At 42.2% G+C, this 54937-nt stretch overlaps 5 protein-coding genes across 8 annotated transcripts in view; 3 read left to right on the top strand and 2 right to left on the bottom strand.

The window, feature by feature from the left end:
- Positions 1–384: 384 nt before the first annotated feature.
- LOC311029403 (kelch-like protein 10) lies at positions 385–3370 on the bottom strand (the record flags this gene model as incomplete). The annotated part of the gene is made up of 5 exons (XM_084034539.1): positions 385–750; positions 892–1041; positions 1185–1781; positions 1933–2416; positions 3216–3370. The coding sequence occupies 5 exons, from the start codon at positions 3368–3370 to the stop codon at positions 385–387; spliced, it is 1752 nt and encodes a 583-aa protein (XP_083890665.1).
- A 543-nt stretch (positions 3371–3913) lies between these two features.
- Positions 3914–7021, top strand: LOC311029402 (kelch-like protein 10; the record flags this gene model as incomplete). Its single annotated transcript, XM_084034538.1, has 5 exons — positions 3914–4068; positions 4867–5350; positions 5681–6277; positions 6406–6555; positions 6650–7021. 5 exons carry the CDS (start codon positions 3914–3916, stop codon positions 7019–7021), a joined length of 1758 nt encoding a protein of 585 aa, XP_083890664.1.
- A 28083-nt stretch (positions 7022–35104) lies between these two features.
- bspry (B-box and SPRY domain containing) lies at positions 35105–40700 on the top strand. The gene is made up of 6 exons (XM_084034707.1): positions 35105–35515; positions 35981–36079; positions 37465–37695; positions 37823–37848; positions 37942–38066; positions 38352–40700. Exons 1-6 carry the CDS (start codon positions 35135–35137, stop codon positions 38885–38887), a joined length of 1398 nt encoding a protein of 465 aa, XP_083890833.1. The 5' UTR covers positions 35105–35134; the 3' UTR covers positions 38888–40700.
- A 119-nt stretch (positions 40701–40819) lies between these two features.
- coq4 (coenzyme Q4 homolog) lies at positions 40820–46248 on the bottom strand. 2 transcript variants are annotated; one of them, XM_084034710.1, is made up of 7 exons: positions 46053–46248; positions 44781–44936; positions 42757–42853; positions 42566–42668; positions 42335–42464; positions 41850–41943; positions 40820–41387 (listed from the first exon to the last, which is right to left on the bottom strand). In XM_084034710.1, exons 1-7 carry the CDS (start codon positions 46117–46119, stop codon positions 41204–41206), a joined length of 831 nt encoding a protein of 276 aa, XP_083890836.1. In that variant the 5' UTR covers positions 46120–46248; the 3' UTR covers positions 40820–41203. The 2 variants fall into 2 exon arrangements, with proteins under 2 accessions (XP_083890836.1, XP_083890837.1); XM_084034711.1 differs by having other exon boundaries at positions 44781–44933; positions 46053–46246.
- Positions 46241–54937, top strand: part of traf2b (Tnf receptor-associated factor 2b) — a 10911-nt gene continuing 2214 nt past the window's right edge. The window contains exons 1-6 of one of the 3 annotated variants that reach the window (XM_084034706.1): positions 46241–46263; positions 50725–50927; positions 51846–51924; positions 52146–52244; positions 53984–54145; positions 54246–54320. In XM_084034706.1, coding sequence (XP_083890832.1) covers positions 50752–50927; positions 51846–51924; positions 52146–52244; positions 53984–54145; positions 54246–54320 — 591 coding nt within the window. In that variant the 5' untranslated portion in view covers positions 46241–46263; positions 50725–50751. Of the gene's footprint in view, positions 46264–46363; positions 46387–46688; positions 46802–50724; positions 50928–51845; positions 51925–52145; positions 52245–53983; positions 54146–54245; positions 54321–54937 lie in introns of those variants that run through there. The other 2 variants (XM_084034705.1, XM_084034704.1) reach the window with 2 other exon arrangements.

Raw genomic sequence — 54937 nt, 5'->3', positions numbered from 1 at the left:
TTGAACTCATGACTCTATTGGTCTTTGAAAAAGCAAAAAATGAAAACCTTGGTGGCTTTTTAAATCTCAAAATGCCAAATACCATAGAAGCATATCACACTCTTAGATATTACATTTACATTTAGGTCATTTAGCAGACGCTTTTGTCCAAAGCGACTTACAATAAGTAAAATAATAAGTAAGAATAAGATATGCTGGAATACACATTTAGCAGATAGCCAACAGTTTAATTTTTTAGTTTGACTACCTTATAAAATTCCCCTTCACATGGTATAAAACTAAAAGTTCACACAATCTGTCAGTAGCAGTTTGATGCAGAAAGAAGTTTATTATTTATTATTTACATTTAAAAAAAAAACATATTAACAAACAGGGTGGATGGTGTTAGGCAGAACGTCCTGCCTCCTCAGACTCCACAGGAACACTATCCAAATCTAAAAGAGGCAGAACATCACGTGGGACCAGATACTCGGCCATGTTGGGGAGTCCGGACACCACACAGCAGCTCAGAGCACTGCGGCCGATCCCCATGTCACAGACCTCGGACCACTCACCAGTGGTCACGTTGTAGCACTCCACGTTGGTGGAGGTGTCGATGAAGCCCCCGGCAACGAAGATCCGGTCATCGATGACTTCGATGCCGAAGTTGCTGCAAGGGGTCAACATGTGGGACACTTGGTTCCAGGTGTTGCTCCGAGGGTCGTAGACCTCCGCGCTGCTGAGAAATCCGTCGCCATCAAAGCCACCGACCTTTGGGAGGAAGAGGAAATGAAAAGGTCAAACGGAGATTGAACCAGTTTCTCTGAATCTACAAAAAACAACTGCTGATCAAATCTCTTCACCCTTCAGGTTATGTGTTATGTGAGGGTCAGCAGTGTTTCCTGGACTTACAGCATAGAGGCGGTCTGCATAAGTAATGACGCCGAGCCCACTGCGGGCGCAGGTCATGAGGCCGATGGTCGTCCACTGGTCGGTCTCTGGGTTGTAACACTCAGCCGTCTGCAGGGACTCGTTCCCATTGAAACCACCGCAAACGTAAACCTGGGAACAACAGGAAAGGACTTTAATAGGATTTAACAATGAAATGATTTAAGAATTAACACTTTTCTTGGCTTCTACTGGTAATAAATCATCTGAAATATCGCTACACAACTGTGAGATAATGTGAGAATTATGAGACCCACCTTGTTGTGGAGCGTCGTGGAGCTGGCGTCACTTCTAACCTCCTGCATGGATGAAATGAGACTCCACTGGTTTGTCTCGGGGTTATAGCGCTCTGCAGTGGAGAGTCGTTGATGCCCGTCGTACCCTCCCATGGCATAGATGCAACCGTTGAGTGTAGTGACGCTCACATAGCAGCGGCGGAAAAACATGGGCGACACCTCATGCCAGGTTTTTGAGCTGAGGTCGAACCTGCACACGCTGTTTAAACGCTCCAACCTGTCGAAGCCCCCAACGCAGTAGACGCTCCCGTTGAGGAAGGCGGTGCCATGGTAGGCACGAGGACGCTCCAGATGCTGGGTCAAGCTGATCCAGTCGTTGGTGTGGACGTTGTAGGCCTCGATGCCGGCAGTCGTATTGCCGCCACTCCAGCCTCCGATGGCCAGCAGGACGGCGTTTGGAATGCGAGGACGGGCGAGATGGTGGTAGACATCAGGCTGGTTTTGCATGACTTCTATGGCTTCCCTGACCATGCGCTGGCAGTCTGCGTTGTTATTCACCAGCTCATTAGACATCACACTGATCCTCATGTACTCTGTACCCATGGAGGCCAGCCGCACCTACAGAGAAAACAGGACAGAATGTTTGGATAGAAGTTCATGGATGGCAGTACTTTAGGCTGGTCCTTAACTGTAGAGGTGTCCCTACAGACTACTGTTCAGTCAGGATGAAACCACGGAGAAGAAATCATGTGACAGGAAGTCATCCTACCTTAGATAAGAGCACAGTGATGTGGTCTCTCCTATCTTCCAGTGCGTGGGCGATCCAGCGGAGGACGGCCTCATACACAGTCCTCTCGTCTCTCACTCTGAGGTCGTCTCTGTTCAGGATGGCACTGAGTTGCTGCACAGAGAGCTGCGGGAACTCTTCAGAGGAAACAAGCTCCTCAAAGTGGTCGACGATGAAGCTGTAGGCCTGGCGGTGCAGTTGGGGGCAGAAGCAGACGGCGGTGAACTGGAAGATGCCGATGCAGTTCTCTGGGCAGAGCTGGCTCTCCAGGAAGTCGCAGCACTTTTTCACAACTCCCATCACATTAAACTGATCGGCTGCTAGAAGCAGCTCCTGAACGTTGTCCTCCGTCACTGAAACAGAGCCGGTGTATGCAAAGTCGATGAGGAGCTGCATCATGTCAGGAGTCAGGCCGGGGATGTTGAAGACCTTCTTGTCTGAAGAAGACCAGCGTTGGAAGAGAGCTCTGTGGGTCAGGATGAAAACACAAAGAAGAAGAAAGAGAAACTGACGTCAGCTGTTCCTTCTTTGCTTCACACTAATAACTAGGATAAAAATATAGTGGGGCGCTTTTCAAAACAGCAGCAGAGTGTAATATGACTCATATCAAGGCTCCTCCCAGTTTACTTTAAACCACAACACTGATAAACCCAACACGCTGAATGACACACATGAAGTCTATTGAATAAATGACATCTGGAATGGAAATAGTGAATTATATGCATTTTGTAACAGATGTGTAACTTTTCTGAATGAACTCCATTCTAAAATCTGCTTTAAAGTACAGTAGTATGGAACTGAGAGACCAGCAGCTCAAATTCTACTTCACATTTTTAAAAAACAACAAAACAATAACACGTTTGCCAAACATCATAAATCCAACTTGAGTTGAGTCTACAACCGATGTACAAACTTCACATGTTGGAAGTTGATATGAGATGAATGGAAACAAGAAACCACATTTGAGATGATATCCAGTCAAGTCATTATATTTATAAAAACTATAGACAGACAGGGAAACTACACCACTGGTTGAATTCTGAATGATCCTTTCAAATATGTTACAAATATTCTCGTGGCCGTCTATCAGGTGTTTAATGTCCTCTTGTTTTTGTTTAAATCACAAATGCTCTATGAGCTTGTTACGTGTTGTGGCTGTTCTCTCAGACTTCACATCACTAATCAATCAATTTGCTGTTACTTTCTGCTCATTTGAAGGATATAAATTCACAAGTTTCCCCCCTAATATCAGATAATGTACTCACTCGAAGTAGAGGCTGCATCGACAGAGGAAGATCTTGTGGATTTTAAATTCCACGTCTTCAACAGTGATGACTGCGTCGCAAAACGTTCCCTCCAGACGTAAATCATTGAACCCTGAGTCAGGAAACAGGAAAGAAGAGTTGCGTTGATTGGCCATCTTGATTTGCTGATGATAGAGTTGTTGTCTCTGGTTGTTGGCTTGTGTGGAGATCAAGAGAGAGACTGGACACCTTCACAGATTTCACTTCTAGAATAGATGCTCATCACATCACTGTGATTTGTGATTGATGCAGAATGTTATTGTTCAAATGTAGTTTGTATGTGTTTAACTGCAGCTTCCATCAGTCAGACAGCAGGTGAAGGTTCACTAAGTGGCAGAACTCACACTGTATCATTTGTTTCAACTCTTGGGCCACTTTATTAACCATGACAACGGATGTTGCATTTATTTTTGGAGTTTTTCTCTACTTTTCAGAGGCCATCTTAGTGAACCTTCACCTCCTGTCTGACTGATAGAAGCTGCAGTTAAACACATACAAACTACATTTGAACAATAACATTCTGCATGAATCATAGATCACAGTGAAGTGATGAGCATCTATTCTAGAAGTGTAATCTGTGAAGGTGTCCAGTCTCTCTCTTGATCTCCACATAAACCAACAACCAGAGACAACAACAACTCTATCATCAGCAAATCAAGATGGCCAATCAACGCCACTCTTCTTTCCCGTTTCCTGCCTCAGGGTTCAATGATTTACGTCTGGAGGGAACGTTTTGCGACGCAGTCATCACTGTTGAAGACGTGGAATTTAAAATCCACAAGATCTTCCTCTGTCGATGCAGCCTCTACTTCGAGTGAGTACATTATCTGATATTAGGGGGAAACTTGTGAATTTATATCCTTCAAATGAGCAGAAAGTATCAGCAAATTGATTGATTAGTGATGTGAAGTCTGAGAGAACAGCCACAACACGTAACAAGCTCATAGAGCATCTGTGATTTAAACAAAAACAAGAGGACATTAAACACCTGATAGACGGCTACGAGAATATTTATAACATATTTGAAAGGATCATTCAGAATTCAACCAGTGGTGTAGTTTCCCTGTCTGTCTATAGTTTTTATAAATATAATGACTTGACTGGATATCATCTCAAATGTGGTTTCTTGTTTCCATTCATCTCATATCAACTTCCAACATGTGAAGTTTGTACATCGGTTGTAGACTTAACTCAAGTTGGATTTATGATGTTTGCCAAACGTGTTATTGTTTTGTTGTTTTTTAAAAATGTGAAGTAGAATTTGAACGGCTGGTCTCTCAGTTCCATACTACTGTACTTTAAAGCAGATTTTAGAATGTAGTTCATTCAGAAAAGTTACACATCTGTTACAAAATGCATATAATTCACTATTTCCATTCCAGATGTCATTTATTTAATAGGTTTCATGTGTGTCATTCAGCGTGTTGGGTTTATCAGTGTTGTGGTTTAAAGTAAACTGGGAGGAGCCTTGATATGAGTCATATTTCACTCTGCTGCTGTTTTGAAAAGCGCCCCACTATATTCTTATCCTAGTTATTAGTGTGAAGCAAAGAAGGAACAGCTGACGTCAGTTTCTCTTTCTTCTTCTTTGTGTTTTCATCCTGACCCACAGAGCTCTCTTCCAACGCTGGTCTTCTTCAGACAAGAAGGTCTTCAACATCCTTGGCCTGACTCCTGACATGATGCAGCTCCTCATCGACTTTGCATACACCGGCTCCGTTTCAGTGACGGAGGACAACGTTCAGGAGCTGCTTCTAGCAGCCGATCAGTTTAATGTGATGGGAGTTGTGAAAAAGTGCTGCAACTTCCTGGAGAGCCAGCTCTGCCCAGAGAACTGCATCGGCATCTTCCAGTTCACCGCCGTCTGCTTCTGCCCTGAACTGCACCGCCAGGCCTACAGCTTCATCGTCGACCACTTTGAGGAGCTCGTTTCCTCTGAAGAGTTCCCGCAGCTCTCTGTGCAGCAACTCAGTGCCATCCTGAACAGAGACGACCTCAGAGTGAGAGACGAGAGGACTGTGTATGAGGCCGTCCTCCGCTGGATCGCCCACGCACTGGAGGGAAGGAGAGACCACATCGCTGTGCTCTTGTCTAAGGTAGGATGACTTCCTGTCACATGATTTCTTCTCCGTGTTTTCATCCTGACTGAACAGTAGTCTGTAGGGACACCTCTAGAGTCAAATCATTTGTCCTGCCCTGAAATGTTGCTTTCATGCTTCATATTGCTCTCACTGTCAACAAATACCATGAAGAGACCAAAACCGACACTAAAATAATCCTGCTGTCAAGTCTGTGGATCCAAAACAGAATACAGCTTATAATGATGACATTCTGAATAGATTTGGTTCAGTAGGATAAAAGGACCGGCCTAAAGTACTGCCGTCCATGAACTTCTATCCAAACATTCTGTCCTGTTTTCTCTGTAGGTGCGGCTGGCCTCCATGGGTACAGACTACATGAGGATCAGTGTGATGTCTAATGAGCTGGTGAATAACAACGCAGACTGCCAGCGCGTGGTCAGGGAAGCCATAGAAGTCATGCAAAACAAGCCTGATGTCTACCACCATCTCGCCCGTCCTCGCCTTCCAAACGCCGTCCTGCTGGCCATCGGAGGCTGGAGTGGCGGCGATCCGACTGACAGCATCGAGGCCTACAACGTCCACACCAACGACTGGATCAGCTTGACCCAGCATCTGGAGCGTCCTCGTGCCTACCATGGCACCGCCTTCCTCAATGGGAGTGTCTACTGCGTTGGGGGCTGCGACAGGTTGGAGTGTTTCAACAGCATGTGCAGGTTCGACCTCAGCTCAAAAACCTGGCATGAGGTGTCGCCCATGTTTTTCCACCGCTGCTATGTGAGCGTCACTACACTCAACGGGTGCATCTATGCCATGGGAGGGTACGACGGGCATCAACGACTCTCCACTGCAGAGCGCTATAACCCCGAGACAAACCAGTGGAGTCTCATTTCATCCATGCAGGAGGTTAGAAGTGACGCCAGCTCCACGACGCTCCACAACAAGGTGGGTCTCATAATTCTCACATTATCTCACAATTGTGTAGCGATATTTCAGATGATTTATTACCAGTAGAAGCCAAGAAAAGTGTTTAATCGTTAAATCCTATTAAAGTCCTTTCCTGTTGTTCCCAAGTTTATGTTTGCGGTGGTTGCAATGGGAACGAGTTCCTGCAGACGGCTGAGTGTTACAACCCAGAGACCGACCAGTGGACGACCATCGGCCTCATGACCTGCGCCCGCAGTGGGATTGGCATCGTTAATTATGCAGACCGCCTCTATGCTGTAAGTCCAGGAAACACTGCTGACCCTCACATAGAGATTCAGAGAAACTGGTTCAATCTCCGTTTGACCTTTTCATTTCCTCTTCCTCCCAAAGGTCGGCGGCTTTGATGGCGCCAGCTGTCTCCGCAGCGCGGAGGTCTACGACCCTCAGAGCAACACCTGGAACCAAGTGTCCCACATGTTGACCCCTCGCAGCAACTTCGGCATCGAAGTCATCGATGACCGGATCTTCGTTGCCGGGGGCTTCAACAGCATCACCACCTCCACCAACGTGGAGTGCTACAACGTGACCACTGGTGAGTGGTCCGAGGTCTGTGACATGGGGATCGGCCGCAGTGTTCTGAGCTGCTGTGTGGTGTCCGGACTCCCCAACATGGCCGAGTATCTGGTCCCACGTGATGTTCTGCCTCTTTTAGATTTGGATAGTGTTCCTGTGGAGTCTGAGGAGGCAGGACGTTCTGTCTAACACCATCCACCCTGTTTATTAATATGTTTTTTTTTAAATGTAAATAATAAATAATAAACTTCTTTCTGCATCAAACTGCTACTGACAGATTGTGTGAACTTTTAGTTTTATACCATGTGAAGGGGAATTTTATAATGTAGTCAAACTAAAAAATTAAACTGTTGGCTATCTGCTAAATGTGTATTCCAGCATATCTAAGAGTGTGATATACTTCTATGGTATTTGGCATTTTGATATTTAAAAAGCCACCAAGGTTTACATTTTTGGCTTTTTCAAAGACCAATAGAGTGATGAGTTCAAAGGTCAATATAAACATGGCAGTACCTTAACTCCTCTTCTGAGCCACTCAATTCAGCAGTTGTAGTAAAATCATACTTCTCGCATTCATTCTTCTCATCTGAAAGTACATAAAGCAAAAGTAAAATGCATACAAATGAGTAAGTCTTAATATACAACAGGTTTGGCTATTATATAATACATGTGTAACCAGCATGAAAAATCAGGTTACTAAACCTATATTTGTCATTTAGACAGTTCTACTAAACCCCCAGTAGATGGCAGTATTCCCCTGCTAGTGTTTGTATCCGGCGTGAACCTAGGTCAGGTATCGCGTGAAGTCTGCAGCTGAGAGCAGACGCCATTTTCTCTCAAGGCATAAGCCAGACCGAGGGAGTCGGTAGCTAAAACAAAAAAAACACGACGCAAAGAGTAGCAGGAAGCTGCGGATAACGGCAGAGACGTCCGCAGGCAGACCCGATAAGCCGTGAGCCGACGAGGAAAAACCCCCTTTGTGAAGTAAAATGCATGAGACTCCGGTGAGTTAGCACACAGTTAGCTTCTAGTTCGGTAGCCGTTCAGATGGAAAAAAATACATTTATTGTGCTATTAACTTGGGTTATGATGGTCTATGTTGCTTAAAATATGCCATATGATGCCTTCCAATGTTTTTCTGTTACTTTTGTGCAATTTCTACCGTAGTTTATCGTTTGTAAAAAGATCGCTAGCTTGAAATGCTAAAGCTACTAGCAACCGCGACATGCTAACTGCTAGGTTGGGATGCTATTTTGTCCATTGTTTTATGCTTAGTAATGCTAGTCGCCATGCTAATCGATAAGCTAAGGCTAATTTTCCATGCGGTTTACATTGAGAACATGCAGTTTAATCATTTTTTATGCCACTCGCACTGTTTATTTGTGTTATTAGCCACTGCAAATGGTAACAGCACCATTCTGGTGTGGTATATTTCATTTATTGATGAAGAAAAATGCACTTTTGTGTATAAAAACTGTAATTCATTTTATGTTCAAGAGTTAAATATTAAAAAGGTGAATTAAAATAGTTCAAAACTGATGATAAAGGATAAATAGAGGTTTAAAAAGATGCATAAACTGTGTCTGTTAAAAATATCATTGTTAACATGATAATTCATGAATAATTGATTTCATTTATGGTCAAAACTAATTGTTTTAAGTCATAATAATTAATTTAATGTGTTCTAATGTATTTCCTAAATTTTGGTGAACCTAGAAAACAATGAGATCTCATAAGAAATATAGACAGAATCAGATGAAGTTTCTTATACCTATGCACTTTCTGTGTAGGTTTTTTTTTTTTTCTTTGCTAGTCTGAACTGAGAAACAGAGAGAACGAGACAAACAAGATGGCGAGCCCAGCCCAACGCTTCTGAGGACGAGACGAACGAGATGGCGAGCCCAGCCATTCTGAGAGCGAGAGAGAAAGTTGGAGAAGCAGTGTGGCCAGCTGCAGAACCTACCTACCTCAACGACTCCGGATCATCTGAATCTCACACATTGAGAGCAGATAAGATATACACACACACTTCTCACCTACCCGGGTAGTAGTAATAAAAGAAACTGAAGACAAGGAAACTCAATTGACATTAGGTGCGTTTCCATCAGCTGTTTAGATGCGCATCTAGATGTATCGCATCGGAAAATGATGATGGAAACGCCGTGATTCGCATTAAAATCCCCTGATTCGCACAAAATGAAATACGCTCGCTATGGCCGGGTTTTGGTTGATTCGAATGGGATGGAAACAGCTGTATGCGAATCAAGTGTGACGTAGCGCACTTTCACCCCGACTACTTCCGGTGTTTGACATTTAAATAGAGACCTCAACCACGCCGAACTGTCGGGACTCTCACCGTCAGAGCTTGCTGAAAAGCCCTCGGACATCGGTCAAACACCGGCCCGCCCAGCCCCACGCGAGTCCACACAGGCGGACTCTCCGTCGAACGCGAAACGCCAAGACGCGCAGCACGCAAACCAGCCGGGAGACAGACAGCTGAACACGGCCGAACTCGGGCCACTTGTGCCCACAAGGCTTTGTGAAAAGCCCATGCACCTCACCCAAGCACCGGCCGGCTGCCGGTGACGACGGAATGTTTACAGGCTGGTTGCCATGCCAACCCGCGGAAAATCTCGCGTGACTTAGAAAACTCGCGCGAATTTGTAGTTTTCACCAAAGTCCGTTCTTTTGATGGAAACACACATGATTCGAATTTCTTTTAATGCGCATTTCCCAGTAATTCGAATCACTTTGGATGGAAACATGGCTACTGACACTCAGAACACACATTGGATACCCCTCAACGGAACACACAAGAACGCTGAGCAGGAGTGCTCAGTGTCCCAGGACTCTTTTCTTTTCTTTTCTTTTATTCTTTTCTGGCGCCTTATTATTTTGAAAAAGGGAACAACCAAGTTGTTTATGTTTATTATTTTATTTCTCATCGATATTAAAATATCACCTGTTCAAACCACTCCTCTTTTTGAGTCATTCACCTAACTCCTACCGAACCTAGGGATGTGAGTATCCATTAATCAGGATTAAAGGTGCTACACATGTTTTATATTAGCGGACATCATCTTGGATGCCAACAGTCAACAATAAACTGAGGCTATTGAATGACAATATTTTAATTTTTATTGCATATGATATGATTTTGTGAGGAAGGGGCGGGACTAAATAAGCTTTTTGCTTCCTCCTGTTCCCTCTAGAATATATTTTGTTTTTTTCCGGCTGAGACTGTTTATTTGTGTTGTGCTTCTGACATTTAGTTACTTTAAATTTTATGGTTATTTGTTGTTGTTGTTTGCGATAAAAACCAAATAATAAAACAGTCACCCCAAAATACACACACAAGCAAAACTGATAATATAGCAGGCTAGAAATTACCTAACATACATAAGAGACAGAGAGAGATATTTAAAAGTTGAAAAATTAAGAAATGTCCGTATGTATGTGTTGACAATTACGTTCATATATGACAGCCATCTCCAATTAGCGGCCCGCGGGCCAAATCCGGCCCGCAAGAGCAAAGTGTCCGGCCCGTGCGGACCCAGTGACTAACTAATAACCTGCCATAAGGTGAAATAAAGAGTCGGTAAAGTTGAAAATATATTCACAGATTCGGGATCAATAAATCTGAAGAGAAACGTTTTCAAACACAAAAGATGCCTCTTTCCCACCGTAATATCATAGACTACAAGCTAAAAGGACCAAAACCCAGATTTTTTACATAAATAAGCTGTCCTCCGGTCTGGACGGAGAACATTGATCTCTATGTGCAGCCGTGCGAGTGCGCAGGGACCGTCTGCAAATTACAAGACAACAGCAAGACGCTGCAAACAAAAATCATTAACTCCACTATTATACAATATTGTTTTCCTCTTGTGCACCACTTGCTGTAGTGCTGTTGTTTTTTGTTGTTGATCAAAATATTCTCCAGGGGCATTCAAATAAATAAATCGTTGATATTGGACTTATTTTCTTTCAAGTGTACATTTTTTTATCTGTCCCTCAACACAGGCTATGACTACTACTACTATCTGCTACTACAACCAACTACCACTGGTAGTACTAATCATTACAATCATAATACTTCAAATAATAGCAGCAACAATAATAACATTTGCACATAAAACAATGTTTAGTGGTCCAATGAAAAAAATAACAGACAATTTGGCCCTCGACATGGCAACCTGGACATAATTTGGCCCTCAGTGAAAACTAATTGGGGAACCCTGTCGTAGGCCTTCATGAAGTCCAAACATCGAATCTCTGCAGAGTGGTCAGAGCGGTTGAGAGACAGACGCCGTTTCTCAATATGCGTTCTTCTCTGTACTTCTGTTCTTGTGGACTTGAGAAACGTCATCAGCGTCGGACCGAGTACTGTTCCAATTCAAAGTTCGCATCTGGCCAAGTACGGTCAAATACCCCGGATGTGTTCTTGCCCCGCCCATTTCACCGAGGATGCATCGGAGGAGACTTGTGTGGACTTTGGGCAGTTACGTATCCCAGAATGCATTTCAATAAAGCAATGGCGGAGGAGAAGACGCACAATTGTTAACGTTAGAAGTTTTGAAATTCTACTGTTTTGGGGTGAATAAATGTTTTTATGTATTTTTGCGGGAATGTCATTTTTACAACTTCAAATCGGTGCTGTGGGTGATTTATTACTGTAGCACGTAGTTTTTATTCCGACGTTTTCGCCGCTAACGGCTATCACGGCTAGCTACCTCGCTAGCCACTAGCAAGTTGGCCCGGGCACTTAGCATTACTGCTACCCCGCTGATGACTGCCTTGTCCCGGCGTGACCCTCTGAAATCTGACGCTGGTCTTGTATGATTGTAGTGTGGTAAAGCAATGCTGTTTTCTGTGCGTCTAAAAGGCAGACTTTGGTCTCTGAACGAAACACTTTAGGCTGTGATATCGGACTAATCGGTCCGTTTTAAGGGAGGGTTTTTATATTTTTATACAACTATAACGTTATACTAAAGCGTTTTGTCGTGTTTACGTAATCCGCCCGTATTCCCGGTTGTTCCCAAACATTTATATTCATATTTGTATAAAAAGAAAACATCATATTATATCCTCATATAATATATAATAAAATAGTTGTTTTTTATAGTGTTTATTTTATTTTAACCAGTGAAAATAACCGGAAGTTGAACGCCGTCAACCGGCAAAAACGATGACGTCATCAAGTACGTTCCTGTTCCAAATGCAGAAAAACACCGTTCTCCCGTCCTCCCGTACCCCGGGAGTTCGTTCTTCCAACTGAACTCCGCAAGTCTAGACTCCCGGAGTTCCCGAGTTCGAACTTGGCGTACTGGGTATTGAGAAACGGCCAGAGTTAAATGGCGGAAGATGAGAGTGACGTTGTGGCTAGCTTGATAGCATCGCCTTTTTCAAGGCGGCCTTTCACAGGAAAAACTTCAAATAATAGAAAACGGAAGACCAACTCCAGAACTGGAATTAAAAGAAAAGGTTAAGAAAGTGAAAAGGCATTTCAAGACCGAAAATTATCAGCGATATCCGTGGATGACGGGCTGTAAGAAAACAAACAGGCTGTACTGCTGGAGTTGCTTACTTTTTACAACTGACAAGTCATCCACCTGGGTCAGCGGCGGATTTGTCAGCCTTACAAATCTGACAAAGTCAGCCCACCGACATCAAGATTCTGCGGCACACCTGCAAACTTTTGGGGACACAAGAGTTGATCTTCAGCTAGATGAGCAGCGCCGTAATCATACTACGGCCCACAACAAGGTCAGGCAGAACAGAGAGATCCTGAAACGTCTCATCAATGTCGTCACATTTCTTGGAAAGCAAGAGCTGGCATTTCGAGGACATGATGAGAGTAAAGATTCCGAAAACAAGGGGAACTACTTGGAGTTTCTGGAGTTTTTGGCGGAGTATGACAGCCCTATGCGCTGTCATCTGGATTCGGCCACTGTTTTCATCGGCACCTCCAGCAAAATTTAGAATGACCTGATTCAATCGGTGGCAGATGTAATGACCGAAGCAATGAGGGAGGAGGTGAGGAACACGCCTTTTGTCTCCGTTATGGTAGACGAGACAATTGACGTCAGTAACACTGCTCAGATGTCATATGTCCTGCGTTACACCACTGACGGTGCTGTCAAGGAGCGCTTTTTCCAGTTTGGTGATGTCAGTGGTGATAAGCGCGCAGAAGCCATAGCTCGTCAAGTTTTGGACTTTCTGGAGGACTGTGCCTGCACCAATAAGGTAATTGCCCAGTGTTACGATGGAGCTGCAGTCATGGCCTCTGGACTGAATGGGGTCCAAGCTAAAGTCAAAGAAAAAATACCACAAGCTCTCTTCGTTAACTGTTATGCGCACTCTCTGAACCTCGTCATGTCTCAAAGTGCTGCCAAAATCAAAGAGTGCAAAGTTTTTTTCTCCCACCTAAGTGGCCTCGCAGCCTTTTTCACAAGGTCAGCCAAACGCACGAAACTCCTGGATGAAATATGCCAGCGAAGACTGCCTAGAGTGACTCCAACACGGTGGAACTTTTCATCACGTTTGGTTTGCACTGTGTATGAGCAGAGAGAAGAACTCTTGGAGTTCTTTGAATTCATTGTTGACAACCACAATGATTTTGATGATGATGCTGTACACAGCGCTGATGGATACACTGCACTGCTGACGGGCTTCGAGTTCTGCTTTCTCCTCGCCACATTCAACTCTGTGTTCGCCTACTCCGACGTGCTCTTTGGGATCTTGCAGAATAAGGAGTATGACATGCAGTTCTGTTTGTCCAGCATTGAGGACTTTTGCAGCACCACAGAGAGAGAAAAGGCCACATTTGACTCCATCTATGAGGACACTGTGCGCAAAGTCGGGGTTCCCAGCGGGCGCAGGGCACGGAGAGTTGGAGATGTGCGCGCAGCGTACCAGCACCTGCACAGTGAAATCCTGGACAACATTCTCGCTCAGCTGAGGAACAGATTCAAGGATCATGAAAAACTCATGTTCCTGGCCCTTCTGGACCCCAAGAAGTTTGCCTCATACAGAGAAAACTTCCCCAACTCTGAGTTTCAGAGCCTCGCGGAAAACTACGGGCTGCATTTTGACCTCCCCAGGCTCAAGACTGAACTGACGGTCATGTACAACATGGCAAACTTCGAGGCAAGGAGCCCACCAGACCTGCTGCACTTTCTGACTCTTAAAGAGCTGACTGAGAGCATGCCGCAGCTGTATCGCCTCACCTGCCTGGTGCTGACCATCCCCGTGTCCACCTCCTCCGTGGAGCGGTCTTTCTCGGCTCTGAAGCGCATCAAGACGCACGCCAGGAACAGTACTGGACAGAATCGCCTGGGAGCTTTGGCACTGATGTCCATAGAGAAAGGACTTCTTTTGGAGCTCAAATCAAAGGACAAACTTTATGACGCCGCCATCGCCCACTTCACAAAGAAAGGTCTTTGAAAAAGCAAAAAATGAAAACCTTGGTGGCTTTTTAAATCTCAAAATGCCAAATACCATAGAAGCATATCACACTCTTAGATAATACATTTACATTTAGGTCATTTAGCAGACGCTTTTGTCCAAAGCGACTTACAATAAGTAAGATAATAAGTAAGAATAAGATATGCTGGAATACACATTTAGCAGATAAGAGCCAACAGTTTCATTTTTTAGTTTGACTACCTTATAAAATTCACCTTCACATGGTATAAAACTAAAAGTTCACACAATCTGTCAGTAGCAGTTTGATACAGAAAGAAGTTTATTATTTATTATTTACATTTTTAAAAACACTGTAATAAACAGGGTGGATGGTGTTAGACAGAACGTCCTGACTCCACAGGAACACTATCATAAACATCATCAACATCATCAACAATCATCAACTAATCATGTGACAGGAAGTCATCCTACCTTAGACAAGAGCACAGCCATGTGGTCTCTCCTTTCCTCCAGTGAGTGGGCGATCCAGCGGAGGACGGCCTCATACACAGTCCTCTCGTCTCTCACTCTGAGGTCGTCTCTGTTCAGGATGGCGCTGAGTTGCTGCACAGAGAGCTGCGGGAACTCTTCAGTGAAAACGAGCTCCTCAAAGTGGTCGACGATTAAGCTGTAGGCCTGGCGGTGCAGTTCGGGGCAGAAGCAGACGGCGGTGAACTGGAAGATACCGATGCAGTTCTCTGGGCAGAGCTGGCTCTCCAGGAAGTCGCAGCACGTTTGAATGACGCCCATCCCATTGAACTGATCGGCTGCTAGAAGCAGCTCCTGAACATTGTCCTTGAACATAAAATGAATTACAGTTTTTATACACAAAAGTGCATTTTTCTTCATCAATAAATGAAATATACCACACCAGAATGGTGCTGTTACCATTTGCAGTGGCTAACAACACAAATAAACAGTTCGAATGGCATAAAAAATGATTAAACTGCATCTTCTCAATGTAAACCGCATGGAAAATTAGCCTTAGCTTAGCGATTAGCATGGCGACTAGCATTACTAAGCATAAAACAATGGACAAAATAGCATCCCAACCTAGCAGTTAGCATGTCGCGGTTGCTATTAGCTTTAGCATTTCAAGCTAGTGATCTTTTTACAAACGATAAACTACGGTAGAAATTGCACAAAAGTAACAGAAAAACATTGGAAGGCATCATATGGCATATTTTAAGCAACATAGACCATCATAACCCAAGTTAATAGCACAATAAATGTATTTTTTTCCATCTGAACGGCTACCGAACTAGAAGCTAACTGTGTGCTAACTCACCGGAGTCTCATGCATTTTACTTCACAAAGGGGGTTTTTCCTCGTCGGCTCACGGCTTATCGGGTCTGCCTGCGGACATCTCTGCCGTTATCCGCAGCTTTCTGCTACTCTTTGCGTCGTGTTTTCTTTGTTTTAGCTACCGACTCCCTCGGTCTGGCTTATGCCTTGAGAGAAAATGGCGTCTGCTCTCAGGTGCAGACTTCACGCGATACCTGACCTAGGTTCACGCCGGATACAAACACTAGCAGGGGAATACTGCCATCTACTGGGGGTTTAGTAGAACTGTCTAAATGACAAATATAGGTTTAGTAACCTGATTTTTCATGCTGGTTACACATGTATTATATCATAGCCAAACCTGTTGTATATTAAGACTTACTCATATGTATGCATTTTACTTTTGCTTTATGTACTTTCAGATGACAAGAATGAATGCGAGAAGTATGATTTTACTACAACTGCTGAATTGAGTGGCTCAGAAGAGGAGTTAAGGTACTGCCATGTTTATATTGACCTTGGAACTCATGACTCTATTGGTCTTTGAAAAAGCAAAAAATGAAAACCTTGGTGGCTTTTTAAATCTCAAAATGCCAAATACCATAGAAGCATATCACACTCTTAGATATTACATTTACATTTAGGTCATTTAGCAGACGCTTTTGTCCAAAGCGACTTACAATAAGTAAGATAATAAAACATTTTTTTTTTTTGTGATCAAATTTTTTTATTGATTAACTGAGATTATCAAGATACAACACATATTTTACATAACATAACAAAACAAATGCAAACTGCAAAATTGCTTAAATCATAAAAGCCACCAAATTAACCAAAAAACTTAAGCCAATACATTAACTAAAAAAATAAAAAATAAAACAGACAAAACAAACAAAAAGTAAGATAATAAGTAAGAATAAGATATGCTGGAATACACATTTAGCAGATAAGAGCCAACAGTTAAATTTTTTTGTTTGACTACCTTATAAAATTCCACTTCACATGGTATAAAACTAAAAGTTCACACAATCTGTCAGTAGCAGTTTGATACAGAAATAAGTTTATTATTTATTATTTACATTTTTAAAAAACACTGTAATAAACAGGGTGGATGGTGTTAGACAGAACGTCCTGCCTCCTCAGACTCCACAGGAACACTATCCAAATCTAAAAGAGGCAGAACATCACGTGGGACCAGATACTGGGCCATGTTGGGGAGTCCGGACACCACACAGCAGCTCAGAGCACTGCGGCCGATCCCCATGTCAGAGACCTCGGACCACTCACCAGTGGTCACGTTGTAGCACTCCACGTTGGTCTAGGTGTCAGTGCTGTTGAAGCCCCCGGCAACGAAGATCCGGTCATCGATGACTTCGATGCCGAAGTTGCTGCGAGGGGTCAACATGTGGGACACTTGGTTCCAGGTGTTGCTCCGAGGGTCGTAGACCTCCGTGCTGCTGAGAAATCTGGCGCCATCACAGCCGCCGACCTTTGGGAGGAAGAGGAAATTAAAAGGTCAAACGGAGATTGAACCAGTTTCTCTGAATCTACAAAAAACAACTGCTGATCAAATCTCTCTCTCTGTTTTGTGAGGGTCAGCAGTGTTTCCTGGACTTACAGCATAGAGGCGGTCTGCATAAGTAATGACGCCGAGCCCACTGCGGGCGCAGGTCATGAGGCCGATGGTCGTCCACTGGTCGGTCTCTGGGTTGTAACACTCAGCCGTCTGCAGTGACTCGTTCCCATTGAAAACACCGCAAACGTACACCTGGGAACAACAGGAAAGGACTTTAATAGGATTTAACAATTAAATTGTTGAAATTTTTTTGTACCCTTTACATTGGAATGCATGAATCTGGTGCACTTTGAGAGGAGAATATGCACTTAAATCCTATTCAAACAGTCCTGTGTATTACTGTAGATGGGATTATTGGTGTTGTAACTTTGCCTTTTGTGTCTTCATTTACAGATTTTTATATTTTTGTATAGTAATATTTAACAAAAAATGCCACATTAGCTATGTTACATATATACATTGTGCACAGTGCATCCCTTAAGAGCTTGTACCAGCCTTTTAACCTCTGAGCCCTAAGCCATTTTTGAGATGTTTTGGTTCGCCTGGATTTATTCTCTTATTAAGATTGCATTCATCACCCTTATAATGCATAGCTGTCAAGCTATCATTTATTTGGGTCACAACCTGGACTATCAGAATATGTGTGCTGCAGTGATGTCGTTTGAATGAAGGAAATTATCAATTAGACAGTAAAAAAAAGCAAATAATATCTCACAATTATTTATTGATATGACACAAAAAAGGCAAATTGATTAAGCTTGTTATTGCTTAAAACACTTCTTCTTAGTCTTGGGAGTCAAAAAGTGATGAGAAAATTATAAAATAAATATAAGTTATACATAATAGAAACTATTCATGATCTTTTAAGAAGTCCTTAGGTTTTTTCCCTGCATTTATGCTAATGACCACATGCTTACAGGCGATTAGCATAAATCCCTAACTAAAATACGCGATGAAAACGGATTTTATATGGCAATAAAGAACAACATCGGATCTAACAGTATGGATTCATTTTTCAAAGTTCCCGAAAATACCTAGGCTATATGCCGTTTATAGATACAATAAAATGATTGGGCTCAGAGGGTTTTTAACACTGGTGGTCATGTAGCGACACATTTTAGCAACTTACTTTCTCTCTCTCTCTCTCTCTGTCTGTCTCTCTCTCTCTCTCTGTCTGTCTCACTCTTTCCTTCTTTCTTCGATCTTCCGCTTCACTCACTACTGCTAGAATCAATGTAACTTTGCAACCGTGTAGGGTAGCCTACTGCCAACAACTGCCACACTCGCTGTGAATTTTTCTTCTTTGATGTTGGTTACGTGACGATGTGCCGCGTGCTGCGCAATTGACGTTACGCGCTGTACATTTTCTAAAAGGAGCTACGTAAAAAAAAAAAAAAACATTTTTTTTTTTTATTTTTTTTTTAAAGGATTTTTATTGCAGCGGCGGAGAAAATTCAGCAGCGGCGGCGCGCTGCTGAATTTCACCCTGTGACGCTGCAGACACAGACACCGAGGCTCATTTCATCACCATGGACAGCGCTATGAAATCACGGCGCATTACAAATCATTCACACATTGACAAATAAAGTTGGTAATGCAAATGTAGCCCTGTATAAAATTCATATAGGTTACAGTGCATAAAAATTTAGTAAAAAATATAAGTTGTTTTTCAAATAATTCATAATATAAAAAGGAAAAAGTTCATGATAAATACAGTTTGAGGTATTTAAAATGTTGAAAATAAGTGCTGTATAAAAGTATAGCTCTAATCTACAGTTTAATAAAATAGATTATTTACAGTTCAAAAGGGTAAATAAAATATTAAGGTCTTTAAGTTAATTTGAATTGATAACATAACTGATCTGAGATGATGAAAGCAGTGTTTACGTGCGTAACCTAACCTGTTACCTGTCATGTGTCAATCATTTAATTTCTGTTTTGTCTTTGGTTGTTATCGAGCTCAAGAGCCAATCAGAATGTATTCGCTGTGTAAGGGGCGGGGCTAATTGGTGCACGTTATTGCGATGCGTAGGAGCATGCGGCAGGAGAGACACTATCGAACAGAAAGCTATCGTCCGGAGTTCAGAGTGGGAAACATTGAGGAGTTATCGAGGTCGACTACCCTTGGTCCTGTTATTGCTTTTCTATGTGACTCGCTGAAGGTGAATATAATGTATATGCCATGATGTATTGAGCTGTAACTTAATGTTGTAGTGGAAAAGACCGGAGTGTAATGCATTTAGCCACCCGCTAACTAGCGTAGCATCCCGTGTTTTGCTAGCATAAACTTCAGCGTGTTGCTGATTTCTAAATGCTAAACTGGGCTAACGTTAAATCAATATGATATAGAGTGATGATATTATGGCTCAACGGAGTTCATGTAATTAAAGGAGACGGACGCTGTGAAGAGAGAGAGAGATTGAGACGGTTGCTGGTGGATGGACCCTGCTGTTTTATTCTTCCCGGGATTTTCGTTGTGAGCTGCTGTGTGATTGGACTAGTGACTGCCATCATCCCCATTTGTGACTGCCTTGCCTTTATTCCCCCCGGCTATCCCCTTTGACCCTCATTTGGATCCGTGAGTATCGAACCAACATGACAATGCACGTGCTTTTATTTTCTGCTCTTGACCGAGTGAAGCGGCCATAACAGTTTTAAGGCCTCACCGCACCCGATTGTCATCACAGGCCTGCAACAGAGTTTTGAGTTGATCTTTTTTGGTTTGGGCCCACATGTGATAAATGTGAATGTGTTTAAGTTTGTAGGGATTGTTTTTTTGTTTTGTGTATCAGAAACCTGTGAAAGGTAGAGATTTTATTTAATTACTAAAGTAAATTAAAGGGAACATTGAGAGTACATGAGGGGTGCAGTCGAATAGTCTTTTTTGCTTAAAAAGGTTCCTAACTGAAGAAGTGACCCGGAAGTAAACAAGTGGCCGCCATGATAAGAGCCGTTCGGATTCTCAAAATGCATAGGAAAGGAGCTCCAATGCTTCCTTTCAGACCTCCTTTAGCATAGGATGCAACGGACCTTCCTATGCGAAAGGAAAGGAGATTACGCCGACCCACAATTCTTTGCGAGAGCAACATTTAAAGTGCCGCACACCTCGGCCGTTAATGAAAACAAACGATATGTGCATTTACATATTTAACAATGACTTTCATGCAGACATATAGTAATTGGAATAGTGATAATAAATGTGTGGACAGTGATAAACATTGAAGGTTTTTTTTAAATGTATTTCAATCATGTTACAAATGTTTGACAAAAACGAAACTAAAACCACAAATGAAAAGTAAATAAAACAACGGTCAAACAGAAAGGAGGAGCTGCTGGACTGAAGCCGGTCAGTGAACCAGCTGTTTATAAAACCAACATGTGGAGAAGTGGACGATGCGCTTTTTGTAGTCCATTATTGTAGTTTCTCCAGCGCAGACGCACGTCAATCGCCGGTGCCGATCATCAGCTGTCAATCATCAGCGGCCGCGTTATAATGAAGTACCTTAGTGAAAGTCCGGTCGGATTCTCTGAGCACCGCGGTCGACTATTCCTAAGTCCTTTTGAGTTCTCCTATCGCCTTTCCTTAACCCCGTGACGTTTTCCCCAGAGGTCAAGGAATAGGAGATAGGAATAGGAGTTAGGACCTTATTTTTTGACTATTCGACTGCACCCATGGTACAGGTTTAAAGCAATTAAAGGGACCCTGTATTTTATTTTTGCATTTAAAAAATTCTCATTTACATACCTGTTGTGCATTTATTTTATTTTTATATTTCACTTCCTGAGAGAAGAGCTAACACCAATTTTATTTATTTATCCCTTGTAAATAAACACCTGTGAAGGTTTTGTCTCTAAAACACAGTTGTGGTGGTCGTTGAAATTTAATTAGTAAACCTTGAGAAAATTTAGATTAATTTAAGATATTTTCCTGAGATCCTAATAATAATTTTTCCCTGTTTCGGTACGAACTCAAGCCCAGTCTTATTTTAGTAAATAGTTTATTATCCTCAAACTAGAGATCTGGGTTACACATGATTAACAAATCAACACTAATCATCACATTTGCCTACAATGAAGGGAAATGGATCAATAAAATATATTGTATCATAATAATCAAGATATGGATAAAAGGGTAGGAAATCAATGGGGGGGGGGGGGATCCTAAATCAAACAATCTTTTTTCAATGTCCTCCTGATGACTGTTCAAATGTTTTACCTTACTGGATCCAGTGTGCCCCTTTGGATCTTATGGTGTTTTTCCGTTACACAGTCACGGCACGGCACGGCCGATTTTGGGTGTTTTTCCATTACAACTAGTACCTCCATAGTATCTCCTCGACGTGGGTGGGGTCGTCATACCACGGCTGCGAAACTGCCGTGACGCCACTTACGCGCGACGCACGCACAAAACCGGGAAGAAAACAATAACACCATCACAACATCTGTGATTCCATTTTTCTCGAGTATGACGGGTTACGTGTTGTCGCAGAGCAGCCAGTTTTAAAAATGCCGGGGTTGAGTTGTCTTTACAGTCTGGTCGGACGTCGCACTTATGACGCTTGCAGTGACGACACTCGTTGGCCAATCCGTGTAAGGCAGTCGGCTGACGTCACGTTTTAGTGGAGCTTCGGCCCGCATGGAACCAGGGCCGAGGGGTTACAAAACAAGTACCCTAAGCCCAACCCTAGTGGAAATGCAAAAAAAACGCGCCGTGCCGTGACTATGGAAAAGCCCCATTAGTGGGTTTAGACTTGGGAAGGGTAGCCAGGTTCAGTCTTTGCATCCTCTGATGGACTCATCCTGGACAACATCTGTCACATGTTGCAGCAACAGGCTCTTAACACTGAGGATGTCAGTTGTGAGACAAACAAGTGAATAAATATGAAGGTGACTGTGTGTGTAGATAAGCCCATGCAGCTGAACCAGGCCTTGTTCATGCTGGGAGGTGCCAGTGGCTTCGTCCTGCAGCCTGATGTCATGAGGGACGACGGCTTTGACCCTTTTTACAAGGACACCTTACATGTGGAGCCCATTACCATCCAGTTACAGGTCAGACTGATCATAGTAGTACTAATGAACTAGTAGTGTGATTAGATAGTCTTGTACCTACTTTTCATATTCTTCCACTGGTCCTGGATCAGGTGCTGGCAAAGATTTTTGCTACCACTATAGCGTTGTTTGTTGCTGTTGGTGTGATTTCAACCCATTTTGAAAACATATCTACTTTTACCAGACAGTATTTCTTCCCCTCTGATTTGTTTAGTTCGATGAAGTCCATGCATATTGTTTGGAATGGATATTCAGCTTTCGGGAACGCTCCTCTTTTAGGTCTCATTCTTCCTTGCGAGTTGTGCTTGGATCAAATCAAACAGGATGCACAAACATTTTTAGAGTAATTTTGAAATCCATATGTTGTAAAACATTTACTTATCATTGCCACCATAGATCCATAGATCCCTCCTGTTGAGACATGGGTAATTCCATGGCTCAAAATAGCTGCAAATCGATAGAGGGTTTTAGAAAGGATGGGCTTACCCTCAGGTCATCTCCAGATGGCATTGTCTGTTTGTTTTGCTCCTTTGTCTCGCCACAGTGTTCTCTCAGTGTCTGGTGTTGTGGCTTGCATGTCCTTTAAGATATCATCGTGTTCTACATCAGTATCAGTTACAAAAATGCGATCTGAGTCCCGTCCCTCTGTTGCTGCACGTTTAGCTTCTTCGTCTGCTTTGTGATCTCCTCGTGAAACTGGATCAGTCCCGGTAGTGTGTGCTGCGCATTTACAGACTGCAACTGCTTTTGGTAGGAGAATAGCATCCAATAAATTTAGTATCAAATCTCTGTGTTGAATAGCTTTGCCTGTAGATGTTACCATGCCTCTGTTTTTCCACTGTTGTGCGAAAACATGTAGTGTGGAGAATGCATACTGGCTATCTGTGTAGACTGTGATAGCTTTCCCTTCCCCCAATCTACATGCCTCCGTCAAAGCTATTATTTCTGCTGCCTGTGCTGAGAAATGTGATGGCAAAGGTGAGGATTTCAACACCCTCCCCTGTGTCACCACCGCACACTACTGGCATTCGTGCCATCTGGATTTTTCCTGTAGGAACCATCAACAAACATTGTTATGTCTGGATGTGTGAGTGGTGTATCAGTCAGGTCTGCTCTCGGCAAAACAGTCTCCTCAGTTTTAGCTAAGCAGTCATTTTTATCACCGTCCTGTTCGTGTGGCAAAAGTGAAGATGGATTCAATGTATTGCAGCGTTCGATTGTCAAATGTGGCTGCGCCGTAAGTATTGTCATACAATTGAGATGCCGTGCTGGTGACATGAAAGCTACTTTGTTTTGCATCAGAAGTACAGAAACCGCATGTAAACCCTTCAATGTCAATGGATGAAACGACACGAGCGAAGCTTAACTCTGTACAGCAATAGCTGCTGCCTGCACTGCCTGCAAGCATGGAGGCATAGCTCTTGCTATGGGATTAAGTTTAGAAGAGTAGTAAGCTATCGGTCTTAGTTTTTGTCCAAAAGGCTGTGTTAGAACACTGGTCATGAATCCTCCTCTCGCGTCACATGTTTGGATGAAAGGTTTTTTTGTAGTCTGGGAGTGCTAATACTGATGTGCTCACTAAAACCTGTTTTAGTTGTTTGAAGGATTGTTCTGCCTCCTGTGTCCAAATAATATTATCCCCGGCTGCCATAGGTTGATCATAGATTAGACCCTGCAGTGGTTGTGCTAATTCAGCGTAATTAGCAATCCATCCAGTTTGTTTCTACTTGCTTTGTGACCTTGTTCAGCTAAAAACTTCAGCAGCACCAGAGTGTCTGTTTTAAAGTCAGCTTGAGTTTTTTAAGCTATCAAAATATCATCGACATACAACAGAATTTGACTTTGTTTTGGTGGGTTAAATTTGGCTAGATTTGATGACATTGCCCGCGAGAAAATGGTAGGACTTTCACAATATCCCTGAAGGATCCTTGTGTTAGTGTACTTCTTTCCTCTGTATTAAAATGCAAACCAAAACTGTGAGTCTGGGTGCACTGGAAAGAATTTGCTAGATCAATAACTGAGAAGAATTTGGCCTGTGGACTTAACTCATTTAGCAGCGTATGTGGATCTGGCACTAGGGGCGCCCTTGGTATCACAGCTCTGTTGACAGCCTGCAGGTCTTGAACCATGCGCCATCCTGTAGATGGTGCTGCTTTTTTTGACTGGAAACAGAGGTGTGTTACAGGGTGAATCAGGACATTCTATGATGATCCCTGCTTTAGCCAGATCTTTTAATGATTGGTTCTATGCCTGCTTCGGCCTCTGGTTTTTATTGGATATTGACGTTGATATGGTCTAAATGATCCTTTTGGTGTAATTTTTATCGGTTCTATATCTTTTATTTTACCCACATCTGCAGACCCAGTTGACCATAATATTAGTGGAACACCTGCTAACTGATGTTCTTCTTCTTCAGTTAATTGGTATCATTCTGCCACGTTTTGTTTGTTCCCCCCTTTTAGATGAACAGCCTTTTTACCGTTTGTTACCCAATTTAGCTGCATGATATAAATCTCCAATTTGGGTGAAAAGCTAACTCCCCCACCTTTCTCCTCCCACGGATCCCCTGATTCTTCAGCTGCGGTGATTATGCGGCCAAGATCTTTCCAGCTCATGTCTGGTTCCTTTTGAAATGGACACGTGTGGCGCGCTGCTGCCCCGATGTAGCTTTATGTCTTCTTTGTTTAGGTTCACCGCCACCTAGGGCTGGGCGATTAATTGAATTTCGATTACGATTTTGGCTTCCCTCGATCATGAAAACAAGATAATCGTAAAAAAACGATCATTCTGACGCACGCCGTGTCTTGTATGGTAAATGTAGCGAACCCTTCCATCCCCACCTGTGCACTCCGCTCCGCCCCGCCCCTGCCTGAAAAGTTTCGCTTTCAGCCACGCCGGTGCGTATTGCCAGTAGGTGTTTGGGAAGAAGACGGTAGAAAATGGCAGAAAGGCAGCCTTTGGTCGCGAAGAGAGGGAAAGCAACTTCTGTGGTGTGGAAACACTTCGGTTTCGAGGCGTCTGACCCGGAACAAACAAAGATATTGTGCAAGATATGTCACGCGACCGTGTCTGCCCCTCAAGGGAACACGACCAATTTATTTAATCATTTGAAGTCCACACACCAGTGTTAATTTCGTTAACAAAAACTATGACGAAATATGTTCGTCAAAAGCATTTTTCTATGACTAAGACGAGACGATGACGAGCTAAAAATAGATCCTTGATGATAAAAACTATGACGAGATGTCTGCTTTGTTTTCGTAAACGGGACGGGACTAAAATGTTTATGGTGTGTTCTACGGACATTAAAAAAAAATTAGTTTTTTTCCTCTTAAACTAGAGAAACGGGCCTAAAAAACGGAACCCTGCTTGTCCATGTGAGCGATTTATTTCTGACAAAACAAATGCGTAAAGATGTGACTAGACGTCTCCGAGGCGCATTTCTCCGTTTTGTTATGTATATCGATCAGTATTTTCATCCGCCATCTTGCTCGTGACGTATAGAGTCACGTTTATGCATCGGACGCTCGTATTGGCTCCCATAGCGGCTTTTACAGCCAATCGGAAAGCCTGATTTACGTTTGGACGTGAGTCGTTGTTTGCCCAAACGGGAGACACAGAGGAGTTCAGAGCAGAGCAAATGACGGTCAAAGAGTTATTGAAGTGATAGAGAAAGTTAAATACATAAATGGCACAAAAGAAGTGCACTATATATACACACATATTTAGGGCAGGGAGTGGAAAGGACCATTCCTTTCCTTTCCTTTCCATTTTATATAATATATTTTTCTCTTATTTATTTGCATTTTTCTTGTTTTTCAGTTCAAACTTATCGTGTTAAAAGAAATACCAGAGTTCAAAGTTCAATAAATGCTTGTTCTCAAAGCAATGAATAATCGTCTTTAATAATCGTGATTACAATATCAATCAAAATAATCGTGATTATAATTTTTGCCATAATCGAGCAGCCCTACCGCCACCCCGCAATTCCCCCTGTTATCCCAATATAAATGTGTCAATTTCAATTGTGAATTCGAGGTTTTGAAAAACATGTCTTCATATTTGCGGTTTTTTACCCCGTAGTGGTCATAGTACATTGTGCAATGCAATTCGTTTGGATCATGGAGGTCCGACTGTGGGGGCACTCTGTCGCGTGCTAATTGGATGAGTTGGTCAGTGATGGAGCTGGGACCTGTTGTTGTGAGATCTATGCTGTACCAATAGTTTAACCTGCCCCCTTCTATGACGTACTGGCCATCGTCGTCGTCATCCCAGTTGTTTTCCTGCTTTTGGCGTCCTTCTGTTACCCTACATACTTTCATTCCATCAGCAGATGGAACTACTCCTATGCCTAGGGCTACCATAAGGTCCCTCCCCAATAAGTTAACTGGGCATAATTTTGAGATGGCCATCGATGTGTGTACTTTTCTTTTGGTGTTAGGATCCTCGATCCACACTGGGTCGCACATTGGTTCAACCATTACATGTCCTGTGGCTGATTTAACTCTGAGTCCGTCTGACCTTGATTTAATTAGACCCCAAGCATCTTCCTCCCGCACAACTGATTTGCATGCACCGGTATCGCACAGGAATTTTATTTTGCGATTTTTTACTTTTAGTGTAACAAACGGCTTCTCTTCGAGGCTTAACAAGGCGTCTATTGTTACCACTGAAATAACCTTATCTGCTTCTGTGTCAGCTCCCTGTGTGTGGGTGTGTCTGGGGGATCAAAGTAGTTCACGTCGTTCCAAAGACGTATTTACTGGCCTCAAGACCCAGTACTTTGAGACAGACAAAGTAGGTCTCGTCTGTCCAAAGACGTACCTTATACTGTTCTAAGACTCAGTACTATTAGGTGCTTGTTTGACCTCGGATTTTTACTGACTTAGCAAGACTCCCTCCTAATCAAAACTACCCCGATAGGAGAATCCCTCCTTTCTCTTTTTTTTTTTTTTTTTTTTTTTTTTGTAACTGGTCGACTTTCGTCAACACAGTTCTGTGTCTTGCTAAATGAGTAGAATCCTTTCCTTACTATTTGGTAAAACCCATTCTCGGCAAGTTGACTATACGGCGCTTTTTGGGCCTCAAACCCACGGACTTTAAACCTAGGAATCCTTGGCAGCTCCACGGCGCTTTTCAGGCATAAAACCCACGGACTTTAAACCTAGCTGCACTACTGGTTCCAAACACAGTCTACGAGATTCTAGATCTCGGAAGTTTTACCAAATGGTGGAAATCCTCACTCAGGAATTTTCGTTACAAAATGAGTAAACCCTTATCTGATTGGTTAATACTCTACCTAATTTCTTTTTGATGCCTCAGATTCCTCCTACGTTCGGACCCCGTCACTGCTCTCCTCTCCAGCTGGGCCCGCCTTGCAAGGTGTTCAGGTCCGGTAGTTGGAGAAGAGAAACAGATATTGGTCCCCACGTTGGGCGCCAAATGTTGAAATAATTTTTCCGTAAACGAATAAATTCACCCAAGGAGGAGATCGGAGACATAAGTAAAGTCGACGTCTGACTTTAATCTCGTACAAGAGGGAGCAGTTACAGTGCAACAATGTGTGAGGCTGCTACAGAGGAAGTGCTGAAATCATTGTTGTGACTTGAGTCTTTTAAAGGCACAGGAGATAACGCGTCATTGAAAACATGTAATACAAGACATCATGTGCACAAGGGCCCCTGATAACGGTTAGCTGTTCTGCAGGATAGCTTTAGGCCCTGTGCAGGTCATCAGTGGAAATACTAAAGTCATTAAAACACTAAAATCATGTGGTTATACAAAATTCTTATAACACCCGTCATCTTCCTAAAAATGGCCACAGCATCGTCTGTCCCTTTGTGGAGGTGGAGATCTGTGGAGCTGATTATGACGGCTGCAAATGCAAGACTGACGTCGTAGGTAAGACGGCCGCTGCCTCGTGGCCACAAGTGACGTACGTTCATGCAGTAATATGTGCACTGACCATTTCCTCCTGACCCTGCCAGCTGATAACGGTCTGAATCCAGTGTGGGTGCAGAAGCAGTTTGTGTTTGACATCCACAACCCCAGCTTCTCCTTTCTGCGCTTCACCGTGTACGAGGAGGACATGTTCAGTGATCCTAACTTCCTGGCACAGGCCACGTACCCAGTCCGTCTGCTACGAACAGGTGAATGTAACCCCCGGCTCTCTACTGAAGGTGCACACATCCTGCTTTTGCTTTTTAATGATGGTGACGGTGAGTAAAGGATGCCTGCAGAGAGACACCTTTGTTCCACCATAAACAAAATAAGTATATTGCTATCACCAAATACAAAACTTAAACTTGACGCAAACCAATTAAAACTCACAAAAACCTCCTTGGTTAATCTTTTTTTTTTTCATATTTTTTGGGGGCATTTTCCCCTCTTTTTTTTTAGAGAGAGAGAGAGGGAGAGAGTGGGAGTGAAAGGGGGCGAGAGATGGGGATGACTTTGAAGAATGAGCCGCCCGTCGGATTCGAACCCGGGGCTGCTGTGGTGAGGACTCGTCCTCGGTACGCGGGGCACCAACTCTACCGCTGAGCCATACCAGCACCCCCTTTCAACTTATTCAACAACCACCAACTCTGGTCCTTAATTCACCCTGTTAGGTATGAAGGTGCGAGAGGCAGGTCAACGATCAGAGCACTTTTAATTGACCTACATTGCCGGTCAAAGTTGCCCGAAAAATAAGCCGACAGTGCAGCTCATGTTGTGGCTGAGACAACATGGACCAAATTCCTACTAGACCAACACCCGACGTTTTGTACCCATTAGTAATTTACCCATAGGGCCCAGGTTTCAAAGTACCGGTGTACCAGGTGATTTATTGGTTCACTTACACTGATTTGTAAGGTTGGACTTTATCTTCTGTCTTTATAACCTGTTTCTCCTGCTGAATCCGTTTCACATCCTGGATATTTCAGTGTGGGCTCCATGCTACCGACAGCATGAAGGAGCAGCAGCAGTTAACAACAAAGTGTCAGGGCTTAGCGAAGGGGTCAAAGGTCGGAGTGAGGACGTCAACCCTACAGCTGGAGCGGAGAAATGTCTTCTTGCGAACGCTTTGAAATATTTGTGTGAATTCAAGGTGTTGAGGAGGAGCATCCCTCTGAAGAACAGCTACAGTGAGGAGCTGGAGTTGGTGTCACTACTGGTCCACATAGAGATTGTCAATGCAAAGGTAAACCAGTATTTTATGAAGAAGAGAGACGGAGAGATATATTCAATCTACTGAAAGTGAATAAATGAAAATCATTTGTGTTGCTCTGTTCCTCGCTGTGGCTGCAGGAGGAAGACGATGAGAACCTGTACATGTCCATCCAGCGGCTGCGTGATCGCACCAGCGAGCTGTCCAACCAGGTTTCTCTCCTGGAGAGGTCGGGCTCCGGGGGACCTCGGCTACCAGCGGAGTCTGGAGGAGCTCCGGGCAGCTCAGGATCAACTGAGTGAGTTGGTGGAGGCTCGAAACCGCAGGTAACCATCACACCACACACACACACACACACACACACACACACACTGACCATAAAGATTCAGACAACAAGGCCTGTATTCAAGAACGTAATATAATAACATAATTAAGAATGAATGCTGAAATGATATATAGTTTATTAATTATGGGGCTGTACTGAAAGTCATGTTTAACATTCAAACTTGTATTGTCTGCGATCATAAAATCTGAAAATTATGATTGATCTGATTAAATCATCCATCCATCGTCTACCGCTTATCCTGTATTCAGGGTCGCGGGGGGGTGGAGCCGATCCCAGCTGTCATTGGGCGAAGGCAGGGTTCACCCTGGACAGGTCGCCAGTCCAACAAGCATTTATAAAAACTCGCGTCACGGCATCGGCTGGGTAAACACGGAAGTGGCGTCTACGCAGCGGTAGCATAGCAGCCGAGGATAGAAGCTATCGGGCAAGTGTTCTTTTAAATAAACTCCTGGTGTACTTACAAACCTTCAAATGCCTAGTTTTGTGAGTACAAGACCCTATGTGTACTACTGCAGAAGTTTGGTAACATTCCATGCATTATTAGTGGGGTAATTTACGAGATATACCCTCTGTACCGTAGCGCTAGTACTAAGCCATTCGGCTGATAGCGGCTATCTTGACCAATGCCGACCATCGCTAAAAATGCTTCCTAAGGGGTATTTGGCTGGATGTCATGGTGGAAATTACCTCGGGTGCATTTTACTCCGAACCATCACTTTAACGAGGCTGTTAGCCACTCCAGCACCCTCTTCTCCCTCTCCTCTTTGCATTTTTGGACTTTTAACAGTTTTAAGTTGACCTGGTATCTTCACGTGATATTGTTGCAATTACATAGTGAATGAAGTGAACAGAATGAGCGAAATTGTGTTTGTCAGAAAGGCTATTACTGCTCTATAACCCTGCCGCTTGCTATCCATGGTGCTGAAAACGTAACGGCGCATTTGACTGAATTGATTGATTAACGTGCGTAGTTAAGTGTTTGTGTCCATAGTTATGTTAGCGGGATGTGAGTGAGACTGCATTTGAAAAAGTTAAAATGTTCCTAACCACACAGATAAGCTGCATAGCAGACTTGTCACTTTTGTTATGATTATTTGCTGGGCATGTATATTGATTGATACTGTAGTTAAGTCATGCAGGGCTTGAAGACCTCCGGCACGGTGCCGGAAATCCAGCGTAGCAATATTTTGGTGAAGTGTTTTTTTTGTTTTTTTTTTAACTGTAACCACGTTTAAAGTGATAGTTCCAACTACCAATGGTACTCAAGGTAACCAAGGAGTTCTAGCCAATCAGAGCAGAGTAGGGCGGGCCTTAAGTTTCCAGGCACCTCGGACCGGGACAACGTAGCCAGAGCGATTGATAACATCAGCCCAAAGGCAGCCCTGCACACTTTTCATTCAGACAAACTAATGCGACTGCCACAGTTGTTAGATTTCATCAAAGGCTCCAGTGCCACCACTCACGGTTGCCCCCCCCCCCCAGCCGGCGAGTTCGACAGTGCGTGCGCGTATAGCCCCGTTCACATACGTCGCTACTCGCCCGTCACTCGCCCGTCACTCGCTGAATTCTACTCGCTGGCAAAAAAAACTCACTGCCGCCGGCGGCGACTTCAAGCGACAACTCTCTGTGGAACTCTCTGTTGACGGCAACTGTCGATCATCTCTATTCTACATTGTGATTGGTACTCGCTTCACTCGCATCGCAGAAAGTTAAAATTATTTTATCTCCGATCGACCACATCACATCGCCTGTCCTGGTCCACATTCCGCTAGAACACATTCACATTCATTGACAGTTGTCTCTCAGAGATGGGCGAGTGGCGACGTATGTGAACGAGGCTTCAGTCAAAACCAAAACACCAAGGAAGGCTGAGGAATAGTCACCCACTTTTATTATTATTATTATTATTATTATTATTATTATCATTATTATTAATAATAATAATAAACGAATTGTGTTTTAGTCATTTTTGTTCTCATCTTTTCTTGAATGCTTAAACTCCTCAACCCCATTTAGTATGTCAACATTTGTATCAGTACCAGCAGTTTGTAAGAAATTGGTCAGTAATTGATATGTCATATTTTGTTTCTCAGAATTCACCAAATTGATGCATTAAAATGAAATTATTCAAAATTTTCTCCCAGGGGGGCATGCCCCCGGACCCCCCTAGAGGATGACAATCCCCCCACCATAGTCTCCAAAGATCCTGTGGGAAACACTACAAACCCATTTGTAATCGGGACAAAATACTTAAAGTTAGAGACAATTAAGGACCATGAGTCCTAACAAGAACACTTGCACACACTTTAATGTGTATTTTGTACACGTTCAAGACCCATTTTTATGCATTTTCTGAGTCGGTCAACTTTATTTTAGGCACAAACTATATATCTGGGCTGGTAAACCCAAACCTGCCGCAGTGGCTGGTGGCCAAAGAATATATATATATATATATACACACACCTGCTTCACAGGTGGAAATCTCAACCACCCCAATGTTCAACTCAAAGTTACGCCCTTGGTGATGCTAATTTCTGAGGTATTATACGTTAGCATTAAGCTAGCGGACTTTATGCTTAGTGATACTGGCTGTGTGTGTTTTGAATGTTGTTTCAAACTATAATGTGGGTTTACTCTCAAAGTGCACCAGATTAATTCATTTAGATTGCAAATGTTCAGAATTTTCTTCTCCCCAATGCATAAAAAAATTTCAGGCACAGGATTTTTTCCTGCTTCAAGCCCTGGTCATGTGACTAGTAACCTTGCCATACCTTAACTTTGGCTGAATTGACGCCACTGCTTTATGTATCAGAACTCAACACACACACCTACACCTGATGTAGCATGTTGTTTCATCTCATTGTTTCTCACTATTGTCTTAGAATTTTAATTCAAAACACTGTTTGATCTAAAGAAGTCCAGGTTTTCTTTTTTAAAACACTGTGTGTTGTTAAAAAGTGTCATAAAGGTGTGATTGTTTAAGGTATAATGATTTGAATGCTGTTATTATAATAATTATGATCTTGGAAAAACAGATACATTCATTCATGTCTTATCTTGTTTCTGTAATTTATTTACTCCAATCAGATTCATCACGTGATGTATGCATCTGCTCTCATGTGGTCCACAATCACCTTCAGGTTTGACCCTTTTCCTGATTCAGCTCCCGAAAGCATGACTGTCCGTTTGTTCTGCTGCACCCTCAGGTGGTGGATGACTGCTACTACACCTTCCTCAATGACGAGACTGGAGGTCCACTTTGCTCCATCCTCCAGAGACATCCCATCTTTCTCATAGGATTTGTATAAAGCCTATGCAGTCATGGTCACATTTACCTGTTGAGGTCATATTTACCTGCTGCCTCCAAGTTCCCATAAAAAGAGCACAATCTTATTGAATTAAGGAATACAGATGAGTATTTCACCCCTACATGAATTCAAAGAGACAGGCTAATTATACATTGTAAATATATAGTTCAAAATCCGTGAAGCCACTTCTGAGGGAATTCTCGGCCAGGGTTAAAATGGTCTCGAACCATACAGTGAAGTCATGAAATATGAACAGTATGTAAGGAAAGGTCAACCGATTACCCTGATCTTAATGAGGATCTTGATTTCAGTCATTTCCTGTAAGATTTTTCCACTGTTATAGAGAGATATGTGTAGCTCTACCATCACTGTCATTTGATGAGGTAGGATGTGTTTACGTGACATTTAAGGTGTTCTTTCTGTACCTTTTATAGTGTACATTCTTTGTCTTGAGAGGTCATCTTTTTACTTTTGTATTTACTTTTGTTTCTTGGGCCGTCGCCCCCTGCTGGCGACATTAATTAATTGAAAAGGCGTAGACTAGATTACATGAAGTGAACACTTTCTCAGAGTGGTTGACTGATTGTCTGCACCAACTGATTTGCTCACACCTGCTGTAGAAGATATTTTCACGACATGCTTTCTCTGTAACTTCCTGAAGAAGGCTGGATGCTGAAACACATTGAGGTATTGTTTGTATTTATTTTCTACCTGTGGGGGATGTGATCGTTTTAATAAAGGCATTTTAAAACCTTCTTGGAGACGAGTGTCTGGGTTCCATTCACCACCACTGTATTTGGGTGTTCTTGTTGAGATTGTTTTGTGCATCAAACTGAGAAACGTGAAGAGCACTTCAATGATTCAGGCTAGAAGTCACATGAAGAACACATGAAGTTTCATGCAGACTGTTTACTGTTTAAGGGCGGACCATCCTTCAAAGAGTACATTTGAGGTTGTTTTCTCTGGATTTAAGAGCTTTTCTCGACAGCGGGTGTTGCTCACTATATTGCTAAACAGAGCCGTCTCTGAGGTGTGTCTGCACCACTGATCCCAAACACACACACATGTTGAAACTGTACCACACCTATCCACCCTGGAAAATGGGATTACTATTTTCACAATGGTATCTGAACATAAGGACAATTCAAAATGAAATGTATTGTTTTGGAATAACAGTTTGATGTAGCAAATATAAAGTCCAAAAAAGTACAAGTTAAGTAAAAAAACCCACAATATGGTTGGATGGCATGTTTATCAACTCAGAATTGTTGTGTAACAAAGGTTAACATTTTACAGAATTCTGTTCTCTAAAGAAATTATTTATATCATAAACTAACACAATTAGGAATGAAGATTAAAGCAGCGTGAGTGATTTAAACCACATCACTCAGACCTATTTCACAGTAAAAGTCTTCTTTTACATTTTAACATTGATGCAATCGTAATATTCCCACATTTATTTTCCTTTAATACAGTATTTCAATGAGATACCTTTTATGTACATTTTATTTATATATATGTATTTGTGTAGGCCCACCCAGGAATTTAGCCTCACACTGGTTCCCTAGACAAAATGCCAATGGGGTATTTCCACTGGATCTTGGATTTTCGCAGTTTGTGGTAGCCTACATGTTTTGTTCAGCAAGATATTGAATAGATTTTTGTTGTTGTATTATTTTTTATTTTTTTTGCTTACATTAAATAGGTGCCTAATCTGAATGGGGATGTGATCTAAAAGTGTTAAAGAGGCACTTTTCATTTGATCTCAACCTTAAGATGACCTTCCACCTGTGGTCAGGCTTCACTTTGGGGGTCAAAGCTGGAATATTTGGGAAGTTTAAGTCCAAAAAAGGACGCAACAGGGAGGGGAAACAAAATTAAAAGATAACTTTAACTTCTTTTTATTCCAACATGCTACTCAATAGAATATCAGTTCACGCCCAAATCTAACAATTGAAACCAGCAGAACAGAAACCTTTTTTTTTTTTTTTTCTTCTTCCCAGCACTGACCTCTGGTGTCCGCGTTACTTCCGTGTTCCGCTCACCTGTTACACCTGTTTTACACACAGGTATTACTGCGCTGTAGGTGCGACTCCAGGTGCACCTGTTCCCTTGCCGTGCCATGACCGAGGAGCTCACAACCTGCGATCTAACATGCCCGTCTTCCCCCACCAGCCCGGGGAGGACTTTCGGTGAAAGCGTGAAAACGGAGCGGATGGATTTGGAGCAGCCTATTTTCTCCGTGTTGAGCGGCGCCGTGAAGCGGCGGCTGCGCGAGGCGGAGGAGGAGGAGGGGGACACCGCGGGGTCCACCTCACCGGCCACCGCCGACACCGAGTCCGGGATCTTCTCCGGTGAATACGAGTTCTGTGTGCAGCACGAGTCCGAGCTGGACTGGTTCTGTGTCACCGAGCAGAGACTCATCTGCTCGCACTGCGCCATCGTGGGCCCCTGCTACGGCCACACTGTCGCCCCTCTGGCCGCCAGAGTAACCGCAGTCAGGGTGAGTGTGTGGGCCCGCTACCAACAGTCCTGTGTTCATAACAAGCAGCGGCTGTTGACTTCTTTTATTATTAGAATGTAGCTGTGGTATGATATTGATTATACATCAGCTTTGGAAATGAACAATTTAAATATGGTTTCTAGGGTTATAAATAGTCCACCTTCATTCGGTGTGAATGTCTTATTTGTCTCCCCTTTTACTTAATTCTCTTTCAAGTTTATTTTAAAAGAGAAGATGAGGATTGTAGCTTTCATGAATCCACCAGGACTGACTCGTAAAAGTTTGAAAAGTTGTGTTCACGAATGTGTAATATGCATATGTCATAATTCTTGGGTGTGCCACAATTTGAATGTGGGTTTTCTTGCTGAGACAGGATGTTCTTGTTGTCTCCAGCTGATGAGTGAATGTGTGTGTGTGTGTGTGTGTGTGTGTGTGTGTGTGTGTGTGTGTGTGTGTTTTCATCAGAACCAACTGGTGGACGTGTGTGAAAAAATGCAGCTGCAGGCGCTGAGGATTGAGAGGTTTATCGACCAGACGCTGACAGCCAAAGAGCAAAAGCTTCAGGTGAGAAAATAGCATTGATCCCCACCCAGTCAACCACACGTTAATGAGCACACACACACAGCACCAGCCTCAGTACTCACAAAGTGAAAAATATCATCAGTTTCATCTGAACAGCTGTTCCTAAACTCCAAAGATATTCATTTTATAATGACATCAAACTGAGAAAAGCTGAAAACCTGCACATTTGAGAAGCTCGAACCAGATTTGTGTTTTTTACATGATGCATTAAGCACTTCATTGCATGTGAAACCATTGAAAATATGTGAAAGAAATCATCCCTGTATAGTAAAAAAAAAAACATCATAGGCTGTTTCTCGAAAATGCATGTGATTATGTTAATTCATAAAAATACTTAAAACAACATGTAACAACAGTACTGTGAGCATGCTTCATAAATCTAAATATTTTCATTACCAGGGGTTCTGATTTGTCAAAATTAACTTTTCCTCCTACAATGATAGCCAAGCAATTTCAGATCTTGTCATTCCCAATGAGTAAATCACTTTTTAATTGTAAATGCACAAGCAAGACAGAAAATAAACACAATATGTTCACTAGTCATATATCACTTACTGATTCAGTCAATTTATGACCAGCAAAGCAAAGGTTGCCTCTTTCATTGCAGCCGTCGCCTGTTTATTAACCTCCCTGAACACAACAGGGGTCAGAGCTCGGGTCATGTGTGTCTAATGTTCAAGGTTACCACGAGTGAAGCTAACCTCAAGCAAACAACAAAGATATACATAAGACAAATGCAAAGATACCTTATAGGAGCAAGAACCGTGTCACCAAACCAACATGTCTCTGTAACACATTTACAGGAAACAATGCTTTGGGTAATAAATCTGGTGAGTGAGTCTCTGTAGCTGTTGGTGTGTTTGTTTATGGTCAGATGTGGGAAATCAATCATGTGAAATATGAGGCACCTGCCCTCAAGTGTTGTTGAATTTTTGATTTATGGGACACTTTGCTTATAATCTGTGGTTTGAGGAAATATACGCCTGCTCTCCCAACTAGAAAGTGTTTTAAAAAACGCTATAGAGATAAGCTTTACAGTGAGCTGAAACTCATTGTAAAGCTTAGTGAAGCCGAGAAGAGCTGCAGGTTCAGATGATGATGACTAATCACAACATTGTATTTTGATTTTGATTCATGGTTGGACAACACCAAGGAATGATTAAACGGTTTGTTGAAAAAAATGCATTTAGAGATTCAAAGCCGATTTGATCATAAACTTTGAAGGGTTTATACATTTTGGGAACATCAGTGTATGGACTTAAAAAAGTAATAATTAACCTGCTGATTCAGTATTTATATCCAACTGACTGAAAACCATGTATTTTCTCACGGGATGTCTGATATTGTCTTCTTGTCTCTTGGCGTAGGTAGCAGCAAGCAGGGCGAGGGAGCAGGTCCTGGCTCAGGTGAGCGCAGCGCGTGAAGCCCTGGAGGAGGAGGAGCAGCGTCTCTTGGAGGAGGTGCAGAGGGAGGAGGAGCGAGTGGAGCAGTGTCTCCTCACTCAGAGAGCCCACTGGAGCCAGGCCTTGGAGAGTCTGACGCAGACGCGCTCCGGCCTGGTGCACACGCTGACGCACACTCCGGACGCACAGCTGGTGGTGAGAGACCGGAGGTTCAGGGACTTGGAACTAAGATATTGTGCTCAAATAACAGTAGCCTGATAGTGGTCATTTTCTAAACTACAAGAATGCACAGATGAGTCATCACTTTCTTCCTGTCTTTCAGACTAGTGTCCAGGAAATCGCTGACAGGTAATCTTTTCTGCATGCTATTGCTTGTGAATGGTTTTTTCCCCCCCCTCTAGCTCGAGTTAACATCTCCTCTCCTCTTGCTGTTTGTTTCAGGGTGGAGGAAGGAGATGGGGTCGGGGAGCCCTGCGACACCGACCAGCTCAACCTGAACCAATCCTGCAATGACAGCAAACTGCTGAGAGGTCTGTGGGCCACTGCAATGATGCTGGGGCCAAAAGGTCAGTAGATTTGTACTCAATCTTCACGCACAGCAGGAAGGATCCAGCATGATTATAAAGGGTTGTTACGTCCAACAATGTTGATACTAATGAGCATACTTGAAAATTTAAAAAGAGTGGAAGGTGGACAAGCGTTATACTGTAATTAGGGTTGCAGGAAGTGACCTTTTGTGTGCTGTGACATTACAGTAAACAGATAATTCTCAAAACTTCTTTAAAACATGTCTACTTAAGAGTATTGCAGCAGTTTGTGACAGTCAATCCATCTTTTTCTTCTTCCCGCAGCTTATGGATCATCTGATTTAAAGTTTGATGAGCGCACGGTGAGCCATCTCCTGACCTTGTCGGTTGACTTATACACTTTGACCTTCCTTCACAAAAAACCTCGCCAGGCCCAACCCTACGACCCAGCGCGCTTCGACTGTTGGCCCAACGCACTGGGTTCACTGTCCATGTCCTCCGGCACCCACAGCTGGGTGGTGGATGTGGGCCAGAGCGGTGCCTTTAAGGTCGGGGTGTGCTACGCCTCTCTGGGGCGCAAAGGCTCTGGGAACGAGGCCCGACTGGGCCACAACAATCATTCGTGGGTGCTGTCTCACTATGACGGGGACTACTCTTTCTGCCACGCAGGGAAGAAGGCGCCCCTGCAGGTGGCGAGTAGACCCCAAAGGATCGGGTTGCTGCTGGACTGGCCGAGTCAGACATTGATGTTTTTCGTGCCGGACTCCAACACCGTGCTGCACTGCGTCACATATCCGTTCAGTGCCCCGCTGTTGCCGGCATTTGCCGTGACTGACCGCAGTATCACCATACTGCACTGACACAACACACACTAATCGACCTTAAACATGTGAAGAAATTCCTTTCCTGTTACTTTGACTGTGTAGTTATAAAAGGCGTCATTTATTTTATATATTTATATGTTTTATTATTAGCTGCTGATTTTTATGTTTTGTTTCACTGATTTCGATTTAGAAATAATAAGATATTTTAATTTTACTTTACTCTGTTGATCATAATATACAGTAGTGCTGTAAATGTGTTTTGTTTGACTGACAATGGTATTTTTTTCTGTTTTTATTATGATAGTGTTTAGCATCAGTTTGATCTGTATAGTGAAGGTTCCCCAAGACTCTTAATGGAAAATATTAATTACACTGGTTGATCCAGTTTAAAATGTTGTGTGACAAAGAAACTCAGAAGAACTTAAGATCATTTTGTATTGATTTTATACCCTCAGTAAACTAATTATTACAGCTTATATTTTCTGAGTCTTCCATAATTAGTCCTAAACAAGGTATATTTCACTTCTGTTGCATTCATATGTGTTTAAAAATGCCAGAGTTTGTTCTTTTATGACACAACATAAACGTTTTGTGTGTTTGTGACGGTTGTTGAAGGAAGCTGGCTCCATGTTCATCACCTGGCTCAGATCAGCCCAACAGCAAAGTTCAGTCGCAATAGCCGGGTTTCAACCAGCAGAGGGCGCTCAAAGTATATAGTTTAAACACAAAATGTAGAATTCAAATACTTAGTACTTAAATGTTATTAGGACCTGAAATAATCAATACAACTACTAAAAACTCATATGCTTTGGTATGTTTCTATGACAACAATATCTTGACAATATGTCGCCACTCTAAAAACTGTTGTATTATAAACTAGCAGCCATTATTATCTATTTGGTAGAATGGGCTTTTCCTCCTTTGTTATTATAGTGTCTTTTCGACAGGCGAAACAAGCTTCTCCATTTTCTACAGCGATGTCACCAACTCTTTTCTGAAAAAAGCCCTTTGACTCTGGGATGAGGAAGTGAACCACTAGCTTTTTGTAACAAATAGACAATTTGAGGAATCAAGGTCCTAATATAAAGCAGATCTGAATTTTTCGCTACTTCTCAGAAGTTTGCCACTGGGGGGCAGTAACGTCACAACCATGAGTCAGGCAACGGTGAGCTGTTGGTGAAAACGTGTCTATGGACAGCTACAGGTGCTGACTACTACAATCACACAAGAACTCTGGAAGCTGAGCACATGTTGACCCCTGTTGAATGAATGTTTGAAGATTTAAATTACGCAACAGAGAATTGACATTTAGCTTTAACATCAGAAGGAGGGAGAGCTTAAGTTTCATTTTAGGAAATATGAAAGTGACAAATGCTTAATCAGCAGTCTGAAGTAAACTAGAACATGACATGAGAAAAAAGTATGAGGCAATGAAGCAAAACTGAGAGAGAAAAGAAAAGCTATGTATCAAGTAGTGACATACCAGTGGTATCTTAGACCAAATAAGGCATCATTTGTAGTCTGTCTAACTAATGCTGTGTTACGGTAATGTGAGAATTTACTTGGAAAAGCACAGGATGAACAAGTTGGGGATGTCCCAGATATTTCTTGTTTTGGTACTATGTGGTGTGACGTGAGAGCCGATTCACTGCTAGTTCAACAGGGTTTGGTGGACCATGTGCTGTGTAATTGCTTCTTTGAGGGCTAGCTGAATCATATGTATTAAATGTAGATGACAGCATTTAATGGAAAGGTTCTCTTCATGTTTCATGAACATTGGTTCTCACTGGGATATTAAAAGTGGATGTGATGAAATGATAACAAAAGCAGCTGCACTCATGTTTTTTTGAAGATGACATCTGCTCCTTTCCCATCCATAAATGTCGGTTTCACTGCATGCATGACATGACACTAATTCTCAATTGTTTTAAAGTGCTTTTTAAATTAGAAAAACAGTCGAAAGAAATACCAATTTAACAGCTTTATAATACTAGATAAAAAACAATACTTTTTCAAAGCTGACACCAGTATACAAGCTCTTTATAACGGATATAATCTTATATTATTTATTCATGATACAAATACACACTTTCTCACCAACAGGTGGGACGAGACATGGCTGGATTAATCGTGTCTAGCAGCATTAAAAGAACAAAAACATCTTCTCAGCTGAAATTACTTCACTCAAAATGATTCACACTTCAAACTAAAAGTTGGAACGCCAGAGTTTGGCAATGGTGAAATTTCCACATTTCTTCAGTCGTTGATAAAGTTGTTCCTCACAGTGCACTTCAAATATTTCTGGTTTATCAGCTTTTAAAAGTCTTTTGTCGGGATGAGGAGAACTGTCTCTCAGGTGTTCCTGTTGTTGGTAGTGCTGACAATGACAGGAGGCGGCTCGATGTTGAGCTCTTGTCGGAGGTCTTCGATGCTCTGCGCCCATCGTCGCTCGTAGAAGACGCTGAGGACGCAGCGGGCCCGGCGACCATTCTGAAGAGCCCAAGGGCCCAAGGATGTGAACAGCGACTGCAAACGGCTGGGAGAAGGTGATAGGAGAGAGCAAAGTTCAGCACAAACAACAATGAAGGAATTGTTTGTTTGTTTTAAATCAATCTCTCTGATAAGCCAGTTTCCCAAAAGCACAAGGAAGTGCAGTTATTGAATGAGGAAGGATTAATGATTTGCAGGGTTCAGTTTACAGGTGTTTGTTCATCATAACGGTGAATTTGATATATAACTTAATGGGACTACACATAAGACCTGGACAAAAGCCAAATGAATGAACAATTATTTGCCACCAAAGCACTGAGCTCCGGTCTTTGCTGTCAGTGCACAAAATTAGGTGAATGTGAACACTTTCAGTGGATAAGCTATTTTCACTGAAACCATAACAGACTCCAGCTCCGCTCATACTGCTACAGAGCACACTAAATGTCTCGGGGGGGTCCACAGGTACTCTGACATAGTTTAAACTTCAGTCAAAACATTGGAGATGTACCTTGCATTCAGCCGAAGTGGCCCCAACACAGCTCCAAGAGCACACATGGGAAGCCCAGTCTGAGCAGCTTCGAACCATTTCACTGCCACTTCACCTGAAAGCAGCAAGAAGGGACAGAAAGAGAAACACCCAGATTATTCCAGATGAAAAGGAACAAAAAAAATGAAGGAAGTCGACTGTAAAAAAAAAACACGTGACTGTTTCCTCTTTATTCTAAAAGTTCACTGTGTATCGAATCAATCCACTGGGTCAGCAAAACAGAGAAGTGGCTTTAAAAAAGAAGGTCAGTTTAACGACAGCTAGAAAGGGTCATAATGACGTTGTGTCTGTGGCCTTTTCTGACATGCACACAATAATTCATTTATTTGCTGCACTATAAAAACTGCCTGGCTCTCAATCTCCTAAAAGTATTAGTGCAGGATAGCGATGGTCTCAAATGAAATGACTACACCATTTCCAGTTGCAGTTTGTGAAGCCTGACTCACCCAGCATGTTGGTGGGCATGCCCAGTAAGGTGTGCAGCAAATCATGCACCTCTCTGTATCTCTGCATGACATAAGCTAGCTCCTCATCGTCCACAAACTTCACGTCTGCCCTCGAGTCAGGGGTCACGTGCTGACGGAACAGGGAAGTGAATGCATGAGAGACTGGTAAAAAGAAACTTAAAAAGGGAGGAAATTCTTAGGAAACGTGTTCATCTTAACAAGGACACTTACATTGTCTTCCAGAAAACGAAGGTATTCTCTCCCAAAAGAGCCATCAGGCAGAGAGCTCATCTCATTCAGGTCAAGTGTAGACAGACGGATCCTGGGCCTCTCTCTGCAATAATCAGCCAATACCAAGTAAAGCAAAATCAAATTCCTTCGCCTCAAACAGAAAGTTACTGCATAGTGTGACAGTGACTCACGTTAGGATTGTGTAGCCTTCAGGGTCATTTCTCATCTTGTTCCTGAGATTTATCAGTGCGAGATGTCCCGTCGTCTCTCCGAGCACCGCGACCATGTCTGTAGGCAGAGTTTTGTGCTGTTAATTGGTATTAAATGTACATTATTGAGATATCTTGCAAAACCTACAATCTAATAATTGGTTGCCCTGGAAAAACATACCTTTTCGACTTAAAGATTATCATATGTGCTTGTATACAGTATATATAGTATATAGTATGACATTTTTTCTTAAAATAAATTGTAATACAGCTTAAGTGTACTCATCAATAGGAGAAGGAGTCAGCCTGTGAAACAGCTGTTTAATGTCTTCTGTGGCTCAGAAGGAGATTTTTCAAGTCTGAGAAAATGTCTGGCTGAAAATGTCAAGTCTGATGATGTCATCGGAGTTATCTTGGTTTGTTTTTGGAGATTACAGACGTTTAACAGTAAGCCTGCATTACTGGGGGGGTGGAGCTGGAATGCCCTGGGTTTTTTACCAGGCAGGAAATGGCAAACAGAAAAAAAGGAAATATAATAGTAGGATCCAGCATTTGAGGAAATCAACCGATACTGGCGACTAAATGCAAAGGTGTAACCTTTTAGAGACACCTACGCTCTGTGAACTAAATGTCACAGGTGTAAGTGCACTCTTCCGCCCTGAGAGTTTCAGTAGCCTCACCAACACATGTATCTATCATCTATGTATCTGTTCTCATTTCTGTTTCGAACACATTTTAGGAACATGTAACACCTCTCTCACTCTCCAGAGAACAATAGTTCAGAATGAGTCATAGACTCTACTTGAACAGTTCAGGAGAAAAGAAACCTCATCTAATTCTCAACCATTGGTTTCATTGTACTGAAAAATAAAAAACGTCATAAAAGGCAAAAACAATTGCAAATTTACATTTTACTTTTCAGTTATACTAGTATTGGTGGAGATATCAATTTGACACAATTAAGTCTCAAAGCCAATCAATTTATAACCCAGTTAACATGACATATCCAACTCTGAAAAGTCACAACATTTTTAATTGAGCATGAAGGTTCATTTTTTGCCTTGGACTGCAGTTTGTTCAAACTTTTTTTTTTAAGCTTTAAACCACATGTGGCATCATCAAAGTGATGTCCATCTGCTAATAAGGTGGAAGGCTCAGAAAAGCAAGTAAGGCAACATCACAAAAATACTTTTTCATTGTGTATGAAAGATTCTTCTCATCAGTCAGTTGATTGATTTGTAGTGAATGTCCAAAGTTTGGAGTATTGGGGGTTTTCTATTGCACCACCATCTGGTGGAAGGTTGGGTTTTGATTTGACAGTAGAGATACAGGTCGAACCAGGGAGTGTTGTTTCTGGGCTCTGTTCCGCAATGATCGGTGTGAAGTTTGATCGATAAATGAATCTGCTGAGACAGGCTGGGTGGGATTGATAGAGCGATCATTATTGAAAGAGAATTCTCAAGCCTGCATCAGACCAGGTTGGCCAACACCAAGTTTCTCCAAACTCAGGTAAATTCCTAATGAACCTTTGCCTACTCTACCTGGAAATCCTACTGAGCATTCGATTTAGGAAATCCACATGAAAACCACCACCATTTTCTGCATGCGCGTGCCTTTTTGAAGTCCTTTTGCCAGGACCTACCTACTGCACCTTATTGGTCACATTGGATGGATTGAGAGTCCACTCATCCAAAAAGAGATTGAGGAGCCTCCAAACCATCCTGATAGGCTGGGATAGTTTACCACCTTTATGTTATCTTACTCTGCTGATGTCACCCCTTGGGGCCAGCAAGCCTAAAGCTGAAAGGACTATCTATCTGTCCTTATATGGAAATGTTTAAGTTCAGGCCATCTTGCCATCGGTGCAGAACTGGTTCAGTACCTTATAAGGCCCAAACATCCTGTAGCTGGCTTTAATGCACACACAGAGCTGATATATGAGCAATCTTTCCTGGTGAAATCATAGCACATAATGTGCAAATGAACAGATACCTCAGGAGTCTCACCATGTCTGTAGGGGTCTTGTAGTGCAGCCACACCTGACCCAACAGCCAACAGAGCCTTCTGGATGGGGGTGGTGTGGATATGTCCAGGATACAGCCCATCATTGAAACGGTCTGTAAACACACTGCTAGTGCTGTGCAGCCGGTTGACACACACTGCTGGGACAAAGGTGGAGCAGCATTAGTCACATTTACACTGCTGGACCAGGACAAAGTGAAAATGTACACGTTGTTATTGTTTTACGTCCTTTACTCAACAAGTCAAATCTGTGAGACTCTTTAATCCATCCTCAGCCCTCCACATATGACATGAGTTTGTTTTTATTGTATGTATTTTCTTATGTAGCAAAATGGAATTACAAACTGGATTGCGTTCACCCACTTATTATGGACATAATAAATGCTGTAAAGTACGGAAGCGCATTGCATTCACTGGATACAAAAAAATTAGACGCCTTATCTCGTAATTATGAGAAAAGATCTCGTAATTATGAGATCATGATCTCGTAATTATGAGAAAAGATCTCGAAATTATGAGAGCATGATCTCGTAATTATGAGAAAAGATCTCAAAATTATGAGAAAAGATCTCGTAATTATGAGAAAGCATCTCGTAATTATGAGATCAGGATCTCGTAATTATGAGAAAAGATCTCGTAATTATGAGATCATGATCTCGTAATTATGAGAAAAGATCTGGTAATTATGAGAAAACATCTCGTAATTATGAGATCAGGAATCCCAACGTCTTGAGATGCGTGCGCAGTGTTGACATACTGATATTGAAACCATCCTCATTTCCAGAAACCTCAAAATTTCCCAGTATCTCAAGCCGAGAAGGTGGTAATAGCAGATTAACTGCGATAGCGCCATCATTGCCACTGAGAGAGGACTATCTTTTATCTTTTCTCATAATTACGAGATCCTGATCTCGTTATTACGATATCTTTTCTCATAATTACGAGATCCTGATCTCATAATTACGAGATCTTTTCTCGTAATTACGAGATAAGGCGTCTAATTTTTTTTTTATCCAGTGAATGCAATGCGCTTCCGTAGTAAAGTATCTGACTAGCTAATTACTCATACGTGCTATAATGAGTGACGTGAATCTGATGCTAGCTCACTACATGCATGTTAGCCGAGGAGTGTGTAGCATAACAGTTACTGTGTGTGCCCTCTCCGGTAAACTACGCTGCCAGCTCTGCTTCGATATTTCTTTATTAACATCACTTACATCTAAATAGCTTGACGCATTCATTGCAGAAACTCATACCTTTGGAGATCAACACGTATTTTCGCCGATGTAAGTGTTGGAAAGGTCTGCCAACTGGCCGCCACATTGTGAACACTAATGCGCATGCGTCATCTGATATCGTAGGTTTCTATTCCGTGGCAGCCCCGCTGTGGAGGGGCGGGGCTAGTCCGTTCAATTGGACGCAATGCAGAGCGTACCAGACTGCCACCGTTCTCCCGAGCTGAAAAAAGTAAGCGCACGTAGCAATAAAAAAAAAATGTAAACACAGGTAAAGGTTGAGCTGCCCTTCTACATGCAATAGCGGACAAACACTAGTTTCGTTTCTACCCGTCGACCAAGTGAAGGTCCCGAGGTTAGTTCGTCGAGCTGGTGTTGCTTTATTGCCAGGACTAGGTTAGGAGTTCGCCAACTAAGTAGATACTTCGCAACAAAACATCTTAAACAACTTAGCATTAAGCTAGCTGCCTAAAGTTGTGCAAGTTCAATAGTCGTGCAAACCAGCAAGTGAAGTGTAAGTTAAGTGTTTAGCTGCGTAATTTTAGATAAACGACAGAAATAGAAAAATAAGTGCAAATGATACGTGTGCGGGTGTTATTCAGTAGCAAGATATGTCTAACAGCGGACTTGTCTACTGCACACGCAACTCGCCTAATTTCCCTGAGGGTTGACGACTGATGTCACGTGGTGTAAGGGTGTAACTTCGCTGAAGTACTAAGGTCGGGGAGGTTTTGTGATCGCAATGTGAACAGGCAGACTCTGAAGGCTCGGTGAGTAACAGATCCAGTTTGGTGTGCGTGTAGTATCGCAGAGAGCAGCGGAGAAACCCCGTCGCCATGGGCACCAACCGAGAACATGGCGAACAGCGAGGCCGAGCAGGCAGACAGACAGGGCAGAGAGGGATTTTCATTTCCTGCTTCAGTTGCTGCTGCTAGCTTGGTTGTTTGTGGCACACAAGCAGAGAGAGCGAGTGTGTGTGAGAGAGAGAGAGAGACTATAGGAAAGCTTCTTTGTGACGTTACTTTTAAAGCGTTGTTTTTGACTGAGAATGCAGCTGTTGGTGTCATTTCCTTCCCAACTTCACACACTCGTATCTAAAGCCCAGATCACTGTATGGTGGTATAAGTATTTGCCATTTTTAGTAGTGTTTTTGCTTCTTGTATAACTGTTTAGTGTCAGACAAAGGGAATCAGCATGGGGTTTATACGTGAGATTGCCTGATTTAATTATTGTTTTTACTGGGTATGTTTTTGCTATCCTCTCAGATTTTCTATGCATCATTCATGGGCAGGACACACACGCTTGGTGTATTCATGTACTTTTTAACGGTCATTAAGCAATGTTTTATGATTTATTGAGGGGTTTTACTTTTGCAGACACATTTTAACCACACGGAAGTTGTGCAATTACTTTGTTACTACAGTATGTTGCAACGTTGAAGACATATATTAGTCACCTTGTGCCGGATGAGTTAAAGTGAGCTTTCCAATAATAAGCAGCAGTGGGTTTTTCTAAGAAGTAAAATACTTCCCGCCTTACAGTTCCTCTTGTGACTTAAATACAATTAACAAGGGTGGAAGAAGAAAATTAAATGCTTACAAATCCTCATTCTAGAAAAAATGCTTTGAGATAAACAATATTGCTCTTTCACTCTCCATGTAATGCTACTGGTTTTTAAAATAAATGTAAAGTATAACTTTTAAAATGTTTGCATCAGCATTATTTAATTTTTGTTTAAAGGATAACAAACTGTGAGTAATAGTTAAGAGTTTCCACACAATTTAAATGCTTTGTAATGAACAGGGAGTATGAATGTCCCTTGAAAGATTATATTATTTAGAGCTTGAATGTTTGCTATTATGACTAATGGCTGCTAAAGAATAACTAGTCAATGTTTTCTTTGGACACTTAAGGTCTAATGATAAGCATGACTTTTTGTAGCTTTATATATTCAAACTGCATTTGTTGGACATGGTAATCATTACATTTGCCTGGTTTCATTTATCTTAAGTTTTATCTGAGAGACACGTATAATCTCACTTTCCTACACAGACGTTTCAGGAGATTTCCTGTGACTGAGAACATATCCAGTGGTTTAAAATATAGGGTTCCCTAAACAGAGGATTCAAAATACGTTTTTAAAGAGGATTCAAAAGCAGTTCCTAACTTTTAAGCCACATCAGCACTGTTCTTATACTTATTACCCCTTTTCTCCTTTTCGGAAGAAACTGAGATGGAACTACTTGTTGTGTGTTTCTGTACAAACTTAATTCAAAATTAAAATTTAAATGTATTGTTTTTTTAATAACATGTGTTGACTCAAGCAAATAAGCCTAATAGGTGGAGACAACACTGCTCAAAGCTATTTGACTTTTGTACTGTCCAAACCAGATGAACTGCATGTTATACAACCTGTAAAGTCATATATCCACGTGGCAAAGCTGCACTCTGCTCATAATCTTTGTAGAATTTACCTGAAACACTTTCCTTAACAATATGTTGACATACTGAACTTGCATTCTTACCTACAATGGTACATAGCATACCATTTTCTGCAGCTTTGTGTAAAACTAAACCAGGCACTGTGACAGGCAAACAAAATCTGTGTGCATATTTATTAATGGAATGTTTGCTGTGGGTGTGTGGGAAAATATAAATATACGGTGACATCTTCTGGATTATGGGAAAAACACTCCCCACGCATTTTCCCACCCATGAGGGATTTTTCAATGATATCATGTATGCATACCATGCTGAAAAAGCAGTTCAACCACAACCTTGTTACTGACCTCAACGCAGCAGACTGGGGTGAAAATTATTGCCACAATAGTACTTTTAGTATGAGTATGAAATTGCATCGCTGCAGATTAGAAGCAAAAGTAGCATCCTCCACCACTGCAGAAATTCCGGTTTCAGTTCCTGGCAGTATCACTTCCAGCTTAATCAGATAGACATTACTATCTTATTTATCTAAATTTAAGCCTTGTAGCAGCTTGTGCCTTTTTGAGAAAGAGGCAGGAAGTCCCGTTGTTGGTGCCACATTTAACCTTGCTGAATGTCATACTGATTAGTGTGATCGTAGTGCAACACACAACAGAGTGGCCTTTTGAAACAGTTGTGAAACTTTCAGTCACTTGTGCACAGATTTCACACCTGTTGACATTTAATTTAAAAAAGTATCGGTACTTCCACCAGGTGGCGCCAAATTAAGGCATATTCCGATACATAAACTTAGGGGCTTTAAATCGTCATATTTAAAATATTTTACTCCATGTAAAACACAGATATCATATTAGTAAAGGTGCGACCAACTTTGATTCATTATGGGCCATATTATTTGTGGGCAGAGCAAATTTTTTTAACCACTAGATGGCAGCAGAGACGCAATTAGCCTTGTGTCGTAACTAATAAAATCCATCTTTTGAGTAGTAACTGGCAAATGTAGCTTTCATGATTTATATCTGGATACCACAAGACTTCAAGCAACAGTTTGGAAGTTTAAAAAAAAAAACAGTGATATATTGTTATAGTTTCATTTTAATTTTCAACTTCGCCATGTCACATTGTTGATTGCTGTTTGTAAACACGGCATTCAAACTTCACTTCAGCTAGAGAGCGAATGAGGAGGGGGACAAAGCTGTGAATTAGAAGATTTTTTCGTTGTTTCACAGTTATTAAGTTCTAAACCACGAATAAACACATCCACGCCTCCTCACAAGTCTACAGGAAGGTGCTGGAATTTGAACGGCAGGGGTCGCTTCATCCTGCTGTGGCTTGTCTGTCTGTCTGTCTGTCTGTCTGTCTGTCTGTCTCTCTCTCTCTCTCTCTCTCTCTCTCTCTCTCTCTCTCTCTCTCTCTCTCTCTCTCTCTTGGCTCGACCAACCATGTTTACATTCTAGAGAAATTCATCAGACAAATCTGTCATCAGTATGTTTGTTCTCGGACAGATTCAGATTTCTCTCTGCTGATAAAGGCTTCTCACGCATCTCGTATAGGCTTCTTAGATAAGAAAGCATGTGGAAGAAAGGTCCAATTCTGTGGCTAGTTCAGATGAAATTTAATCACTGTCAATGGAGACAGACGTTCACAACAGAGCTGTAGAATCCTTTCTAGAGTGGGACTCTGGACAGTTACATGAAGCAAGCAGAGAAAGGTGTGATGAGTGGATCTGCATTGAATCAATACACATCTGTTTCCTAGGGTCCATTCATTGGGCTTTGATTAATCAATATGAGATAGCTGAGTGTATCTCAGAGTTTATCCAGGTGAAACAAAAGGTGAGGAATATTAGGATAAGATGAAATTACAACTGTGAGGTAATTCATTTTCTTCTACACTGCTATTGCACTTTAAGTACAGCAACTGGATTTCCCATGTACCGACATTTCCAGTAGGTCTAATTCTGACATACATGCAAGTTACTACATGTCCTGCAAGAAGTGACGGGTAACTCACTCAGTCGGTTATTACCTGTTAGTACATGTCCCACAAAAAGTGACGGGTAACTCACTCAGTCAGTTATTACCCGTTACTACATGTCCCACAAGAAGTGAAGGGTAACTCACTCAGTCAGTCAGTTATTACAGGTTTGTCAGAGAAAGCACAAAGCGCTGTGATTGTGAAAGTGCTGTTAAAGTTCTGTACTTCTAAAAGTTGACTCTTAACAGCTGTTATGTGTGATATTCATTCACAGGATTTGGCACCAGGTTGATGGAGAAGAATGGCCCGAATCTCGTTGGACTGCTCCAACTCTTTACCAGGGATCCCCCTCAGTGTGCTGTCGGTGCCCATGGAAAATAAGTACAAATGTCAGCAGTGTCTCCAGGTCCTGAGGAAGCCTGTCCAGGCTCAGTGTGGCCACCGCTTCTGTGTACACTGCTTCAAGCAACTCACCAGGTAGACTGGAGGTCTTCAGACCGCTTACAGCCGTGTGAAATGCAAACCCTTTCCCCCGTCTAATGCTTACCCTCATATCGGTTATGCTTCGGCACATACTGGCTTCTTCTCACTGCTCGCCTTGGATGTGTGTTTTTCTCCACCCAAGATCAATTACCTTATTCAGACTCATCTCTCACATGACTGGACTCTTTTACTGAATCACAAGGGTCAGTGAATCACAAGGATTTGATGATGCTGACTCATTCTAAACCTGTCCATTTTGTTCCACTCCTTTTTTGCTATCACTGTCTCATACATTGTGCAAACATTACACATATCTTGGTCTATGACCTTGTGTTTGATGATAAGTTGACAGGACAGGAAATGTAATTAATTTAACAACTACACATAAAACCACATATTAAACAAAACCTTTCTGACGTGTCTTTAATGGAGTCTCGTTTTGCTAATCTTACAACATTCACACAACAGCTATAAGCATTTCATGTGTCACATGTGAATGATTTCTGAAAAAAAAACTAGCGCTTGTGTCATGTGACTTTCATTGTATGTCACATGTTGTTTCACATGTACTAAACCACATGTGAAATTGAGGTCATTTAATGTGAACCTCCTGCCTGGACAGGCAAACCCATCATGTAATAATGATAACTTCACATGCATCTGTGTGTGTTTGTGTACGTTACTCATATATTTGTCTTGCTGAAGCAAATTTTGCATTGCAACTTTCAGCTACCAGTTTCTTTCACTGCTGTTGTCGTTTTTTTAAATAATTTATCGAGTTTGAGCTGTGATCCAAACTAGTTAGTCAGCAGTCGTCTCGGTAATGAATCAGCAGGAAATGGCTGCTTCTAGCACCAACCAGCTGTTGTTTCTTTTTCACCTCACTAAAGTTACAAACCTGTTTATTTTCAGTTCTGGGCCAAAGCCTTGTGATGCTTGCCGCCAAGAAGAGATATATGAGGAGCCTATATCCATTCTAAATAGTAATGAGGTTAGTCATCTGTCTGCCACCATTGTTATTTTATGAGACATCTTCCTTGTAATGTGTATACCATGCATCACCCCCACAGATTCAAAGGAAATAATATGACTACAGCGTGATGGGAGTTTCCTTCACCCCCACAACACACAATGCATCCTTTTATGTCAGTTTGCTATTATAATTTGTGGCTTTATGAGTTCACTTCACTCTGTACTTTGTTCATTCACCAGGCATTTCCAGACAATGCAGCCGGGCGAGAAATAGCAAGCCTGCCTGCCAGGTGTTTGAACCAGGGCTGTGATTGGACAGGCTCGATAAAAGAGTATGAGGTGAAGTATAAAGTTCAGCTCGTCTTTTGGTGGCTGTGGGTGTGTTTATGCTTCTCTACTTGGTTGATTGCCCCTGCTTGTCCCATAGGTGTCACTTTACTCAACCCAAACCTGTCGGTATTTTTAGAATATTTCTAATTCTGAATCATCCCACTTTACCTTGACCCACACAGCCACACAGCTGCTAACATAACAGCTGGAAATGCGGTTGTATTATATGCACTACGGCTGTAGGAGCAGAGAAACAGGAAGTGAAACTGAGCATGCAGTCTGGAAAGTCCCCATGTTACCAGCTCAGATAACAAAAAACAAAAGTACCAAAGTGGTAACTGGGGGAAAGTACCAGGATATAAAGGCCATTCAACTCGAGATTAGCTGGGCTGCTGATCGAGAGTTGACGGTTAAATGATCATGGAACTAGATTTAGGCTGCACCACTTAGCAAGGGAACTACCTATACTTACTGTAAGCTGTTTAACAGGAACAGGCTCAGACAGTGGACCACATCCTACAGACAGACACTGTTGTACAATCACAGAAAAGCCCCACCAGAATCATAACAACTGTCTTGTGTTTGAATGAGTTTCATCTGTTTACTAGTTTTGTTTTGTTTCTAGTGTGTGTGTGTGTGTGTGTGTGTGTGTGTGTGTGTGTGTGTGTGTGTGTGTTCTGTACAAAGGGTGTTTGTAGTGCTTTCCATCTTGTTTGTGATTTTACTTAACTGTATAAACTAGATCAGACTCTACACAGAAAGTGTTTAAATTAAGTGGTGGCAGGAAATATTTCAAATATGCACACCAAGCTGATGCTGGAGATTGTTTTTGCGTGACTTACAAATGTGGTTCAGACCGGTTAGTTTGCTGATGTGATAAATAAACGCGATTAGTCCGCTATAGTTCGATTGCAGTTCCAGAGAAATGATTACTATCCTGTGTGACACCCACATGTCTGTGTGAACATTTGTGGGCTGCCGTCTTAGTCACCGTTCAGTGGAAAGATCGGCACTGTCGCTAGCTAGACGTACACACCCGAAAGTAGCCGGAAAAATAGACTAAACGTGGTGAGTGGAACGGTAACGACGGGGATTTGACTGGAAAAACCGATAAAGATGATTCATATTCGGTTCGGTTATTCTTTTTGAGATTTGTTCTGGAGCATGCCGATAAGTGAGCAGTCAAAGCCAAAAACAGGCTAGCCTACCTGCGGTTCCTGCTCTGTGGCTCCAGCGTGCTGTTGGTAGTCATTATGAAAGGAAATCACTTCCTTCCTGATAAACTCCACCTCACAGTCGAGGCCCGCCCCTTTATTTCCCGGCATTTTTTGAAAAGATGATCTTTTATATTTATATTTATATATATATCTCTTTGTTTGATTCAGAGAAGTTCAGAGATTTATTGTTTGTGTTTTAACAATGATATGGTGCAACTAAATAAATGGAGTGACAAGAAAATTATCATAAATACACCATTAATTATAATGACTTATTATCACCACGCTGGTGGTGAAATAGTTAAATGGAGATTGTTTTCCACATTTCTCGTGTCAGTACATCCTGTACCGTACACCCTGACATGTTTGGGTGTGTTACGTATTTGCAGAGCATTCATTTGAATAATAACTGGCAAGAGCGTGTCATGTTTGTATAAAAACACCAAGCGTGTTGAACTTTTATGTTTATGAATAACAGAAATGTACCGGCAGTAAGAACGTAGTAATAATATATTTATCCTTCACCTTAAGGCTCAGCATGAAGGCCGCTGTAATTTCGAGAGGATCCAATGCGAGGCGTGCCAAACGTCCGTCCTTCGTTCGGAGAAGGACAGACATAATGAGAGAGAATGTGAAGCCAGAACGCTCAACTGTAAATACTGCAAAATGACCTTCAACTTTAAAGAAATCAAGGTGAGCTGTGGAGATCATCGAGTGTAAAGCAGACGCTGATTATTTATTTTTAACTGGATGCTAAATGAAATTCTCATGCTCCTTCATGGTTGTGTTTTAGGCTCATGATGAGATCTGTTTGAAGTTTCCCTTACAATGCAAGGACTGTGGCAAGAAGAAGATCCCAAGAGAAAAGGTTTGTGCTGCTTCTCACATTACTCTATTAACGAAGGCTCCTGTATATTTTCTTTAATGTGAGGTTCTAGCGTACAGCTCTGGGAGAACACACACCGCTACAATGCTTTGTCTCCATGTTATTCAAGAGAATCTCAAGGCGGACAGGCTTTCGCATCATATTATCACGCAATAAAATTTGCCTCATTTTTACATCATGTCATTCGCCTCATTTGCACCAGGAGGCACGAAATTGCATCTATTCACATCTTTGCGTTGACTGTATGCAATTATTGCAGCGTGTGAAAATTGTGCTTTGTGTTTGGGGTGAACACATCTTTAGAATTCCCTTTTTGAACATTTCTTACTTTCGTTCTGACTAATAATCCTGGACTTCACTTTCACTTTTCTCTTTCAATTTGGAAGTCACTGTGCTCCTACTCCCAGACACAGTTAGGCAAACTCACCGTCATGAACTATCATCAGCTTCATTACTTTGAATCATAATCATGGTGATTGTGAACTCCTTGATTATACGTCTCAAGGATATATAATATATGCCTACATAGGTTTGTTACAGTGGTTCAACAGAGGGGGTAATAAAATACACTACAGTCGACTGACTCAGTTTTTTTTTTT

This window comes from Eutrigla gurnardus (assembly GCF_963514095.1).
Source record: "Eutrigla gurnardus genome assembly, chromosome: 19".
NCBI classification, from domain to species: domain Eukaryota; kingdom Metazoa; phylum Chordata; class Actinopteri; order Perciformes; family Triglidae; genus Eutrigla; species Eutrigla gurnardus.
The sequence above is the reverse complement of the archived record's forward strand: the minus strand, read 5'-3'. Positions and strand labels throughout refer to the sequence as shown.

Excerpts from the sequence above, each read along its gene's own strand:
- bspry (XM_084034707.1), top strand. The coding sequence starts at position 35,135 with ATGACCGAGGAGCTCACAACCTGCGATCTAACATGCCCGTCTTCCCCC. Across the intron at positions 37,696-37,822 it reads CTCCGGACGCACAGCTGGTG|ACTAGTGTCCAGGAAATCGC; the intron begins GTGAGAGACCGG and ends CCTGTCTTTCAG. Across the intron at positions 38,067-38,351 it reads AATGATGCTGGGGCCAAAAG|CTTATGGATCATCTGATTTA; the intron begins GTCAGTAGATTT and ends TTCTTCCCGCAG.
- coq4 (XM_084034710.1), bottom strand. The coding sequence starts at position 46,119 with ATGTGGCGGCCAGTTGGCAGACCTTTCCAACACTTACATCGGCGAAAA. Across the intron at positions 44,937-46,052 it reads ATACGTGTTGATCTCCAAAG|CAGTGTGTGTCAACCGGCTG; the intron begins GTATGAGTTTCT and ends CCTTTGTCCCAG. Across the intron at positions 41,944-42,334 it reads CATGCCCACCAACATGCTGG|GTGAAGTGGCAGTGAAATGG; the intron begins GTGAGTCAGGCT and ends TGCTGCTTTCAG.